General features: G+C 38.7%; 3 protein-coding genes and 1 pseudogene across 3 annotated transcripts in view; 1 reads left to right on the top strand and 3 right to left on the bottom strand.

The window, feature by feature from the left end:
* Positions 1–24684: 24684 nt before the first annotated feature.
* On the bottom strand, positions 24685–53198 carry LOC129393798 (olfactory receptor 4F3/4F16/4F29). Its single transcript, XM_057299814.1, has 2 exons — positions 53123–53198; positions 24685–32156 (listed from the first exon to the last, which is right to left on the bottom strand). Exon 2 carries the CDS (start codon positions 28010–28012, stop codon positions 27074–27076), a length of 939 nt encoding a protein of 312 aa, XP_057155797.1. The 5' UTR covers positions 28013–32156; positions 53123–53198; the 3' UTR covers positions 24685–27073.
* LOC129393896 (putative RNA-binding regulatory peptide) lies at positions 52756–67476 on the bottom strand. Its single transcript, XM_057299815.1, has 2 exons — positions 67127–67476; positions 52756–53334 (listed from the first exon to the last, which is right to left on the bottom strand). The coding sequence occupies exons 1-2, from the start codon at positions 67401–67403 to the stop codon at positions 53219–53221; spliced, it is 393 nt and encodes a 130-aa protein (XP_057155798.1). The 5' UTR covers positions 67404–67476; the 3' UTR covers positions 52756–53218.
* A 1666-nt stretch (positions 67477–69142) lies between these two features.
* Positions 69143–71054, top strand: LOC117978489 (protein capicua homolog; annotated as a pseudogene).
* A 140-nt stretch (positions 71055–71194) lies between these two features.
* LOC117977867 (putative uncharacterized protein FLJ44672) overlaps positions 71195–72089 on the bottom strand; it is a 1425-nt gene continuing 530 nt past the window's right edge. Inside the window, exon 1 of the mRNA XM_055098118.2 lies at positions 71195–72089. This exon is cut by the window's right edge and continues 530 nt beyond it. Coding sequence (XP_054954093.1) covers positions 71563–72089 — 527 coding nt within the window. The 3' untranslated portion in view covers positions 71195–71562.

Below are 72089 nucleotides of genomic sequence, written 5' to 3'. Positions count from 1 at the left end.
ACCTCCACACACTGTGTGCTCCTGCATGCTGCCCTTTCCAAGGCATTCAACCCCAATGGCCTGCAGTCTCGTATGCTCTCTCTTACGGGGACACAGCAGCCTCCTGGGTGTCTCGAGTATTTAATGCATGTTCCCTCAAGCCATTCACCCAATGTCCACCCTTAGCAACTTGTCTAAGACATTGTCCAGCAAAATCCTTAAAGTCACTGCAGGTGTGGTATCTAACAGTAGTAAAGTTAATAATGTGGTTTTTCTAAGAACAAAACATAATTATTTCTTAGATAATCTGCAAGAATCACCCGCAATTTGTAGATCAAGGAAATAATAGTTTAATGGAACCAAAGTCCATGTATGAGATAATTAGGAAAGAAAAACAAAATCTCAGTGTTGAACAAAAGGCAAATGGCACAACTAATTACTGAAATTTAATAAGAACACACTGGGCCGGGCATGGTGGCTCATGCCTGTAATCCCAGCACTTTGCGGGGGTCTGAGGCCAGCCTGGGCAACATGGTAAAACCTCATCTCTACAAAAAAAACAAAAATTAGCTGAGCACGGTTGTATATACCTGTAGTCCCAGCTACTCGGGAGGCTGAAGCGGGAGGATGGCTTGAGCCCGGGAGGATGCAGTGAGCCGAGATGGTGCCAGAGGACTCCAGCCTGGGCAATCGGGCCAGAGCTTAGAAACACTCTCCTCCTGACTCTTCAGGGAGCCAGACAGAGAATTCTCTCTCTTCTGCTGCCTCCTAAATAAAAGCTTAAAAACACCTAAATAAAAGCTTTGTCTGGGAAACTTGCTCATCCTCATGTCGATTTCTATTACTGGAGAGTCAAGAAACTCTGGTCAGTAACAAATACCACTGACAGCTCATTCCTGCAAAAGGTGTTGCATTAAGCAGGAATTATTTTAAAATAATTAAAGCTTGTCATTGGGTCATAAGAAATTGTTTAATATAACAATTCCCTCAATTGAAAACAAGATAAACTAAGAAGTATATTTTTAAAATATTATTGATGGAAACAAATAGCAGAAATACATAGGATTAAGAATTCTGTTGAAAACTAGAAGGAGATAAATTAGAAGTCAAATAAGAGAAGCTTATTGGCCAGGCACAGTGGCTCATGCCTGTAATCACAGTACTTTGGGAGGCCGAGGCGGGCGGATCAGCTGAGGTCAGGAGTTTGAGAACGGCATGGCCAACATGGCGAAACCCAGTCTCTACTAAAAATACAATAATCAGCTGGGCATGGTGGCACAGACCTGTAATCCCAGCTACTCAAGAGGCTGAGGACGAATTGCTTGAACACAGGAGGTGGAGGCTGCAGTCAGCCAAGATCTCCACTGCGCCACTGCACCCCAGCTTGGGAGACAGAGCAAAACCCTGTCTCAAAAAAATAAAAAATAAAAGGAAGGAGAAACTTATTGAATCAAACTGGAAACTGAGAGAAAATGGGTGATTTCCTAGTAAAAATACACGTTAACAAAATGGACTCTAAAATAAGGAAAATTTAAATATACTGATTACCATAGAAAAGCTTGGAGTGACCCTTAGAGATCCCCATTAAAAAAGGACCCCAGGGGCAGGGCGTGGTGGCTCAGGCCTGTAATCCCAACACTTTGGGAGGACAAGGCGGGCAGATCACTTGAGGTACGGAGTTTGAGACCAGCCTTGCCAACATGGTGAAACCCCACCTCTACTAAAAACACACAAAAAATTACCCAGGCATCATGGCGCACACTTGTAGTCCCAGCTACTTCGGAGGCTGAGGAAGGAGAATTGCTTGAGTCCAGGAAGGGGAGGTTGCAGTGAGCAGAGATCGCGCTACTACACCCTAGCCTGGGCAACAGAGTGAGACTGCATCTCAAAAAAAAAGAAAAAGAAAAAAGAAAAATACTGCAGGGCCGGGCGCAGTAGCTCACACCTGTAATCCCCAGCACTTTGGGGAGGCTGAGGCGAGGGGATCACCTGAGGTCTGGAGTTCGAGACAAGCCTGACCAATATGGTGAAACCCCACCTCTACTAAAAATACAAAATTAGCCACATGCCTGTAATCCCAGCTACTTGGGAGGCTGAGGCAGGAGAATCGTTTGAACCCAGGAGTCAGAGGTTGCAGTGAGCCGAGATCTCACCATTGCACTCCAGCCTCGGAAAAAAGAGTGAAAATCTGTCTCAAAAAAAAAGAAGTGGGGGAGATCTTAGGCTGGGTGCAGCGGCTCATGCCTGTAATCCCAGCACTTTGGGAGGCTGACGTAAGGATCACTTGAGCCCAGGAGTTCAAGACAAACCTGAGCGACGTAAAGATCCTGCTTAAATTAGCAGTGCATGGTGGCTGGTGCCTATAGTCCAAGCTACTTGGGAGGCTGAGGCAGGAGTATTGCTGGAGCCCGGGAGGTTGAGGCTGCAGTGAGCCACGATCACACCACTGCACTCCAGCCTGGGTGACAGAGCAACACCTTCTCTCTTAAAAAAAAAAAAATCAATCAATAAAGATGTAAAGGCTGGGTACAGTGGCTCACACCTATAATCCCAATAATTTGGGAGGCAGAGGCAGGTGGATCACTTGAGGTCAGGAGTTAGAGATCAGCCTGACCAACGTGGTGAAATCCCGTCTCTACTAAAAATACAAAATTAGCCAGGCATTCTGGTGCACACCTGTATTCCCAGCTACTCAGGAGGCTGAGGTAGGAAAACTGCTTGAACCCAGGAGGCAGAGGTTGCAGCGAGCCAAGATTGGGACACTGCACTTTAGCCTGGGCAACAGGAGCTAAAATCCGTATCAAAAAACAAACAAAAAAATTTTTTTAATTTAAAAAAAAAAAAAAGCAGCCTGGCATGGTGGTTCAGGCCTGCCTGCAATCCCAGCACTTTGGAAGGCCGAGGCGGGTGGATCACTTGAGGTCGGGAGTTCGAGACCAGCCTGGCCAACATGGTGAAACCCCACCTCTATTAAAAATACAAAATTAGCCCGGCATGGTGATGCAAGCCTTTAATCCCAGCTACTCAGGAGGCTGATGCAGGAGAAGTGCCTGAACCTGGGAGGCGGAGGTTGCAGTGAGCTGAGATCGCGCCACTGCAGTCCAGCCTGGGCAACAAAGTAAGACTCCATGTCAAAAAAAGAAAAGAGGCTGGGCTCAGTGGCTCACGCGTGTAATCCCAACACTTTGGGAGGCCAAGGCGGGTGGATCACGAGGTCAGAAGTGCAAGACCAGCCTGGCCAAATTGGTGAAACCCCATCTCTACTAAAAATACAAAAAAATTACCTGGGCGTTGTGGCAGGCGCCTGTAATCCCAGCTCTTGGGGAGACTGAGACAGAGCATTGCTTCAACCTGGGAGGTGGAGGTTACAGCAAGCTGAGATCACGCCACTGCACTCCAGCCTGGGAGACAGAGTGAGACTCCTTCTCAAAAAAAAAAAAAAAAAAAAACAAAGGAGAAAAAAGATAAGAAAAGACACCGCAGGGCCATACGGGTTTACAGCTCAGTATTAAGTAACCTTAATGAAATCTGATTTTATTTGTCAAGGCCAAGGGAAAAAAAAAGATTAGTGACTTTCTTCAATTAATTTTATGGTATCATGTCAAAGCTTGATATAGTTAATACATTTCAACTAACTTAGGATGAGAATGTTTATAAAACAGACGTCATTTTATGTACCATTACAAACACACTGTAAATTAAAGAGACTTTCTCGACAAAAGAAAAACTGTTGTTGACGAGTTCACTTCCATTAGACGCACACAATGGTTTTTTTGGTTTTGTTTTCATTTGTTTGTGTTTTTTGAGACAAGGTCTCGCTCTGTTGCCCAGGGCTTGAGTGCAGTGGCATGAGCGTGATAATGTGCCTACTTTTCCATTTTCCTGTGTTGTTTCCACTATGTTAACAAATGAGCCTGAAAACACGGAGCACTGACCAGGCGAGGTGGCTCACGCCTGTAATCCCAGCACTTTGGGAGGCCGAGGTGGGTGGATCACCTGATGAGGTTGGGAGTTCGAGACCAGCCTGACCAACATGGAGAAACCCCCGTCTCTACTAAAAATACAAAATTAGCCAGGCGTGCTGGCGCATGCCTGTAATCCCAGCTACTCGAGAGGCTGAGGCAGGAGAATCACTTGAACCCGGGAGGCGGAGGTTGCAGTGAGCCGAGATCGCGCCATTGCACGCCAACCTGGGAAACGAGCGAAAGTCCGTCTCGAAAGAAACAAAACAAAACAAAAAATGAGCACTGGTCCCGGGGTGCCTGTTTCCTCGACCTCAGGCTGTGGCGCCTGCCAGTCCCCAACATCCCCACCGCCCGACGGCATCTCCGCATTCCTCCTCCTCTCCCGGTACCAGGGTCTCTCCCCAGAAACAAACTCGCATTCGTAACCGGCATCTTGGCCTTGCGCTGGGGGTGACTCGCCCAAGCCGCCATGAAGGGACGCTTGCACAAAGCCTGTGAAACTGTTTAATATGTCATGATTATTTATAATGTTGAGAGTAGTTTTTGTGTATATATTAAGATATTTACATCAGTTCTCTTCTAATCCTAGTTTGTTGAGTTATTATTACAAATAGTTTCAAATGTGAACAAGTGCTTTTCCCGCAGCTATTGAAATAACCATATTTTTTTCTTTTATTCAGTTAATGTGGTTAATTTCATTTTTTGGTTTTCTAATTTTAAACCATATGTTCTTGAAATTACTGCACTTAGTCACGATGTATTTTTCTTTGGAGTATATTCTTGGATTATATTTGCAAACATTTTTGTTTAGAATTATTATGTAGTATATTAGTCTGTAATTTCATTTCTTTTAATATCCTTGTATGGTTTTATTATCAAGGAGGTACCACCATATAAAACAAGTTGGAAAGTGTTATGTCTTCCCAATTCTCTACAAATATTCATGTAACATTGGCATTATTTCTTTATTAAATATTTGGTAATATTTCTTTATTAAATATTGCATCCACCTAGCCCTGGAGTTCTTTCTACAGGAAAAAAAAATTTCTAAATAAAATTTCTATAATGAAAAAAAAACTACTCAGTTTTTCTAGTTTTTTTCTGATCATTTCATAAAAATAGGTGTTTTTCATAGGAACTTGACTATTCCTTATGATTGTCAAATTTATTAATATGAAGTTTCATATTTTATATTTATTTTATCAGATAAATAAAATTATATATGTTTTGAAATATATATTCATTGTAAAATAGCCATGTTAAGCTAACATATGCATTACCTTACATGCTTATCTTTTTTTATGAGAACACTTAAAAATCTACTCTTAGCAATTTTGAAGAATACAAGTACATCCCCTATGGAGAACAGTTTGAAGGCTCCTCAAAAAACTAAAAATAGAGCTACCATGTGGTCCAGCAATCCCACTGCTGCATATATACCCCCCAAAAAAGAAATCAGTATATCGAAGAGATATCTGCACTCCCGTATTTGTTGCAGCACTATTTACAATAGCGAAGTTATGGAGTCAACCTAAGTGTCCGTCAACAGATGAATGAATAAAGAAAATGTGGTACTTATATACAATGAAGTACTATTCAGCCATAAAAAGGAATGAGACCCTGTCATTTGCAACAACATAGATGAAACTGGAGGTCATTATGTTAAGTGAAATAAGCCAGGCACAAAAAGACAAATACTATGTGTTATCACTTATATGTGGAATCTAAAAAGCAAACAACTGAACTCATGGAGATAGAGAGTAGAAGGAAGTATACCAGAGGCTGTGAAGGGTAGTGGGGGTTGGGAGAGGTGGGGGATGGTTAATGGGTACAAAAAAACAAAGATTTAATAAGACCTAGTATTTGATAGCACAACAGGGGGATTGCAGTCTAAAATTCAATTATACATTTAAAAATAACTGAGAGAGTATAATTGGATTATTTATAACACAAAGAATAAATGCTTGAGGGGATGAATATCCAACTTTCCATTATGTACTTATTGTACATTGCATGCCTGTACCAAAATATTTCATGTACCCCATAAATGTATACATCTGCTATGTACCCACAAAAATTAAATTTAAAAACAATACATTGTTATCCACTATAGTCACCATATTGCACACTAGATCTGTTGAATTCATTCCTCCTGTACAATGCAATTTTGTACCCTTTGACCAACATCTACCCAATCCTCCTGGTAACCATCATTCTACTCTGTACTTCTATGTGTTCAGCCTTCTTAGACCTCCACATACAAGTGAGATTATGCAGTATTTGGCTTTCTGTGCCTGGATTATTTTACTCAGTATAATGTCCTCCCGTTTCATTCATGTTGTCACAAATGATACTTTTTTATTTTTTAAGGTTGTATACTATTCTATTGTGTATGTGTACCACATTTTCTTCATCCACTCATGTGTCGATGGATACTTAAGTTAATTCCACATCTTGGCTGTTGTGAATAATGCTACAATAAATATGGGAGTACAGATAACTCATTGACACACTGATTTGATATCTTTTTAATATATGCCCAGAAATAGCATTACTGGATCATATGGTAATTCTATTTTTAGAGAATCATTTATACTGTCTTTTACAATGGCTGAAATAATTTACATTCTCAACAATTACAAGGTTTTCCTTTTCTCCACATCCTCCCCAACACTTGGTATCTTCTGCCTTTTCTGTAACAGCCATTCTAACGGATGTGAAATGGCATTTTATTGTAGTCTTAATATGCATTTCTCTGATGATCAGTGATAATTAGCATTTTTATATATCTGTTGGCCATTTGTATGTCTTCTTTTAAGAAATGTCTATTTAGATCCTTTGTCAATTTTTCATTAGGGTTCCTTGTTTTCTTATTATTGAGTTGTTTGAGTTCCTAAGATATTTTGGACATTAGCCTCTTATCAAATGTATAGTTTGCAGATAATTTCTCCCATTTTGTAGGTTATCACTTCACTCTGTTGACTTTCTTTTGCTGTGCAGAAGCTTTTTAGGTTGATGCTATTCCATTTGTGTTTTGTTGCTTTTCTTGCCTGTGCTTTAGAGTCATATCATAAAATATTATTGCCCAGACCAATGTCTTGGAGTTATTCCCCTGTTTTCTTCTAGGAGTTCTATAGTGCTAGGTCTTACATTTAAGTCTAACTTATTTTGAGTTTATATTTTTATATGGTATGAAATAAGGGCCTAATATCAATCTTGTGGACATTCAGTTTTCTCAACACCATTTTTTGAAGAGACTGTTCTTTCCCCATGTGTGTTCCTGGCACCTTTGTTGAAAGTCAATTGACTATAATATGTAGATTTATTTATGGGCTCTTTATTCTGTGTAATTGGTCTATGTGTCTGCGTTTATGCCAGTACCATGGTGTTTCGATTGCTATAGCTATGTAGTATAATTTGAAGTCAGGTAATGTGATATCTCCTGCCTTGCTTTTTTTGATCAAGATTATTTTGGCTTTTCAGAGTTTTTGTGATTCCATACAGATTTGAGAGTTGTTTTTCTATTTCTGTGGGAAAATGTCATAGGAATTTTGATAGAGATTGCATTCAATATGTACATCACTTTGGATAGTATGGACATTTCAAACATATTACTTTTTCCAATCCATGAACATGAGATATCTTTCCATTTATTTGTGCCTTCTTCAATTGCTTTCATCAATGTTTTGTAGTTTTCAGTGTAAAGATCATTCACCTCTTTGTTTAAATTTACATCTAAGTATTTTTTGTTGCTATTATAAATAGGATTGTTTTCTTGATTTCTTTTTTGTATAGTTTGTTGTTGATGTGTAGAAATGCTACTGAATTTTGTATGTTCACATTGTATCCTGCAACTTTACTAAATTCATTTATGAATTCTAAATTTTTTGGCAGAGTTATTGGTGTTTTCTATATATAAGATCATGTCAACTGCAAACAGAAACAATTTAACTTCTTCCTTTCCAATTTTCATGCCTTTTATTTCTTTCTTTTGCCTAATTGCTCTGGCTAGGACATCCAGTACTATGTTGAATAGAAGTTCTGAGAGTGGGCACCCTAGTATGAAGTTTTCCACAACATCTCTTATCTTTTTATTAGCTATATATTAATACGGATGTTTCTTCTTCATCAGGAGTTTGAAAAATATGTCTTTTCTCTATATTGTTCTTAATCAGTCTTCCTAGAAGTATTTCAATTTCAAAAAGTAGCAACAACTGTGGGAGTTCAGTCAGGCTGGTGGGAAAAATTTTAAAGATAGTTATAAGAAATTGACGCAAACCGTCATGGAAGGCTGGGGGTGTTGCACAGCTTCAGTAATAGATCTGAATGAAGGCAGCCTAATCCTTCCTTGAGTAAATAGCTTAAAGTAGGTGCAAAGGAACGTAAGGGAGTTTATCTAAATAACTTGTTTACTCATGTGGTCCTGAAGCCAACCTTTGATCATTCACAGGCAGGATGGCTCTCTCTCGGGGGAGGGTGACCAGGTTAATTACCCTCTATTTGTGTTGACTAAAAGCCCCTGTCATTTAATGTTTTTTCAATAAATGCTGGCAGGGCTAGCTAGTCAGGGCTCGTGGCTGCCAGAACTCTTTCTGTGCACGGCCCAGCGCCCTAGCGGCTCTTTCACTGAATAATTGGTGTCTGAGTACATTATTCATCCCTTGTGCAGCTGGGGTCTGCAGGACAGACCCCCACAAACAACAATTTGCAAAAGCAAACTTCCCTGTTTTGTTTTTTTCCCAAGATGATAAATTAGAGGCTTTTAGTGTGCCTCGGCCACTTAGAAATAGCAAGAGAGTGCACAAAGGTCAACTCTGTGAGCTCTAAGTCAAGAAGGAAAATGGGAATCCACCAGAATCATGAAGGACATCATAGATCCCAAGAAGGAGAATGTGGGCAAACAGTCAACATGACAGCAACCAGCTTATAAAAGTGAGTGAAGTCCTAGCATGTGAGAGAGGCAGAGAGCCTCCCTCTGTAAACTGACATTTTCACTGTGAATCTGAGCAACCCCAGCCAAGTTGTTGCATTTTGTTTCTCCCAAGGCCTGGAGTCAACATGGGGAGAGGCTTGGAGACACTGTGAAGCAAAGACACTGGGAACAGCTGCAGACATTTTCCCAGACCAGGAAGTAAGAGCAAGATGCCATTTTCCATCTGGATGCATGCAAAGTCAGCTTTTTTTTTTCTTTTTGTGACCCAGCAGAATGCCTGCACAGGCATTTTAGTCTCAGGCCAAAGATTGGAACAACTGCTTTGGGGCTTGGTAGGGACCTTCACAGCCATATTGTGGAAAACACCTCAGCAGTATGTGCTGGAATTGTGCTTTCCCCCATCGCAGCCTCGGGGCAGCAGAAAAGCTGCTACAGCTGTAATTTCTCCCAGGTGATGAAACTTGCAGCCAGGGCCAGCTTGGAGACCTACAACCAGTCTGCAGATGTCATTGCTGGGTGCCCCAGCCTGTTCCCCTGAGAATGTGATACAGCAGGGCTTTCTCTGCTTCACCCCCAGGCAGAAATTCAGGCATTGGAGCACCTGTCTACCTGGACCAGCATCCTGAGCTACCCCACCGTTTATAAACATAGGTTGTGGTGCAGTGGGGCCCTCTCCATTGTATGGCAAGGCAGATTTCCAGGTATGTGGAGTACCCACTTGACTGGATCAGCAGCCTGAGCTTCCCCAACCTTCCTGTGCTGAGATTATAGTGCAGTGAGGCCCTCTCATCTCCACACATAGGCAGACCTCCAAGCAATTAGAGCACCTGCTCCTATGGAGAACTTAAATTTACAAGAAAAAAAAACCATCAAAAATTGGCCAAAGGACATGAACAGACAATTCTCAAAAGAAGACATGGATGTGGCCAAGAAACATATGAAAAAAAGCTCAAATCACTGATCATTAGAGAAATGCAACTCAAAACCACAATGAGATACTATCTCAAACCAGTCTTAATGGTGATTATCAAAAACTCCAGAAACAACAGTTGCTGGTAAGGCTGTGGAGAAATAGGAATGCTTTTACACTGTTTGTGGGAATGTAAATTAGTTCATTCACTGTGGAAGACAGTGTGACAATTCCTCAAAGATCTAGAACCAGAAATGCCATTTGCCCCAGCAATCCCTTTACTGGGTATATGCCCAAAGGAATATAAATCATTCTATTATAAAGATACATGCACAGGGCTGGGTGCGGTGGCTCACACCTGTAATCCCAGCACTTTGGGAGGCCAAGGCAGGTGGATCACCTGAGGACAGGAGTTTGAGACCAGCCTAGCCAACATGGGGAAACTCCATCTCTACTAAAAATACAAAAATTAGCCAGATATAGTGGTGCACACCTGTAATACCAGCTACTTTGGAGGCTGAGGCAGGAGAATCGCTGGAACCCAGGAGGCAGAGGTCAAAGTGAGCCAAGATCATACCATTGCACTCCAGCCTGGGCAACAAGAGCAAAACTCCATCTCAAAAAAATATATATACACATATACATACATATATACACATATATATACACATATACATATATTATATATGTAAATGTATATATATGTGTATATATACAGACATATATATACACATATATATACATATATAACTACATATATATACACACACACATACATATACATGCACACATATGTTTATTGCAGCACTATTTATGATAGAAAATACATGGAATCAACCCAAATGCCCATCAATGATATATTGGATAAAGAAAATGTGATATATATTCACCATGGAATACTATGCAGCCGTTAAAATAAATGAGATCATGTTCTTCGCAGGGACATGGATGAAGCTGGAAGCCATCACCCTCAGCAAACTAACACAGGAACAGAAAACCAAACACCACATGTTCTCAGTCGTAAGAGGGAGTTGAACAATGAGAGCAAACACATGGATACATGGAGGTGAACAACACACACCAGGGCCTCTCAGCGGGACAGGGGTAGGAGACCATCAGGACAAACACGTGGATACATGGAGGGGAATAACACACACCAGAGCCTCTCAGGGGGACAGGGGGTAGGAGACCATCAGGACAAATAGTTAATGCATGCAGGGCCTCATACCTAGGTGATGGGTTGATGGGTGCAGCAAACCACCATGGCACACATTTACCTATGTATCAAACCTACACTTTCTGCACATGTATCCCAGAACATAAAATAAAATTTAAAAAATATATACACTGATTCATGATCTCCTTCCTCTCCTTCTGAAACACTCTTTAAAACTTTTTAGCATTTCCCCCTCTGTCTTCCATGTCTCCTAACTACATGTTTCTTATTTTCCATGTATTTATTCCTGTGTTCATTTTGGATAGCCCCTTCTGACCTATATTACAGTTTAGTAGTTCACTTTTCAACTGCTTCTAACATACTAATATTCTGTTAAAACCATTCATTTGGTTTTAAATTTCAATTATGTTATTCTCTATGGACATTCTATTTGTTTTCTTTTAATCTTCTTGGCCATTCTCTAGAGTTTCCTGTTCCATTATGATATTTTTAATTTTTTGTTTTACTTTAAACATGCTAAATATAGTTATTTTATTTTCTGTATCTGATACTTTCAATAACTGCAGTCTTTGCTAGTCTTTTTTCTGTGCTCTTGCTCATAGTTTTTTTCGTTTGTTTTCATGATTAGAAAAACAGAGAGAGAAGAAGGAGAGTAAAGGGAGGAGGAGGAGGAGGAGAAAAGAAGAAAGCAGAGAAGAAGGGACAGAGAAAAAAAGGAAGTTGGTTCTAACGTTTCTCTAACAACTGGCTTCAGTGAAACACTCCCACCTTGTGGATTTTTAAGTTATTGAAATTAACCAGTCTTCTGGGTGCAGCACACCAACATGGCACATGTATACATATGTAACAAACCTGCACTTTGTGCACATGTACCCTAAAACTTAAAGTATAATTAAAAATAAAATAAAAAAGCTACACAAATTTAAAAAAAAAGAAATCAACCTAATTCCTAGATTACCACCTCTTGATTCAAATGCTTTAAATCTAGGCTTTTCATCTGAGTCTTTCTTTTTAGTTATTCTGTTTATCTTCAAAACACTCCTGCTTTGAATCATTCAAAATCTACCTCCCTCCCTCTGTTTGACTACCATCAATTTTTTTGCTCATTCCTAATGCATTAATCTATTAGCTGTGAATATCCAAAAACCCTCATTTCACTGAATCTTTGACAGACCCCTTTGCATCCTCTTGTTCTTCTAATTATTTCCTCAGAAACTTTATGTTCTCTTTTCTTTACAAGCATGTCATAGTTTATATATAATGTGTGTATTGTTTTTATATATACCTATATATAGCCTCTTTTTTTTTTTTCTTTTTTTTTTTTTTTTTGAGATGGAGTCTCGCTCTGTCGCCCAGAGACTGGAGTGCAGTGGCGGGATATCGGCTCACTGCAAGCTCCGCCTCCCGGGTTCACGCCATTCTCCTGTCTCAGCCTCCCGAGTAGCTGGGACTACAGGCGCCCGCCACCGCGCCCGGCTATTTTTTTTTGTATTTTTACTAGAGACGGGGTTTCACCGTGTTATCCAGGATGGTCTCGATCTCCTGACCTCGTGATCCGCCCGCCTCGGCCTCCCAAAGTGCTGGGATTACAGGCGTGAGCCACCGCGCCCGGCCGATATATAGCCTCTTTTTAAAAGCACTGTACACCATGCTTTGAAATATATTCTAAAATCAGGTAGCATGAAAATGGAAACATAACATACTAAAACATATGGGATGCAACAAAAGCAGTTATAAGAGGGACATTTATAGCAATAAATGCCTACATCAAAAAAGAAAAAAAAAGATCTCAAATAAGCAACCTAATATTATGCCTAAAGGAGCGAGAAAATTAGAGAACAATACAAGCCCAAAGATAGCAGAAGGAAACAAATAACAAAGATCAGAGCAGAAATAATATAATAGAAACTGAAAATTTCAATAAAAATAAGAATTGTTTTTTGAAAAGATAGACAAAATTAACAAATTCTTACATAGACTAAGAAAAAAGAAAACAAACTCAGAAGTGAAAGAAGAGACATTACAACTGATACCACAGAAGTTAAAAAATCATAACATACTACTATAAACAATTATTCACCAGCAAATTAGATAACCTAGAAGAAATTGATAAACTCGTACCAAAACTGAATCATGAAGAATTCAAAATTTAGAACAAATCGTGAATAAGGAAATTAAATCACCAATGAAAGGTCTCTCATAAAAGAAAGACCCAGGACTGAATGGCTCGGTGGCTGAATTTAGATAACTAACACCAATCCTTCTCAAACCCTTCCAGAAAAATGAAGAAGAGGAATACTTCCAAATTCATTTTTCAAAACCAGCATTACCCTGATACCAAAACCAGAGAAGGACACTATAATAAAAATAAATTTCAGACCAATACTCCTGATGAACTTAGATGGAAAAACCCTCAGCCAAATATTAGCAAATATTATTTTTAAAAAAACACAGCAAAAAAATTCACCATGCTTAAGTGGGATTCATCCCTGGGAAGCTTATTAGTCTTATTTGATTCGTGTAATCAGAAAATTTCTGTGTCTAGTGAAGAGAAATGAGAGCAACAGAGACTCATAGCACCTCAACAAATTTCCAGGCTTGAGCCAGTTAACAAATACGAGTCCTTCAAATACAAAAAAGACTGTGAAAGAAAATAGAACAGATCAATGAAACTAAGAATTTGTTCTTTGAAAAGATAAACAAAACTGACAAACCATTAGCTAGACTAGAAAAATGAGAGAATACTCAAAGCAATAAAATCAGAAATGAAAGAGGAAATATTGCAACTAATACCACAGAAATACAGAGGATCATAAGAGGCCACTATAAACAATTACAAGCCAACAAATTGGATAACCTAGAAAAAGCAGATAAATTTCTAGAAAAATGCAACTTACCTAGAGAAAGTCAAGAAGAAAGATAAAATCTGAACAGAACAATACTGAGTATGGAGAGTATATCAATAATAAAACATCTCCCATCAAAGAACATCCCAGGACCAGAAAACTTCATTGCTGAATTCTAACATTTTAAAAAATAATAATACAATCCTTCTGAAATTCTTCCAAAAACTTGAAGGAGAAAGAGTATTTCCAAACTCATTTTAAAAGATCAGCATTATTGTTTTTTTTTTAAAGTGATGTTCCCCTTCCTGTGTCCATGTGTTCTCATTGTCCAATTCCCACCTATGAGTGAGAACATGTGGTGTTTGGTTTTTTGTCCTTGTGATAGTTTGCTGAGAATGATGGTTTCCAGCTTCATCCATGTCCCTAAAAAGAACATGAACTCATCATTTTTTATGGCTGCATAGTATTCCATGGTGTATATGTGCCACGTTTTCTTAATCCAGTCTATCATTGTTGGACATTTGGATTGGTTCCAAGTCTTTGCTATTGTGAATAGTGCCACAGTAAACATACGTGTGCATGTGTCTTTATAGCAGCATGATTTATAGTCCTTTGGGCATATACCCAGTAATGGGATGGCTGGGTCAAATGGTATTTCTAGTTCTAGATCCCTGAGGAATCGCCACACTGTCTTCCACAATGGTTGAACTAGTTTACAGTCCCACCAACAGTGTAAAAATGTTCCTATTTCTCCACATCCTCTCCAGCACCTGTTGTTTCCTGACTTTTTAATGATGGCCATTCTAACTGGTGTGAGATGGTATCTCATTGTGGTTTTGATTTGCATTTCTCTGATGGCCAGTGATGATGAGCATTTTTTCATGTGTCTGTTGGCTGCATAAATGTCTTCTTTTGAGAAGTGTCTGTTCATATCCTTTGCCCACTTTTTGATGGGGTTGTTTGTTTTTTTCTTGTAAATTTGTTTGGGTTCATTGTAGATTCCGGATATTAGCACTGGGGCCTGTTGTGGGGTGGGGGGAGGGGGGAGGGATAGCATTAGGAGATATACCTAATGTTAAATGATGAGTTAATAGGTGCAGCACACCAGCATGGCACATGTATACATATGTAACTAACCTGCACGTTGTGCACATGTACCCTAAAACTTAAAGTATAATTTAAAAAATAAATAAATAAAAATAAAAATTAAAAGGCAAACAAGGACACTATAAGAAAAGTATGGGCCAACCAATATCCCTGATGAACACAGATACAAAAGTCCTCAAAAAAAAGTACTAGCAAACAGAATTTAACAACATATTAGGAGAACATTTACCATGATAAAGTGGATTTATCCTCCAAATGTTTCAGCAAACACAAATCAAATGTGATAAACCACATTAACAGAATGAAGGATAAAAAAATAGCTATCTCTATATATGCAGAAAAAGCATTTGACTAAATTCAAAATCCTCTCATGACAAAACCTCTCAACAAATTGGGCATAGAAGGCATGTACCTTAACACAAAACAGGACATATATAACAAGCTCACAGCTCACATCATACCCAACAATGAAAAAGTGAAATCTTTTCTGCTAAGATCAAGAACAAGACAAGGATATTTATTCTCACTACTTCTATTCAACTTATTTCTGGAAGTCCTAGCCAGAGCAATTAAGCCAAATAAAGAAATAAAAGATATTCAAATTGAAAAGGAAGAAGTAAAATTGTCTCTGTTTGATGACATATTATATATAGGAAACCCTAAAAACTCCACCAAAAAGCTATTAGAAATGATAAATGAATTCAATAAAATTGCAGAATTCAAAATCAATGTACAAAACTCAGTAGTTTCTTTACACTCACAACAAACTATATGACAAAAATAAAGAAATCAATCTCATTCACAGTAGCATCAAAAAAACCATATTTTTTTTGTTTAGGAGCACATTTAGGATTGTACTTAGGAGTACATTTAACCAAGGAGGTGAAAGATCTGTATTCTGAACACTATAAAACATTGATGAAAAATTGTAGATGACACAAATACATGGAAAGATATTTTATGTTCATGGGTAGGAAGAATTAATATTCTTAAAATGTCCTTACTGCCCAAAGCGATTTATGGGTTTAATGCAATATTTATCAAAATTTCAATGTCATTCTTCACAGAAATAGAAAAAACAATTTGAAAATTTATATGGAACCACAAAGGACCCTGAATAACTAAAGGACTCTTGAGCAATAAGAACAAAGCTGAAGGCCTCACAATCTGACTTCAAAACGTATTACAGGAAAAGAACAAAAGAAGGAAGAAGAGGGTAGAGGAGAGGTGCAGCAAGGGTGGAGGGAGGTGCCCGCGCTGGGTCGGAGGAGCAGGAGGAGTATGGAGGGAAGACTCCTGGGTGGCATGGAGCTCTTGCACCTCTAGGCACTGCCCAGCCCTGTGTCAGCCAGGGCTGAACCCCCACAGGATAAGGAAGCCTGTGTGTGTACCAACAATCAAAGCTACATCTGTGACACAACAGGACACTGCTATGGGCGGTCTCAGTGTTGTAACTACTACTATGAACATTGGCGGTTCTGGCTGGCGTGGACCATCACCATCATCCTGAGCTGCTGCTGTGTCTGCCACCACAGCCCAGCCAGCCCTCAAGTCCAGCAGTAGCAACATGAAATCAACCTGACTGCCTATCCAGAAGCCCGCAATTACTCAGTGCTACCATTTTATTTCACCAAACTATTTATTACCTTCTTATGAGGAAGTGGTGAACTAACCTCCACCTGTTTCCCTCCCTGTCTGTCCATTGTGGATGAGCTCTGAGCCCTGTTTTCCTATGAAGATTCTTTGAATTGCGGCCATTCTATTCACATGAACTCTCACATCTGGAGCACAGATGGCCCTCTCAAGGTAATTTATTGTATGCATTGACTGTTTACCAAACAAATGTCTTACTATGTACTCAGGTATATTCAGCAGCATTGTCGACTGCAGTCCCCTATGCTTGCCAGAAGATACTGTATTCAAAGTAGAAGTTTCACAGTGATGAGTAATCACTGCAATTTTCCCATTGCTCCATGGACTCTTGGAGGCCAGTGTTCTGTTCCCTGTAAATAGAGATGTACTCTGAACCTTTCTGCCTCCCTCAGCTGTTCCTAGTCCTTGGTATCAGCCCCTGGAGATGTCCACAACCACTTAGGACAAAAGGCAAAAGTGGAATTTCAGACAAAACTTTGATAGGATCTTCAGTGATAAACTTGGACTAACTGTGGCCCAGGTATCAGCACTCCCAAGAATTGCCAGGAGGAAGCTTTGGCAGACACCACATGTATGGCAAGGCCTATATCCCTCTGCTGAATCCAGCAGGGGCAAGCAAGCTGGCGTGTGGCTTGAGGTGACCCGAATATGTCAGCACCCCTCAGATGTCTTTCTTTGCACTTTTTAAAAAAATCTCAGAATTTGCTGGCAACATGGCCAAATAGGAACAGCTCCAGTCTGCAGCTCCCAGTGAGATCAATGCAGAATGCAGGTGATTTCTGCATTTCCAACTGAGGTACCTGGTTCATCTCACTGGGACCGGTTGGACAGTGGGTGCAGCCCACGGAGGGTGAGCCAAAGCAGAATGGGGCGTCGCCTCACCCGGGAAGTGCAAGGGGTTGGGGGAATTCCCTCCCCTAGCCAAGGGAAGCCCCGAGGGACTGTACCATGAGGAACGGTGCACTCCACCCAGAAACTATGCTTTTCTCATGGTCTTCACAATCCACAGACCAGGAGATTCCCTCCAGTGCCTCTGCCACCAAGGCCCTAGGTTTCAAGCACAAAACTAGGCAGCTGTTTGGGCAGACACCGAACTAGCTGCAGGAGCTTTTTTTTTTTTTTTTCATGCCACAGTGGCAACTGGAATGCCAACAAGACAGAACCATTCTCTCTCCTGGAAAGGGGGCTGAAGCCAGGGAGCCAAGTGGTCTGGCTCGGCGGGTCCCACCCCTACAGAGCCCAGCAAGCTAAGATCCACTGGCTTGAAATTCTTGCACAGCAGTCTGAGGTTGACCTAGGACACTCGAGCTTGGTGGGGGGAGGGGCTTCCACATTGCCAAGGCTTGAGTAGGCAGTTTTACCCCCACAGTGTAAACAAAACCACCAGAAAGTTTGAACTGGGTGGAGCCCACCACAACTCAGCAAGGCCACAGCAGCCAGACTGCCTCTCTAGATTTCTCCTCTCTGGGCAAGGCATCTCTGAAAAAAGGGCAGCAGCCCCACTCAGAGACCTATAGATAAAACCCCCATCTCCCTGGAACAGAGCACCTAGGGGAAAGGGCGGCTGTGGGCACAGCTTCAGCAGACTTAAAGCATCTTTGAAAAGCCTGATGGCTCTGAAGAGAGCAGCAGATCTCCCAGCACAGTATTCGAGCTCTGATAAGGGTCAGACTGCCTCCTCAAGTGGGTCCCTGACCCCCGTGTATCCTGACTGGGAGACACCTCCCAGTAGGTGCCAACAGGCACCTCATACAGGAGAGCTCTGGCTGGCATCTGGTGGGTGCCCCTCTGGGACAAAACTTCCAGAGGAAGAAACAGGCAGCAATCTTTGCTGTTCTCCAGCCTCCGCTGGTGATACCCAGGCAAACAGGGTCTAGGGTAGACCTAGGGCAAACCCCAACAGACCTGCAGCAGAGGGGCCTGACTGTTAGAAGGAAAACTAACAAACAAAAAGGAATAGCATCAACATCAACAAAAAGGACAGCCACTCAGTGACCCCATCAGAAGGTCACCAACATCAGAAACCACAGGTAGATAAATCCATGAAGATGGAGAGAAACCAGAGCAAAAAGGCTGAAAATTCCGAAAACCAGAATGCCTCTTCTCCTCCAAAGGATCACAACTCCTCACCAGCAAGGGAACAAAAGAAAACTGGATGGAGAATGAGTTTGACGAATTGAGAGAAGTAGGTTTCAGAAGGTAGGTAATAAACTCCTCCAAGCTAAAGGAGCATGTCCTAACCCAATGTAAGGAAGCTAAGGACCTGGAAAAAAGGCTAGACCAATTGCTAACTAGAATAACCAGTCTAGAGAAGAACATAAATGACCTGATGGAGCTGAAAAACACGCCATGAGAACTTCATGCAGCATGCACAAGGATCAGGCACTGATTCGATCAAGCGGAAGAAAGATATCAGAGATTGAATATCAACTTAATGAAATAAATCAAGAAGACAAGATTAGAGAAAAAAGAATGAAAAGAAATGAACAAAGCCTCCAAGAAATACGGGACTATGTGAAACGACCAAATCTACGTTTGATTGCTGTACCTGAAAGTGATGGGGAGAATGGAACCAAGTTAGAAAACACTCTTCAGGATATTATCCAGGAGAACTTCCCTAACCTAGCAAGGCAGGCCAATATTCAAATTCAGAAATACGGAGAACATCACAAAGACACTCCTCAAGAAAAGCAACCCCAAGACACATAGTCGTCAGATTGAGCAAGGTTGAAATGAAGGAAAAAATGTTAAGGGCAGCCAGAGAGAAAGGTCAGGTTACCCACAAAGGGAAGCCCATCAGACTAACAGCAGATCTATCAGCAGAAACTCTACAAGCCAGAAGAGAATGGGGGCCAATATTCAACATTCTTAAAGAAAAGAATTTTCCACCCAGGATTTCATATCCAGCCAAACTAAGCTTCATAAGTGAAGGAGAAATAAAATCCTTTACAGACAAGCAAATGCTGACCGATTTTGTCACCACCAGGCCTGCCTTAAAGGAGCTCCTGAAGGAAGCACTAAACATGGAAAGGAACAACTGGTATCAGCCACTGCACAAACATACCAAATTGTAAAGACCGTTGACACTATGAAGAAACTGCATTAACTAACAGCAAAATAACCAGCTAGCATCGTAATGACAGGATCAAATTCACACATAACAATATCAACCTTAAATGTAAATGGGCTAAATGCTCCAATTAAAAAACACAGACTGGCAAATTGGCTAAAGAGTCAAGACCCATCAGTGTTCTGTATTCAGGAGACCCATCTCACGTGCAAAGACACAAATAGGCTCAAAATAAAGGGATGGAGGAATACTTACCAAGCAAATGGAAGGCAAAAAAAAGCAGGGGTTGCAATCCTAGTCTCTGATAAAACAGACTTTAAACCAACAAAGATCAAAAGAGACAAATAAGGGCATTGCATAATGGTAAAAGGATCAATGCAACAAGAAGAGCTAATTATCCTAAATATATATGCACCCAATACAGGAGCACCCAGATGCATAAAGTAAGCTCTTAGAGACTTAAAAAGAGACTTAGACCCTCACACAATAATAGTGGGAGACTTTAACATCCCACTGTCAATACTAGACAGATCAACGAAACAGAAAGTTAACAAGGATATCCAGGACTTGAACTCAGCTCTGGACCAAGTGGATCCAATAGACAGCTACAGAACTCTCCACCCCAAATCAACAGAATATACATTCTTCTCAGCACCACATTGCCCTTATTCTAAAATTGACCACATATTTGGAAGTAAAACACTCCTCAGCAAATGCAAAAAAAATGGGAATCATAACAGTCTCTCAGATCGCAGTGCAATTAAATTAGAACTCAGGATTAGGAAACTGACTCAAACCCACACAACTACATGTAAGCTGAACAACCTGCTCCTGAACAACTACTGGGTAAATAAAGATATTAAGGCAGAAATAAATAAGTTATTTGAAACCAATGAGAACAAAGACATAACATACCAGAATCTCTGGTACACAATTATAGCAGTGTGTAGAGGGAAATTTATAGCACTAAATGCCCACAAGAGAAAGCAGGAAAGATCTAAAATTGACACCCTAACATCTCAATTAAAAGAACTCAAGAGGCAGGAGCATACAAAAAGCTAGCAGAGGACAATAAATAACTAAGATCAGAGCAGAACTGAAGGAGATAGAGACACAAAAAAACCTTCAAAAAAAAAATCAATGAATCCAGGAGTTGGTTTTTTGAAAATATCAATAAAATAGATAGACCACTAGCCAGACTCATAAAGAAGAAAACAGAGAAGAATCAAACAGATGCAATAAAAAATGATAAAGGAGATACCACCACTGATCCCACAGAAATACAAACTACTATCAGAGAATACTATAAACACCTCTATACAACTAGAAAATCTAGAAGAAATGGACAAATTCCTGGACACATACACCCTCCCAAGACTAAACCAGGAAGAAGTTGAATCCCTTAATAGACCAATAACAAGGTCTGAAATTGTGGCAGTAATTAATAGCCTACCAACCAAAAAACAGTCCAGGACCAGATGGATTCACAGCCGAATTCTACCAGAGGTACAAAGAGGAGCTGGTACCATTCCTTCTGAAACTATTCCAAACAACAGAAAAAGAGGGAATCCTCCCTAACTCATTTTATGAGGCCAGAATAATTCTGGTACCAAAATTTGGCAGAGACACAACAAAAAAAAAGAAAATTTCAAGCCAATATCCCTGATGAACATCGATGCAAAAATCCTCAATAAAATACTGGCAAACCAAATCCAGCAGCACATCAAAAGCTTGTCCACCACAATCAAGTCGGCTTCATCCCTGGGATACAAGGCTAGTTCAACATACGCAAATCAATAAACATAATTCATCATATAAATAGAACCAATGGCAAAAACCACATGCTTCTCTCAATAGATGCAGAAAAGGCCTTCAACAAAATTCAACAGCCCTTCATGCTAAAAACTCTCAATAAACTAGGTACTGATGGAACATATCTCAAAATAATAATACCTATTTATGAAAAACCCACAGCCAATACTGAATGGTGAAAAACTGGAAGCATTCCCTTTGAAAACCAGCACAAGACAAGGATGCCCTATCTCACCACTCCTATTCAACGTAGTATTGGAAGTTCTGGCCAGGGCAATCAGGCAAGAGAAAGAAATTGTCTCTGCTTGCAGATGACATGATTGTGTATTTAGAAAACCCCATGGTCTCAGCCCAAAATCTTCTTAAGCTAATAAGCAACTTCAGAAAAGTCTCAGGATACAAAATCAATGTGCAAAAATCAAGCATTCCTATATGCAAAAAACAGACAAACAGAGAGCCAAATCATGAGTGAACTCTCCCATTCACAATTGCTACTAAGAGAATAAAATACCTAGGAATCCAACTTACAAGGGATGTGAAGGACCTCTTCAAGGAGAACTACAAACCACTGCTCAAGGAAATAAGAGAGGACACAAACAAATGGAAAAACATTCCATGCTCATGGATAGGAAGAATCAATATCATGAAAATGGACATACTGCCCAAAGTTTTTATAGACTCAATGCTATCCCCATCAAGCTACCACTGACTTTGTTCACAGAATTAGAAAAAACTACTTTAAATTTCATATGAAACCAAAAATGAGCCTGCAGAGCTAGGACAGTCCTAAGCAAGTAGAACAAATCTGGAGGCATCACGCTGTCTGACTTCGAACTATACTACAAGCTTTCAGTAACCAAAACAGCATGGTACTGGTACCAAAACAGATATGTAGACCAATGGAACAGAACAGAGGCCTCAGAAATAACGCCACACATCTACAACTATCTGATCTTTGACAAACCTGACAAAAACAAGCAATGGGGAAACGATTCCCTTTTTAATAAATGGTGTTCGGAAAACTGGCTAGCCATATGCAGAAAACTGAAACTGGATCCCTTCCTTACACCTTACACAAAAATTAACTCACGATGTATTAAAGACTTAAACATAAGATCTAAAACCATAAAAAACCCTAGAAAAAAACCTAGGCAATACCATTCAGTACATAGGCATGGACAAAAACTTCATGACTAAAACACCAAAAGCAATTGCAACAAAAACCAAAATAGACAAATGGGATCTAATTAAACTAAAGAGCTCCTGCACAGCAAAAGAAACTATCATCAGAGTGAACAGGCAACCTACAGAATGGGTGAAAATTTTTGCAATCTATCCATCTGACAAAGGGCTAATATCCAGAATCTACAAAGAACTTAAACAATTTACAAGAAAATAACAAACAAACCCATCAGTGGGTGAAGGATATGAACTGACATTTCTCTAAAGAAGACATTTATGCAGCCAACAAACATATGAAAAAAAGCTCATCATCACTGGTCATCAGAGAAATGCATATCAATACCACAATGAGATACCATCTCATGCCAGATAGAATGGTGATCATTAAAAAGTCAGGAAACAACAGATGCTGGAAAGGATGTGGAGAAATAAGAATGCTTTTACACTGTTGGTGAGAGTGTAAATTAGTTCAACCATTGTGGAAGACAGTGTGGTGATTCCTCAAGGTTCTAGAACTAGAAATATGATTTGACCCAGCAATCGCATTACTGGGTATATATCCAAAGGATTATAAATCATTCTACCATAAAGACACATGCATACATATGTTTATTGTGGCACTGTTCACAATAGCAAAGACTTGGAACCAACCAAAATGCCCATTCAATGATAGACTGCATAAAGAAAATGTGGCACATATACACCATGGAATACTATGCAGCCATAAAGAAGGATGAGTTCATATCCTTTTCAGGGACATGGATGAAGCTGGAAACCATCATTCTCAGCAAACGAATACAAGAACAGAAAACCAAACACCCAATGTTCTCACTCATAAATGGGAGTTGAACAATGAGAACACATGGACAGAGGGAGGGGAACACAACACACCGGGGCCTGTCTGGGGGTAGGGGCTGGGGGAAGGTTAGCAATTGGGTTAAATACCTAATGTAGATGATGGGTTGATGGGTGCAGCAAACCACCATGGCACGTGTATACCTATGTAACAATCCTGCATGTTCTGCACGTGTACCCCAGAACTTAAAATATAATTTAAAAAAAAATCTCAAACAACTCACTGAAGTGTCTCAAAGCTGAACAAGTTTTACCAAAATGAATCCTTCTCAGTTAACTGATCAAATGGATGAATCCTGACCCTCTGAAGTCTCTTTCCTGAGTTAGAGCAGGGAACTGCTCTGAGTGTTAACTGTTGGATTCACTGCAGTGTCCTACAATATTTTACAAGAAGATGAAAAGGCAACCTGCAGACCTAGGCTTGATTCCCAAGTCACAGTCTGACCCCTGCTACAGGAGGTTACCCTCCTCAGGAAGAGATAGAAATAGGGAATTTGAAGGAATAGTGAGGGGACCAGGGAGATTTGATTGAGTCTGGTTTCCAGGTGAATTAAAAGGAAGGGTGTCATCCAGGGTTTGTTGCTACAGTCAAAAGAATAAATAAATCAATGAAGAAATACCTTCATTGTCTGTGGTTTTCATGTCATGGAGGTTGTATCTCTCCAAAAACAGACAAATCCAAGGCTGTGAACGAGCATCCGCATTTGAATTCCATTAAACCAAAATCTGTGTTGAACGAAGTGAAGTCTGTACACAGCATTGCAAATGTGAACACATTCCTGTGTGAGGCACATCACCATTTGTCAGTTATTGTGAATATGTGTATTTTTAAGCAATAAGATGCAGCTGGTCAGTTTTCTGGGCAATCTTGGTGATGCATTTCCTGTGCTGTGGTTGTTCTCTAACCACTGTGAGAAACCCAAATAAAAATCGATCCCCCCCCAAAACAAATACGTATCACAAAACCATAGTAATCAAAACAATATGACACTTGCACAAAAACAGACACATTGACCAGGGGAACAGAATAAGGAACCCAGAAATAAACTCATGCATTTATGACCAATAAATTTTTGACAAAGGTGCCCAGAAAACATAATGAAGAATAGACATTTGTTTCAATAAATGGTGTTAAGAAAACTAGATATCCACATGCAGAAGAACATGAATGTGTATGGTGTGTATCCTTATCTCACACCATACACAAAAATCAATTCAAAATGGATTAAAGGTTTAAACATAAAACTGTAAAACTACTAGATGAAAACATAGGGGAAAAGTTCCACAATGTTGGTTTGGTCAAAGATTTCTTGGATATAACCCCCAAAGCACAGGCAACAAAAGCAAAAATATATGGGATTGCATCAAACTAAAAAGCTTCTGCACAGCAAAGGAAACAATATGGTGAAGAGACAACCTACAAGTTGTGAGAAAATATTTGCAGAGCATACATCTGATGAAAGGCTAATCTCCAAATATATAAGGGACTCAACTCAATATCAAGAAAACAAATAACCAAGTCAAAAAATGGGCAAGGTCCTAAATAGACATTTCTCAAAAAAAAAAACAAATGACTAACATAAAAAAAGTTTGTCATCCTAATTATCAGGGAAATGCAAATTAAAATGACAGTGAGATGCCACTTCATACCTGTTAGAATGGCTACTATCAAAATGATAAAAGATAACAAGTGTTGAAGAGGATACAGAGAAAAGGGAACCCTCGTACACTGTGGGTGGAAATGTAAATTAATACTATTATGAAAAATAGATAAAAGTTACTCAAAAAACTAAAACTAGAATTACTATATGATCCAGCAATCCCACTTCCTTGTATATATCCAAAGGAATTTAAGTCAATATGCTGAAGAGATATCTCCAGGCTCATGTTCATTGCAGCATTATTCACAATACCCAAATATGAAATCAACACAGGTGTCTATCAACTGACAAATGGATGAAGAAAATGTAGTGTATATATACAATGGAATACTACTCAGCCTTAATAGGAAGGAAAACCTGATATATGTGACAACATGAATTAACCCAGAAGATATCACGCTAAGTGAAATAAGCCAGGCACGAAAAGACAAATATCACATGATCTCACTGATATGTGGAATCTAAAAAAGTTGAATTCATAGAAGTAGAGAATGGAATGGTGATTATCAGAGGCTAGGAGTTGGGGGTAGACATGGAAAAGGTAGATGTTGATAAAAGGGTTCAAAGTTTCAGTTAGACAAAGTTTCAGTGAACTATTGCACAGAATGGTGACTGTAATAAATAACAAGGTATTGTATGTTTCAAAATGACTAACAGAGTAGATTTTAAATGTTTTCACCACAAAAAAGATATGTATGTCAATAAGATAGACCTAATCTTTCCACAATTTAAACATGTATCAAAACATTACATTGTACCCCATAAATAGATACAATTATTATTTGTCAATTTAAAATTTTTCACTAATTTATATTGTTATTGTTGCACCAACTCCTTTCCACCAGGCAGATTCTCATAAAGACTATTTTCTCTCTTACATGAAGCATTTCCTACACACCTCTTAATCACGGTAGCATTGACATCATTCCACCAGATTCTATCTCCAGTGTTAAAATAATCAAGAACCCAGAAATCTCCACCAGGGGGCAACCAATGCGTATCAAAGTTTCCCACTTTCCTTTAGATTTACTTATGGGTAACTTATGGGAAAAAATACTTAAGTACTTCCCTTTTTAAAGAAAAAAATTATATGAATTCTACAAAATTATGGCAGAAAATTTAAGAAGAGCAGATGCTTCCCAACTCATTCTAAAGGGCCAGCATTACCCTGATTCTGAAATGAAAAAGCTTTACAAAATCCAAGATCCATTCCTGACTAAAGATAAAAGAAATTTTCAGCAAACTGTGAATACAGAAAACTTTCTCAGCCTGTTAAAGAGTACCTATGAAAAAAATTATAGCTAACATTATACTTAATGATGAAATATTTAATATATTTCATAACAGGAACAAGTCAAAGATGTCTGCTCTAACTAATTCTACTCAGCATTCAACAAAATGAATATAGTGAATTCATACTAGAATTTTAAAAGCAAATGTCTTTATTCACTGACAACATAATCATCTATAAAGAAAATCCTACATAACCTATAAAAAACTGATGGAACTAATAAATTTTGCAAGTTTACCGGATATAATGTCAAACAAAGATCTATTATGTGCCCATAAGCTAAGAATAAACAATTGTAAATTGAAATAAAAATGTCACTTAAAAGGGCATCAGAAATATAAAACTTAGAGATAAATATAAAGTACATATGCATAAAGTACCTGTTCACCAAAAACTACAAAACATTGCTGAAAGAAATTAAATGGGCATAATATAGATGTAGAGATGTGTTGAATTTATGACTCATTTTGAACAAGGAATATATTCATCATATATTCATCAGATAAGAATTATGTTACTGGTCTAATAACACTCAAATCAATACATAATGTCTCATAGTTCCTGAATCTAAAATCTCAAAGAAAGAAACATAAAGCCATATCATGTTTAATGAGAAGGGCTTATTGTATCATTTATGAGATCTTCTTGTAAATCACTAGCTGTTTGCATACTCTCTTTATTGCTGCCTTCATCTCCTCATTCCTGAATGTATAGACAACTGGATTCAGAAAAGGAGTGAGAACTGCATCAAAAATAGCCAGAAACTTGTCCATCTGTGAATTAGGGTGTGGCCGTGTATACACAAACATGGGTGGACCAAAGAACAAAAGGACCACTGTGCTGTGAGCTGAAAGAGTGGAAAGGGCCTTGGATGAACCACCTGAGGAATGTTTCCAAACAGTAAACAGGATGAAGACGTAGGAGATTAGAAGTATGAAGAAAGTACCCACACAGATAAACCCACTGTTAACAGTGACCATGAACTGCAATCTGTAGGTGTTGGTACAGGCTAGTCTGAGAAGCCGAGGAAGGTCACAGTAGAAGCTGTCCAACACATTAGGGCCACAGAAGGGTAAATTAACAAGAAATGCCAGTTGGAACAGGGAGTGACTGACACCAAGGGTCCAGGCAACAGCCAGAAATGAAAGGCACATTCTTGGGCTCATAATGGTCAGATAGTGGAGGGGCTTACATAGGGCCACATATCTGTCAAAGGCCATGGCTATGAGCAGCACCATCTCCACACCACCAATGACGTGGATGAAGAAGATCTGAGCGATGCAGCCTCCAAAGGAGATGACTTTGCGCTTTCTGAACAGGTCATAAATCATCTTGGGAGAAGTGACAGAGCAGGCTCCTAAGTCAATGAAGGAGAGACTGGCCAGTAGAAAGTACATGGGGGAGTGTAAGTGAGGGTCAGTGGTCACAGAAAACACAATGAGGATGTTTCCAGTAATGCTTGCCACATAGAGCACAGAGGAAAACACTAGGAGGAGGAGCTGGATCTCCCATGAATGAGTGAGTCCCAGAAACAAAAACTCAGATACCACTGAGTGATTCTCTCCATCCATTGGTCCAGCCAACTGGGCTGTGGCTAAAATTATGAGAACTAAGAAAATGGGGAGTAAATTGTGATTATGAAGATAATAATATGTACTAAAATCATTAATATTGCAATGTCACTATGAATAAATAGTATACAGTTATTCTGTTCCTCACATATTAAAAACAAAAAAGCAACATAATATTATCACAACATGTGAGCTGCAACCTGATTTAAACCCATCATCAATACTTTCAGTGTAATGTCTGATCTAAAATTAACAGATTAGGTAAGAACAAGATTCCTGACTATCCATGAAATTCATCAGGTGTTTAAATGACCTGTGATGTTAACTATTCCTCATTTCCAACATATTCCATTTGTACTTATACATATTCTTATAATTTCCTTCCCTTTCCAGTTTGCACCCACAATTATCTGACAGAAAGTAGACATATGAGGAAAACATGATTAACAGATGGATTATCACTGCAGTAAGAGGTGCCTGGGACGGACTTAGTTGAGGTAGGCTGTGGATTGAGACAGAATATAGAGACTGGGGTATGTGAAATCGGAAAGCCCACAACTGTAGCAGAAGAGAGTAAGTGGACTTTCACAAGAAATAGAATCACCACCATTATCTACCACATTTTCTCATGCTCACTGCTATTTAAGTGCCTCAGTTTCTATACAATCTTTCACAATTACGAAGCCCTAAATGGCTTCCCATCCTGCAATGATTTCATAAGGAGCCTATGCCACCTGTCATGTAAGGCTTTTTCCATGCCTAATAAATATGTTTTGGAGGGATTTCACCAGAGTTTTTGCTAAGATGTATAAAATGGCCACAGAGGTTGTGAGAAATCTCTGCAGTTTCTCTTTGTCTATACACATGAAAGTATTGAAGACCAGCACTTGGATTAGTTAAGATAATGTTTTAATTCATCACTGTCTCCTCCTCCCCTTGGTACCAGCTTTTATGTTCATTGCATTCCCCACCCTTTTAAGTACTCAGTACCTCCTGCATGGTAACCTATTCTGATATTTGATATTATCATGCTTAATTTGACTGAATCCATTTGGATATTTTATCTTTAAGAAATTTGTAGTTTTATACTTTTAATTTATGATAAAATTAGATTAATATCAAACATTAACAAGTGACTTTTAGGAAGGTATATGAGCTTTCTTATTGACTTCAAACTATAAAGTACAAACTGTGACACTAGAAATTTAGTCCTTTAACACATGTTGTATTTATATGTGAAGTGGAGGGTGAGCAGAAAACAGTGTTATATTTCTCTGTGTCCAGATGGATACTCACCTCAATGATTTTCCTATAGTAGAAAGTAGTTCCTGAAAACACTTAATAGAGATTATTTTAGAAGTTGCTGAGGTACAAATAAAACTGCAATGCTGACATCATACTTTTTTGCACCAACAACTCCAGTTCTTCTGACACAAAGGACCATCTTCCTAGTGCCATAATTTATCTTAGACCCTAAAACTCACAGAGGCACACATCATATCTCTAATACTTGCTCACCACCACTGGCATGAGTCTCTCTCTATCCTCTTCTACGCAAAGTGATTATACTGTCACCTCTGGAGCTAACTGTCCACAGTCTCAAGATGCACACTTTTTACAACCAGAAGCCTATGGACTGGGTGAGGGAGCAGAAACAGCCACAGGTACTGCCCATCAGGGTAATGTAAGTCAGCGTGCAAACAACTGATCAGATGAACACGAATAGCAAGGTGCTGAGGCACTGGGAAGAGGGACCGGAAAACTCTATAATTGTTGAAAAAGACTCAAGCCCTTGGCAAGGGAAATGCCTATGAAATTATATAAAGACCATTTTATCCAAGTTGGTCATCATTCAGATGAAAACCATGAGGCCCAGAAAAGTAAACTGAGTTTCCAAAATTCACACAATTGATAGAATAGGAACCAGAATCCAGGCCTCTTGATTCCTATTCCAGAAAGACAAATTGCAATAATAATCAAATAATATGAGCAATCATCCAGTAAAAATAATCTAGTAAAAACAGCAAAACTCAAAAGAGTGATTTTTCCTGGTTAAGACCAAAACTAACCATAGATTGCTATACATAGTATCTATTATAAATACTGAATTATATAGCAGCCTGACAATAAATACATAAAATGTATACACGAAGATTATTGAGCCTGTACAATACAGTAGTAAATAGTAACTTTATATTTGCAAAGTGACTGATCATTACTATCAGAATTTGTTTACCCATTCTTCATATTTTGTTGGTCATATAACCAGTTACTACAACTGCAAAAACAACCTAAGGTCATGTTTCTGTGAAGTCCATCCTTTTGGTCTTTAAATTTTATTATCCTCAAAGGTCAATTATGATCTCAATCTTTTCTTGTAATTTTACTGACAATTCTCCTTCACACTGATTAGTTCTTTCTCTAATTCCTGTAAATGGAAAGAACCAAAAAAAGTTGAAAAAACCTGTATTGTACATATAACAAACAATCATATGTGGTATACAATATATATCAAATGAGTATTAAGATAAACATTCAAAGAGTTTTAAAGAAAAAAGTGTTATAGATATTGGAGGGCAGAAGATACGATTGCCATTAAGAACAGGTGGAGGAGGTTATGCCAAGGACATTGACCTGACCCTTTAGGAATTAGTGAAAATTGAATAGGAGAAGAATGAGGTATACAATGTGTGAAAAACACCTAAATTGATATAACAGGAGGAGACCTTTTCATATCAATTATCATTACTTCTGTGTATATAACCATATTAGATACCCACATACAAATAGAAAGTGGATAGTTCTTGATTGACAAGTAAGATTAATAATCGCAGATCATAGTAAGGCCTTACCTTCAAGTCAATAATCTTTATTACTTATGGTTCATTCCTCTCCCTCATGTTTTCCAATAATTTTAACGTGCATAATAAAAACAATTCTCATTTAAAAACATAGTAGCCATGACTAATGATCTTCCAGTGGGAAGGTACTAAGACTTTACAACATGTTTCTTGCTGGGGATAAGACAGCCTACAGCCAGCATTCAATTCATTTTTCTAAAGTCTATGGATCAATTTGAAATACAGAAAAAGTAGAACAGAGATAAAGTTAAAAAAAGATTAAAAATATGGGAAGAATGGGAGAAAGGGGAGATTAGAAGATATGAACAATGATTTAAAAATAAAAGAGCCTCAAAGGAGAAGAGAAACTGCTAAGCAAGACTAAGGTAGGATGAAATACAGTAGTCTCTGTTTCTGAGAACACAGGTTAAAAAGAACATAAATAAAATAAATTTATCACCTTTAATACACTCATTCAAGGATGCTACTGACTTTGACTTTGGGAATTTCTCACCTTTAATACACTCATTTGGGGATGCTACGGACTTTGACATTGGGTTGCATTTAAAGGGGGAGAGAAAAGGCAGTTGCTTCTATTATCTGCCCTGTTGGACTCACAGAGTTTCTTTGAAAAGCACAGATGATAATAAATGGAAATATTGCCTTTTATACTATACAATAATATACACATGCAATTCACTGGAAAAAGTATAATTGTTATTATGATTTGAGGATCCTACCATATACTAATCAAGAGAAACACATGTACAGAACAAAGAAGGCACATGAAATTTTTACTAGTGTGTGTTTTCCTTGTGTTCTACCACCCCAGGAGCAGCTTCTGCTACTGAAGTTCACAGTAGAGTTATTTCCAAAAGTTGTGGGTCTGCAGGGTGGACTTATCACATAGCTGTTTGCCAAAATTCAAAAGTCCAGAAACCATTTCCAAATTTTCACCTCTTTTATCTTCAAATCCTAAAACTATGAAAATTCACAAACTTAGCTCCATACATTATGGTAGAAAGGTTAATAATTTGGACTTTGAGGTTGACCAGGCCTGATTTTTGAATAAATTCACAAACTTACCTCCATACATTATGGTAGAAAGGTCAATAATCTGGACTTTGAGGTCGACCAGGCCTGATTTTTGGATCCAGGCTGCAACACTCACTTGCTGTGTTAACGTAACAAAGTTCCTAGACCATGCTGAGCTTCAGTTTACTTGTTATTGAATTAGGGATATAGCGTTCGAAGGAAGAAGTTCTAGTATTTGATTGCACAGCAGAGAAATTATAGTTATTAAACTGGGGATATGTAGATAGACATAATAAATTCTAGTATTCAATTGTACAATGGAGAAATCATAGGGAACAATAATTTATTATATATTCTAAAATAGCTAGCAGAGAAAAATTATAATGTTCCCAACACAAAGAAAAGATAAATATTCGAGGTGATGAATATCCAAATTACTCTGATTTGATCATTACACATTGTATACATGTATCAAAAATATCACATGTACCCCAAAACATGTACAACTATGATACATCAATAAAAACAACAAAAAAACCAAAAGAATAGAAATCAAAAATAAATACATAAATACATAAAATAGGGATAATAATACCTCCCTTGCTTGCTTGCTCCCTTGCTCCATTTGTAAGAAATAAGTGATATAATATAGGTAAAAATACTTAACCTCATACCTACCACATAGTATAGCACAATAAACGTTATTTATTATAATCTGAGGCCTACCTACATAAGTGACTTTCAAGTATAGAAAATTATTTCTCAAATTTTAAATACTCCCTGATTCTCAGGTATGGTAATTAGACCTGGCTTTAGGTAAAGCTCTCATGTCTACACTTGGATTTAATCACTTAAGTATATTTCCCAGCACCCCCCCCCAAAAAAAAATTGCTCCTAGGTGGATACACTAATCAAAGACTTCCTGAGAAATGCAGGAAGAAGTTTTGTCCTCTGACCATGCTACGCCCTTTCCTTGATGGTAAGCCCCATAATCTAAAGCCATAAGTTTCAATTCCTCACATAAAAAGAAAAAAAATGTCTTTTATGACCACTTCAGATAACACTGGATATTTCCCTTGTCATTAGGAATGAGAAATGGGAGGAAGGTAAACTTGTAGACAGGAGAATTGGTAGATGCTTGAAAGGATTTCTGAAAACTGTGCCTATCCAGGTGTACAAATGTGTTGACCAGCCAAGGCAAAGCAGTCAAACCATACAATACCTTATCCTCAGGAAAATGGACTTTTCTCCCAAATTGCCTTTTTCATGAAAAATATAAAATTCTCCAGTTTCAACCTCATGTTAAATTTCACATGTGAAGAAAACAGTCATGCACATCAGAAAATTAAATGGCGAGTCAAGACCAAATTCCTAGTCACAGTTATGTTGTTTCCAGTATTACCTTCTCACCTATTCATTTTGTTAAAGTGGAGCCAAAATAGAAGTGGGTGTCACACATCAAGAAAGACTGAAGTCGTACAAAGCCGATCCTTATCCAACGTGCATTAAAATATGCATCAGGCATGTGTGATGCATATAGTAGAAGTGGAACAAATCAGGCCAGGTGCAGTGGCTCACGCCTGTCAGCCCAGCACTTTGGGAGGCCAAAGCAAGCAAATCGCTTGAGATCAGCAGTTCAAGAAGTGTAACAAATCCTCTACAATATAAGTAGAGTGAAAAGAGATAGCTACAGTGATGAGGGAAGGCACTATAGTGATGTGGCATTTGAGTATAGCCATAAAAGAGGATAAATATTACAATACATGAATATAGGGTCTAAAGAAGTCTTTTCAAGTAGATTGTAAAATATTTCAAAACTGGTAAGTTTGGTGTATGTTGAAGCATACAGATTGTCTACATCCTAAAAATCATTTTGGTGAAGAAAGGAAAATAAGAAAGGTAGTCAAGATTCATTTGTTGCCTATCATTAGAAACTTCTCAAAGGTATATGAGAATTATTAAATAAATTTAGGGAGCCAGTGAAGGTATGGGTCCCGGGAATTGAGGATGAGGCAAGTAATTAGGGAAGATGCCCCATCTATAAGTGTGAGGTATCAAATGGAGGAAAAGAAACACGGAGGGAAGGAGTTCCCTTAAGAGAAGATTGAAATGGAGCAGACTTGGGGGCTACACAGAGGCACTGGGGCTACACAGTTCCAGCTTTAAGGCTATGGAAACAGAAATAGAAATACTGGTAAGTAAAAACCCAAAGGATTGGTGACTTATCACAGCGGAGTGAATACGAAGGAGCATGAACTCAAAGAAAATATCAAGATTTAAGCACGAATAAATTGGACAATGGTAGGTCCATTTTTAGAAATTAGAAAGTTGAACATAAAATATGTCAGGGTGGAGAAAATAATCACGTGTATTTTAGGCAAATAAGAGTATTAGATATTGAGATGCTCAGGTGAAAACATATGACAGGATATATGGGGGAAAAGTACAAATCCAACATGTAATTGTATAGTAATCCATATAAAAACAATAGACGGATGTGTAAGAGTGCATAAGGTCCCTGAAGGAAATAATACACAGGAAAAAAAAGATTAAAAAGCAAAGACCCAACTATAGAAACTATCCACATTGATTATGTAAAGTAGGAAAAGGAACCCATAAACTAGACAGAACATCACAGAGGTAGGAGGACAAGTGCTGGCCTCAAGGAGCCAACACAGAAGCAGGTATCAAGAATAAAGGAGGAGAAGAGAGAACAAAGAGAGAGAAGAGAACTTCTGTGGCAGAAGATCAAGTGGGATGGTAGAATAAAGGAGAAGAAATACAAGAAAATTGAAATAAAATTTACGGAAATGTTCTACATTGTAAGTGGGCAGTTTTGACCTGGCACATTGTTGGCACACATTATAAATGTCAAATGTATTAATGAATGAATGAATGGATAATATAATGAATGTGATGGAGTTGTCAAAAGCTGAATTAATTAAAAGTCCCCACGAGAGGTTAGATGACAAAATTTTCAGAAACTTTCCATGCCACTCTGTTGTGACATCAACAGTGCTGGACCCTTGAAATCAAACCAAAAGGATTCCACCATGAGAATGAAAAGGGCTGAGAAGGGGAATGCTGGGTGACACAGAAGGTGACAAAGGGCGGAAGGTTTCTAGGCATTTGATAGACTGATGGACGTCCGAGCTGACCATAAGGCACAGGCCACACAGGAAGGAAAATGAGACCCAACGCGAAGATAAGTAGGGCTAAACAGTCGGGAAAATGTGGGAAGAAGGATGAATAGTCATACGATCAACTCAGATTCCTCCCTGACATTCTTCTACAGCTTTATTCTCGTCCTTTGGGAGCCAAGATGTTCATTTTCCTACATTCTTAGCTGCCTACACACGGCGACTTTTCTCCACGGTGCCTGATCCCTGCTGCATCCTCCTTCTCTAGTGGCAACTGCAAATGGCCACACAGAAGGCGGACACTGCACCCAACTCAGGAGAATGTAATTCACTCATCGCCAGTCACAGACCTTGGCTCACCGATTTACTAAGTATAGATTTTATTTCTATCCCTCACCTACCTGTTTTGCCAAGGGAACTAAGAAAAGAGCATCATCAAAAATTCAGATAGGTATAGTTCTCTCAAGATGAACCAGATCCAGTACGGCATCACTGCAGACATACACACAGAGCTGCATAAAACAGGAAGAGAGCTGCTAATCACAGCCCCAGAGGGTAGTGGCCAAAGTGATGCCTTGGAGATCCGAGAATGCCAGACTGAGATCACACGGCCTGGGGAATTACCGCCTATGGTCATTTTGGTTTTCCCGGGATAGCCAAGCCCAGAAACTGTTAATTGGCTGAAATAAAGCATATTTGATTTTCTTATGACAAAAAAGGCCTTTTGCCATTGTCTACAGATGATACTTTAAATCTTTATTTTATGACTAAAGGTGAATTCCAGAGCAACATTAAATGTTGTCCCTTTAAATTTTTAATCATTTACATAACGATTACCATAATATTCAATTTAAACATAAAATGTAATTGAAAGTATGAGATTAATATGTGGACATGAAATCATATAATATTCCATGGAAAAAATAGAATGTATAAGGCAAAGAGGTTTAAAGTAACATGAAAACTAACGCTCACTATACAAATTCTGTGAAATCCTCATAATTACACTGTGAAGCAGGTGTTGTCAGAGCCACATAATCTCAAACAAATTATTTATTATCTAAAATTACATAGATATTAAAAGGTTAGGCCATATATGAATTTAGGATTCTCTCAAAAATTTTTTCTCTTTCTCCTACATCAAACTTCCCTAAATTATAGAAAAGTCACAATGTTACCAAACATATTCACAAAACACATATAATCTTGAATCCAAATTTCAGTTACAGCAGAAAAAATAAAACTCTAGATCAATCTCAATCATGTAAATAAATTCAGATTTCCAATCTAAGAGTCTCAATTTGAGATACTTCTTTCTCTCTCTTCTTTCAAACCAGGAGAAATATAAATATGAGCCACAACCTTACAAAAGCTAGAAAATATTTACAATTCCACACAACAACACATGAAGAAAACCTTCTGGACATCAAAAGTTTAAACCAGTCAAGACTGAACACCAAGATAAAGTGCATGCCTCTGAAGAGCTTGAGCTAGTCAAGAAGCCCAGAAATCCCTAAAAGAAGTATGTATACTGAGGACTGAGGATCAAAACCTGTGATCTTTACTTGGAACAGAAATATTGCAGCATGTGAACCCTCCACAGAGTGACAGAGGGAAAGGAGTTTAAAGGGAAACATGCAAATGTATCACCTTTGGAATAATTAGGACACGTGTGTGGTGTAATGAAAGAAGGCAAGAAGATGGGGAAGAAGCCAGACAGATGGCAATTTTCATTCTATTATGAAAAGAAAAGGATAAGTCACAAGTCGCATGACAAAATTAACAAGTATGAATCCACTCTAAGCCATAGTCAATCCTATAGCCTAGGAGTCATTCTAACAGATGAGAGTGTTTTGGAGACAAGATTCCAAAACTCGTCTGCCTTCCGTCATACTTACTACCCCCAGCTCCTCCTCCACAATATCCTTTCACAAGTATCTAGAATATTCAAAGACTAATAATATTATATAATTATTTATAATAATTGTATTACAAAAATAAAACTTGATGACCTTTATAAAAATACTGGAAGAAAAAGGGAAAATTACATAAGGTACAGAACATACAAATTATACCATGAAGCAGTAAAAAATAGGATCAAATTTTCTATGTTTTTTAAAAATATGCCTTCTCTAAAATGTTTTCTCTCTGAAATGATATTTAGAAGACATAATTGAAAATAAATACAAAATAAAGTGATAAAAAATAATCTGGCAAAATTCAGGATGTAATGAGTAAAGACAACCATGAAAGAAATGAAGATCAATAAAAGCAGGAAAAAAAGTGGGAAGTGGAGAGAATAATGCTGCTAAAAACACAGATAAGAATATAAATGACAGGCTTAAATATATCCTGAGCAAAACGAAATAGAAAACACAAGAAGGTGAAATGTAACATTAAAGTCAGGTCCAACAAATGAGAAATTAGTGTGAAAGAGCTCACAATATCTGGTTAAAAAATTCAAAGATAAAAGAAAACTTTTCTGAAATAAAGAAAACATTGAATCTAATGTTAAAGGCTTAACATTTAATGTTAATGTTAATGGTTAAAGGGCTTATCTTTATCCAGAAAAAATGTGTTATAGTATGACCACATCAAGGCAGATGCAACTGAATTTACCGGACTTCACAAACACAAAATAAACAACCCACAAAAAAAAAAAAAATAGAGTCCCCATGAGGCTTTAATGAAGACAACTATTAGAGGCCAGGTGCAGGGGCTAACACCTACAGTCCCAGCACTTTGAAAGGCCAAGGCAGGAGAATCACTTGAGCCCAGGAGTTCAAGATAAGACCAGCCTGGGCAACATAGCAAGACCCCATCTCTATCAGAAAAACTTAAAAAAGAAAACTGTCCACTAAAAATGAATAGAGATAACATGATACAAGTGAGCATTCTGAAGCCTAATATCAAAATGTTCTGGGGGTTGCGGTTAAAGAACAGAATGCAAATGTTACAAACCATAACTGTATAAAGACTAATTATATTCATAACAAAAATAAGAGAAAGATAGTAGAAATATATTCTGGTCCATTCAACTTTCACAGTGGGAGAGAATCAACAAATTATGTTATGGGTGATTAAATATTATTTTAAAAGATAAAGGTCATTATTAGAAAAATTAAAAATAACAAAATCAAATAAAGTTGAATGACGAAGGTGGGAGAGGAAAGTGGGTTAAAGGGGTAAAGTGGAACTATATTAAAAGAGTCAATGGAGAGTACCCTTGGAAATAACACAAAAATTAAAGAACTAAATATAATTTATACAGCACATAACTAAAATAAACTATAAATCTTCAAATTAAAAGAAAATATGTACATACAAAATATCACATAGAGAGAAATATTAATACCATGAAAATATTAAAATAAAAGCATAAAATTAATTCATTTATTTACCCTATTAGTATTTTTTGAACACCTATGTGCCAGGTATTGTGCTGAATGCCAGTAAGATATAGTTCCTGCATCTTGGAGTTTTCGTGGAGGAGACAGAGATTAATCAAACAATCACACAAATGAAAAATTGCAACCATAAAAATTACTCTGAAATACAATGAAAATTACTATAAGAGAGGGATTTGATGTGAGTCAGAGAAGTTTCCCCTAAGAAAGCAGCACTGGAGCTGAGATCTAAAGGGTAAACAGCAGTTAACTGAGTGGAGAACAAAGGTTTTCCTGCAGGGGGAACAATCTGCTCCCCGAGGCCAGAGTGGGGCCTTGGGAGTTGTGCCTGAAACCACATTGTGAGGAAGTGAGAGGAAGCATTGTGCAGATAATGCTGAAATAAGTAGTGGAAGATGCTTCCTAAGAGAATGGGAAATCCAAGACTACTAAGCAGAAGAATGATTTGACCAGATTTCACATTTGTAAATATCACTATGGTTACAATGTATAGAATGGATTTTAAGGAATTCAAATTGGATACAGGTGAGTCAATTAGAAAGCAACATGCTTGCCAAGGCAAGGAATTTGATTACTTAAACTAGGTATGGGAGTTTTGGAAATAAGTAGATAAATTTGTCATATATTTGAGATAATAAATCACCAGGACTTGATGGTAGACTTAGTTGGAGATGCCCTCACTAATGCACCATCTAATGCTTCAAGTCTAATAATTATTCAATTCCTCCAGAGCCACCAATCCAATGGTTCTACCATATTTATGCTGCCATTCACTTTACTGATATCCTTCTTACCTTACCTCTTTTCCCACTTTATATTCCATGATCAATACCTTGCTCCCTCATAATGATTGTACTCACTTTTCCAAACAACAATCCTGATAAATCCAACTCTCTGCCTTCTACATCTTGATACCACACAGCTATATGTGGCTAGATAAAACAATCACACTGACAATCGTCCTATACTTTCTGAATCCATCACTCTTCTACTTTTTCAGATCTTTTCTTTCTCCCTCATCCTTACCATGTAATGAACTCATTTTGCATGTCAAGGGCTAAAAGTTGAATATTTTAAAAGTTCTCATTTTCCCACTACTATATAAACTAACAAATATCTTTAGTCTGCATTCACAAATAACATAACAAATGAGCTCTTCATATTTCTATCTGTGGTGAATTAAGATGACTAGAAATTTTGTGGCACCATCCCGTTGAAAACGTGGGGACATATTCTTTCTCCTTGAACCTGGGTGGGCTCTTTGACTGCTTTGACCAATAAAATACAGTGAAATTAAAACTTCCAGTTTTGATGTCCACATGTTAAAAGCCTTGAAGCTTCCATTTCTACATCTTGGAACCAATGTGTGTGGGGTGCTGAGTCAGTATCGAAGAATTCTGCTTATTCTGCTTGCATTAGTCCATTTTCATGCTGCTGATAAAGACATATCCAAGACCGGGTAATTTATGAATAAAAAGAGTTTCATGGAATCACAGTTCCATGTGGATGGGGAGGCCTCACAATCATGGCAGAAGGTGAAAAGTATGCATTACATGGGAGCAGACAAGAGACAATGAGAGCTGAGTGAAAGGGGAAGCCCCTTGTAAAGTCATCAGCTCTCATGAGACTTATTCACGACCATAAGAACAGTATGGGGGAGCCACACCATCATTCAATTATCTCTCACCAGGTCCCTCCACAACACATGGGAATTATGGGAGCTACAATTCAAGATGAGATTTGGGAAAGGACACAGCCAAACCACCTCATTCTGCCTCTGGCACCTCCCAAATCTCACGTCCTCACATTTCAAAACCAATCATGCCTTCCCAATAGTCCCCAAAAGTCTTAACTCACTTCAGCATTAACTCAAAAGTTGGCAGTCCAAAGTCTCACCTGAGACAGGGCAAGTCTCTTCCACATATAAACCTGTAAAATCAAAAGCAATTTAGTTATTTTCTAGATATGATAGGAGTACAGGCCTTGGGTAAATGCAGCCATTCCAAATGGTAAAATTTACCCAAAACAAAGGGACTAAAGGCTCCAAGCAAGTCCAAAATCCAGTGGGACAGTCAAATCTTAAAGCTCCAAAATGATCTCCTTTGACTCTATGTCTCACATCCAGGTCATACTCATGCAAGCGGTGGGTTCCCATGGTCTCAGGCAGCTCCACCCCTGTGGTTTTGCAGGGGAGAGCCTTCCTCCCGGTTGCTTTCACAGGCTGGCATTGTATGCAGCTTTTCCAGGCACACAGTGCAAGCTGTCGGTGGATCTACCATTCTGGGGTCTGGAGGACAGCAGCCCTCTTCTCACAGCTCCACTAGGCAGTACCCTAGTGGGGACTCTGTGTTGGGGGCTTCAACCCCACATTTCCATTCCCCACTGCCTTAGCAGAGGTTCTCCATGAGGACCTCACCCCTGCAGCAAACTTCTGTCTGGAGATCCAGGCATTTCCATACATTCTCTGAAATCAAGGTGGAGGTTCCCATACCTCGATTCTGGACTTCCGTGAATCCACAGGCTCAACACCACATGGAAGCTGCCAAAGCTTGAGGCTTGCACCCTCTGAAGCCATGGCCTGAGCTGTACCTTGACCCCTTTTAGCTGTGGCTGGAGCAGCTGGGACACAGAGCACCAAGTCCCTAGGCTGTACACAGGCAAACAGCAGAGGGGCCCTGGGCCCAGCCTATGAAACCATTTTTTCCTCCTAGGCCTCTGGGTGTGTGATGGAAGGGGCTGCCACAAAGATCTCTGACATGGCCTGAAGACTTAGCGATTAACATTTGGCTCCTTGTTACTTATGCAAATTTCTGCAGCCAGCTTGAATTTCTCCTCAGAAAATGGATTTTTCTTTTCTATCACAGTGTCATGCTACAAATTTTCTGAACGTTTATGCTCTGTTTTCCTGTTAAAACTGAGTGCTTTTAACACACCCAAGTCACTCTTGAATGCTTTGCTGCTTAGAAATTTCTTCTGCCAGATACCCTAACTCATCTCCCTCAAGTTCAAAGTTCCACAAATCTCTAGGGCAGGGACAAAATGCTGCCAGTCTCTCTCGATAGCAAGAGACACCTTTACTCCAGTTCCCAGTGAGTTCCTCATCTCCATCTGAGACCATCTCAGCCTGGATTTCATTGTCTATATCAATATTTGATATTTTAGTCAAAGCCATTCAACAAGTCTCTAGGAAGTTCCAAACTTTCCCACATTTTCCTGTCATTTTTCTGAGCCCTCCAAACTGTTTCAACCCCTGCCTGTTACCCAGTTCCAAAGTCGCTTCCACATTTTTGGGTTATCTTTACAACAGCACCCCACTCTACCAGTACCAATGTACTGTATTAGTCTGTTTTCATGCTGCTGATAAAGACATACCTGAGACTGAGTGATTTATGAAGAAAAAGACACTTAATGGACTCACATTTCCAGGTGGATGGGGAGGCCTCACAATCATGGTGGAAAGCAAAAGGCACATCTCTACGTGATGGCAGACAAGACAGAATGAGAGCTAAGTGAAAGGGGAACCCCCTTATAAAATCATCAGCTCTTGTGAGACTTATTCAAGACCACGAGAACAGTATGGGGGAAATACTCCTGTGATTCAGTTATCTCCCGTTGGATCCCTCCCACAAGACACGGAAATTATGGGAGCTACAATTCAAGATGAGATTTGGGTGGGGACACAGCCAAACCATATTGCTGCTGAATAGATCATGTAGACAGGCTCTCAAACTACACAGAGAGCAAGAGAGGCCCACCTTACCACAACATTTCATCCAATCCACTAATAAAACAGGCACATCACTGAAGCCACCTTCAACTCTCCAGACTACCCAGCTGCCAGCTGAATACCACAGATGGCTACAGTTAATACCACATGGAGCAGAATCATGTAGCTAAGCCCTGCTTGCACTAATACAAGTCCACAATTTTTTTTAAGTTTGTTGTTTTAAGCTGCTAAGTTTTGAGGTGGTTTGTGGTACCTGGAATAAGATGTCACTCTAATATAATATAAACTTAAACTATGTGGCATTGGCTTTGGAATCAGACAATGGATAGAAACCAGAAGGATTTCACAAAGACTGTTAGTGAAAAGTGAACAGACTTCGAGGAAAATGATAGCAAAACCTGTAAAAGCATTCTGGGAACTGACAGTAAACACTGAATGGTCTTTAAGGAGACTGAAAACTTGAAAGAGCTTAAGAAGTCTACTGGAAAGGGCTTTAAGGATAATGAGAAAAAATCATCAGTGGAGGCTGAGGAAAATGCACCAAAGTCATATTCTGATGGGAGAGTTAGAAAACGCTTGCCTGGAATGATATAAAAAATAGGAAAAATACCGAAAAAGTTTGTGGATCTGGCTGGGAAGATTTTTGGTGTCAACTAAAGAAAAAAATTAAGCTTTTAAGAAATTAAAGTTAGATTTATTTAGGGGTCTGAGAACAAGAGACTGAGGATTACAGCCTAGGAGATTACAGCCTAGGAGAAGTCTTTCAGAGAGGTTCTGTCAGACTGCTCTGGTGCAGGGCTTTAGCCCACAGTTTATATGCAAGCTGTACATATACACCATGGAATACTATGCCGCCATTAAAAAATGATATCATGTCTTTTGCTGGAATATGGATGGACCTTCTATTATCCTTAGCAAACTAATGCAGGAACAGAAAACCAAATACAGCATACTCTCAGTTATAAGTGGGAGCTAAATGATGAGAACTAATGAACACAAAGAATAAAACACACACTGGGGTCTACTTGAGGGTGGAGGGTGAGAAAAGGAAGAGAAGCAGAAAAGATAACTATTGGGTACTAAGTTTAATACCTGGGTGATGAAATAATCTGTACAATAACCCCCTGTGACACCAGTTTACCTATGTAACAAATGCCCCTAAACTTAACATAAAAGTTAAAAAAAAAAGAAAATTAAAATCTCCTTATCATCTACCTGGTAATATGAAAAACACATATCTTTCATTCATTCCTTTCAACTGATGAGGAAACTGAGGCATTGGGAGTTAGTAAAAGTCCACATTGAGATATGAGACCCACCACTGGCTGGACGCAGTGGCTCACACCTGTAATCCCAGCACTTTGGGAGGCCGATGCTGGTGGATCACCTAAGGTCAGGAGTTCAGGACCAGGCTGGCCAACATGGTGAAACCCCCATCTCTACTAAAAATACAAAAATTAGCTGGGTGTGGTGGCAGGCACCTGTAATACCAGCTACTAGGGAGGCTGAGGCAGGAGAATTGCTTGAACCCAGGAGGTAGAGGTTACAGTGAGCCAAAATCACGCCATTGCACTCCAGCCTGGGCAACAAGAGCAAGACTCTGTCGAGGAAAAAAAAAAAAAAAAACACCACCATCATTTTGCAAGTGTTACCACTATTGTGTGTTAATACTGTAGAAGTATTCCTAATTATGATTTCTTTGTATTCCTAATTGTAATAGCTTTGTATTTGAAAAATTATTGATTCATACTCTATATGTTATTATTTTGTATGCGATGACAACAGAATATATTATCATGCTCCTTTTGTGAATCTCATTCATAATATAAAGTATAAATTTGTGATTTTGCTTTAATTTGAAATATAAATTTCAAATATGTTATCACAATTTGATACAAACTATTGACAGTAAATCTGTGGATTAAGTAATGTCTTAGTAGGTATTGGGAAAATTTGAAACTAGTAACATGGAGGACTATTGTCATTGTTTATTTCAAAGCCAGTTAAAATTCTGCAAAGCAGTGTACATAAAAATAATTTCAAGAAATTTATAAAATACGGAGATTATGGTGTATAAACAACTTTAGATTCTTCGTTTAAGAAATTCTGCCAGTTTGTAATATATGCTTCATTCAAAGTAGCTAAGGGCTGTACCTGGCTAATACTAGGCACCTAATATTTGTTGAAAAGGAATACTGAGTAGCTGGGACCTCCTGAGTAGCTGGGACCACACACATTTAACCTGTATTTATAAAATTTCTGTTTAGAGAATAACATTTGATGGAATCATGCTTTTACTTTCTGCTTATGACTCAATTGTTTGTACTGACATTAACATCCCAAATCCTTAGCATGGCCTATAAGGCCCTGAGCAATGTGGCACCTGCTGAAGCCTGCTGCCTCATTTAATAACTCTTTGTCTCTTTCCCAGATCCAGCCACTCTAACATTTTTTAGTTCCTGGACCAAGACAAGCTCTTCCCAGAACCTGACCTTTGTACCTGTTCTTTATTCCTGGAGTATTTTTCCCCTGACAAATTACTTATCATCTATCATAATTCAGGTTAAATGGCACTAACTCAGGGAAGGCTTCCCTAACTGCCTCCCTTCTCCAACCAAATTAGGAACAATTATATGGCCACATAGTATCGAATCAAGTTTATAATTTTAAAATAATTGGGAGATTTTGTTGTTTAACACTTGTTTTCACTATAAGACTGTAATTACATGCAAGTAAGAACCATGCCTGTTTGTTCACTCCTGCCACAGTCAGAATAGTGCCTGGAATATGCAGTAAGGGCTGAACAAACACTAAATAAATGAACAAGTGAATAAATGGATATTGTCTCATTTTTAGAACAGAGTACTAAATGGATCATGAACACTATCTGGTATGTCACGTAGGTAATTTACAAGGGCTACAATTTCAGCTCAGATTTACCTTTTCCTGGATACAGGTCTTGATAGGTCTCTTGATGTCATTTCACTTCAGATTCTTCTTTAGAAAACTTGGACAATAGCATTTGCTGTCTTGTCCAAATTGTTACTAAGAATCAAGAGAGATATCTGACATGAAATGACATTGGAAAACATTAAACACGATTGAAATAATGCTAGCCAATATGGTTATTATTAGAAACCAATTACATTTTCAACTTAAAAATAGTAATACTTATTGCAGACTCAAATGTGCTCATTCTAAAACAAGTAAATGTTTGCCTATGGTCTGAGATTCTAATCCATGGAGTTCATTCTAATCCACATTCAACACTATCATGTACCAGTGGGCCTCATAACCCACCTAGCCCTGTGATTTTTCAGGTTCACTTTTCTAAACTTGTGAATTAAATATTTATTTTCTTAGTTCAGAAGAGGAAAAAAACTCTTGTAATTGTTGCCCATTTCAGGAGAAATCTTGCATATGAAAACAAGAGATAAATATACACAACTGAGGGCTGTGGTTTAAACAAAATCTTGAGAATGTTTTTTGACCTTATACATTTGTGCTTTAGTATAACAAAATGATATAGACAAAGGTAGCTTTTAATAGAACCAGTCACTAAATTTAAAAAATGACAAATTCTTCTGCTTAGCTAAGCAACAGAGAAGGTAAAATACTAATTCAATTCATCAATTTAAGCAATACTCATTAAGAGCCAAGTATGTGCTTACTGAATAAGCTGCTAAGGTTTGGTGGTTACAGAGTGTGCGGTGAAATGATGTCTACATCACAGTCCAACATTCACAGAGTTTAAAAGCCTACCAAGAATCAAGACAGACACAAATACCTAACATAGACGTTTGTATGTGATAAGAGAGCCAGAGTACAATTTAGGAGAAGAAATTGTATGGAAGGAAGGTTCATTTCCATTAGACCAGAAAAGACAGCACATTTGAAGGCCTGAATAAGAAATATTCTGGATAAGATATTGTGGCTGCTACCAGAATGGCTCTTGATGATCTCTACCTCTTGGTATTTATACCCTTATATAATCTCTTTCCTATAGTATAAGCTGGTCCCAGGTACTTGTTTCTATTGAATAGAATAGAACAAAAGAAATGAGATGCCACTTCTGAGATTAGATTATAAGATACTGTGAATTTCATCTTGTGCCCTCTCCCTCTCTCTCTTTCTCTTGCCCTCTCATTTGAATGAAGCCAACTGGCATGCTGTCAGTGGCCCAGTGTAAGTCCTGTTACAAGAAATTGATGATTACCTGTAGCCAACCCTAAGTGAAGAACTGAGGTCCTCAGTCCTACAAATGGAGAGAAATTGAATCTAGCTAAGAACCATGTGAGTGAGCTGGGAAGAAGATCCACCCTCAGTTGAAATTTAAGATGACATATTGAGCAGACATACTGAGACACACTGAAAGTAAGAGAGCAGGAGGAAACAAAACCAGGGTCATACAAAGAACACAACTGATTTTGAGATTCTCACATAAGTATTACACCTTCAGTGAGCACGTGTACTAGAAATTAAAAAAATAAATAAAATAAACCTTCAAAGAGAGCTAGCAAATAAATTTCCCTATGTTTTCAGCTCTGAGTGGAGAGAGAAAATGTTCCCTGTAGAGTTTATAGCCAGAATCCAGCTCTCAAACAGGTTTCAGCCTGAACTCACACAATCTGTGTGGCTTCCAAATTTGCAAGCTGAGAATTTAATTCAAAGTGGTCTCAGGTTGATAGCAGTCCAAAATGCCAGGTGGGAAAAAAATTCTCTCTGGACAAATAAATCATCAAAGCAAGCTCATAAGAGCAGGTTTCAAAGGTCATGAGCTTCTAACACACACACACACAAAAATCACACACACAAAATGGGGGTAGCAGCAACATGGGTAGCGTATTCAAACTTGAAAAGACTTTAAATATTTGTATTATTAGATGTAGATTATGAAACATATTTTAATGTGGTTAATTTTTTTAAGGAATCAAAACTATGAGTAAAGACCAAGAAAATTGTGCTGGATGGCCACTTCCACCATGGCTCCCCTCCTATTTAAGTCTGGGTACTGTGTCACCCGAAGTCTTCAGGCACATTGTTCCAGGTTTGGGTTTGCCTATGAAAGAAACTCATGAGAGCTGGAAGTGAGGAGTGAAGGAGGTCTTCACATAAAGCAGGCTTAAGGATTAGACACAGCAGGTTTGACAGATGTGATGGCTTGCAGAATTCTTTATGAGCTCCCACTGTCCATCTGGATAAGATTTACAGACCTTTCAGAAATTCCTATAAGCTTGGATTCTGTGCCCACACTCTAGACTGTCAGGCTAAGATCTCTGATATAAAACAGACCTCTTCTGATTTTGTCTAGCTGCTTTTCTAATATCTATTCACCAAGCTCTTCCAATAATAGCATAAGGCCCTAATTAATATTAAACTTTTATCATTATAATACATAGGATGTCTTCTGTTTTCCTGATCAAATTCTGACTACTATTAAAATATAAAGAATTGTCCAGAAATATATAAAAAAAGAATCACACATTGATCTTCTTTAAATGAAAATATAACAATTGTATGGACTAGGATGATTACAGTTGTTCACTTCTGACTGTTATTTGAAGAAAAAAGCAATAAGAAGCCTCAGCAACTTAACAGAAGGAGCTGCCATTTACTAGGAGAAAAGATTGTGGATGAGAGTGTAGCAAAGGTCAGAATTCTGTGAAGCTTGAGATGTCTATTATAATGAATTATCTTTTATACTCACTACAATTTCCTAACAATTTTGGGGTTTATATTTTTGAAAGAGATATACCTTTAATTTTCTTTCTTTGTACTATTGTTAGGTAACTTTAATGTGCAGATTATACTACAGTGAAAGTTGTCAATGACAAGGCAAAGTCACTTACATCAGACCCAAAGCAAAGTGGAGCCGGGTCATGAAAAAGGGGATCTTGTGTGTGTGTCCATGATAAGCACTATCACAAGGACTTTCTATAAACTCACAAGAAATTTCTGCCCACCCAGCACACTCTGTTTGTCCAGCTCATCCTGTAAGTGTCTCTATAATAGGACCTATCATAAAAAATTCCTCAAGACTGCAGCATTTCAGATAAGCCACCCTCACAAGAACACTTACCTAGCAATGGCTGTTTCTGCCAGTAAGTTAACACCAGCTCCTGCATCAGGCCCTGTGACCAATGATGTTTGTTTCAAAACAGCTTGCATAGACTTCTTTTTGTCTTTACATATTTTCCTTACCTCAACCTCTTGGGATGCACCTATGATTGATCATAGCACAAATATCTCAGATTATAATCCTTGTTTATTTCCAAATAAATTTATTTCTTCAGAGATCCACTTTTTCTGTTATTATACATTGACATTGTTATCATGAAATTGGTTGGGTGATGTGTCTTATTTTCTTGTCTCCAGAAGAATTTCTGTAACAGTGCAATTAAACGTTCTTTGCATGTTTGCTAGAACTCATCTGTAAAATTGTCGGAGCAACCAAAGCCTGGTTTTTGTGTTTAGTTTTTCTTTTGTGATTGGGGAGGGGGGTTTGTCATACTGATTCAAGGTGTGAAGGTAACATCATTTTGATTTTATACATCTTCTTCAGTCCATTTAAGCATGTTACATAGCGGTGTTTGTTCTTTTCATGATATTCTTTACAGTAGTCTCCTAAATGTTCCCTCTGCTTCTCCCATGAGCCCCTACAATCTATTTCAACTCAGAAGCTATAGAGTTTGTTTAAAACATGTAACATATTATGCCACCTTTCTTACTGTAAAACATCCCATGGCTTCTCATAGTACTTATAGTAAAAGTGAAATTTTTATGATGGCTTGAGAAACTTTTCTCATTAGATGCCCAAGTGCTGGTCTGGTCTGATCTTCTCATCTTCCCTTGGGTGATTCTGTGGCAGTCACACTAGCCTCCTTGCTGCTCCACAAAAACTCCTGCATGATCCTACTTCAGGATATTTGCCATTGTTACTGCATCTGCCTGGAACCTTTTCTCCCATATAAACATAGAGATTGCTCTTGCCTGTCCTTCAAGTCTATTCTTAAATGTCCCATTCTCTGTGAAGCTTTCCTGCCCACCCTATTTAAATTACAGACTTCACTCCCAATTCCCCATCTACTTTAAGAGTCTTCATTTATCATTCCTTGACAAACTGTAAATATACATGTTCACTTTTTTATCGTCTGTCTCCAAATACTGGAATGTTAAGTTCTGTAATGTCAGATATTTCTGTTTGGTTCACTGGTGTATTCTTAAAGCATGTTACATACTAGGTATACTCAATGAATATTTGTTGAATAAATATCACATTGGGCTTATTCCAGAAATTCAAGCTTGTTTCAATAGTTAGAGCAATCTACAAATGTAATTCATTACATTAAATAATTAAAGGAGCTAAATCACATCACCACCACAATAATGCAGAAAAACACATTTGACACAACTCAATATTCATGTCTGCCTAACAAACATCTCATGATACTAGGAAAAGAGGAAGGGATATATTATTTTCATGTATAAAACACTAACCATTGTAGCATGCCAATATACTCAAAATTCAATGAAATTCCTATCAAAATCTTAGCATTCCTCTTAGTCCTCAACAAAGCATTTCTAAAATGTGTATAGAAGACCAAAGGGCCAAAAGAGTCAACTTCTGAAGAAGTGGAAAAAGAAAGTTGAGGAAATCTTAAAACATGTTATTGAGCTTAAAGTTGCAAAAATAAACTCATGTACCATAATTCATGAGTAGAAAAATAGACTAGTGGAATAACATAAAAATAAAAACAATGCTTACATAAAATGTTGTAACTGATTTGGATGTCATTCGAAATCAGTAAGTAAATAGTTGGACAATGTAATGAAAGATGCTAGGCAAATAATGTGGTAGGGAGAATAATGGCCCTCAAAGATGCCCATGCCTAACCCTGGAACCAGTGAATATGTTACACTGAATGCAATAAAGGCTTATCAGATGTGATTAAGGATGCAAACCGAGATGGAGAGATCTTCCTGGGTTATCCAGATGGGCCCAGTCTAATCACATGAGTTCTTAAAAATGGAGAACCTTTCTTAGCTGAGTCCAGAGAGAGATGTGACAATGAAAGAATGGTCAGAGAAACGTGACATTGCCAGCTTTAAAAAGAGAGAGGAGAGGCAATGAGAAAAGGAATGCTGATGTTCTCTAGAAGATAGAAAAGGCCAGGATATGGATTCTACCCTAGCCACCATAAAGAAACATGCCTGTCGACAACTTGATTTTAGTTCACTAAAATTCATGCCTGATTTCTGACTTGTGTACACTGTAAGATGACAAGTTTGTGTTATTTTAGGTCACTTAGTTTGTAGAAATTTGTTACAGCAGTAATAGAACAAGTGGTTATCCATATGAGGCAAATTAGATTGGATACCTATCTCCAATAGAAATCAATTCAAGGTGAATTCCAGGAAAATACTTAAAACATTTAGATTAAAAATAAATGAGAATTTTTGTTACTTTTGGTAGGTCGTAGAACCAAAAAAAACAAACATTAAGGAGGAAAAATGAACATATGACTACATCAAAATATAAAGCTTCTCTATTTGGATGATATCATAAGGTGACAAATCATAAACTGTAATATTTGCAACATATATATGAGTGAATAAATATACATTTAGAATATATATGAACTCCCAAAAATCAACAGGAAAAATAAGACATAGAACAAGCAAAATGCATAAACAAAAGAAGGCAAAACAAAAATAATGACTCATAATTATATGAAAAGAAGCTCATCTTCATAGATGAGCAGATAAATGCAAATTAAAACCACCCTGAGATGCTTTTTACATCCATGAGCCTGATAAAAGTTAGAGTCTAAAAGTAATAATTAACAAAGATGGGAAGTAACAGAAAATCTTGTCCATTACTGGTTAAAGTATAAACTGATACAGCTACTTTATAGAATATTGCATTATAGAATAAAGTTGTGAGTATGTATATGCAGTGACTCAGCATCTTCATTCCTAGTATGTACTCAAGAGAAACTTACAGGAGTGGACTAGGAAGTAAATACAAAACGATTACAACATTGTTTGTTATATCAAAAAATAAAAAAGACACCCAATTTTCCAGCAAAAAAAATAAGTAAAAATAAATCCTGGTGTATTCTAACAATGGAATAATATATAGCCATTAAAATAAATCAACTATTACTGTACATATGAATGTAAGTATCAGCAAAACATATTGTTTAGTGAAAAAGTAAGAAGCTGAAGAAGAATATATGCAATATGGTTACATTTATATGAAGTCCAAAAACTTGCAAAATAAAGAAATGTATTTAGAAATAGATTCACATGTGAGAAAACTAGAAGAAAATTAATGAAAGGATAAAAGGGATAGCAGTAATTCTGAGTAGTTGAGGGGATTTCAATTGGAAAAAAATAGTATCATATTCTTTAAGTCAGGTAGTGGGTATTGGCATTTGTTTTACCATCGTTCTTTATTCTTATAGCTACACTATATATTTTCAATGAATTTAATGTATTTTTTGCATAATTAAATATTATGCAATAAAAATGAGAAAACAAAAAAGTAGAAAATGATAAATTACAATAAAGAAATGGAGAAAAAATTATAATCTCATTGTGTAATGGTATATTACATAGCTATTTTCTTAAGTAGATGTATGTACATGATGTATGCACGATTGTACATACATGTTCTTAATTATATATAAATATATGTACATATTTTTAATATAAAATACTAAACAAAGTACACCAAAATATTAGCTCCTATGTTAGTGAGATAATGTTTTGTTTTTTTGTATTTTAAGTTTTACATAGTAGGTGTATTTGTCTGTTTTCATACTGCTATAAAGAACTGCCCAAGACTGGGTAATTTATAAAGGAAAGAAGTTTAATTGGCTCACAGTTCAGCACAGCTTGGGAGGCCTCAGGAAATCTACAATCATGGCGGAAGACAAAGAGGAAGCCAGCCAGCTTCTTCGCAAGGCAGCATGAAGAAGTGCCGAGCAAAGGGGAAAGAATCCCTTATAAAACCATCAAATCTCGTGAGAACTCACTATCACAAGAACAGCACAGGGGAAACTGCCCCCATGATTCAATTGCCTCCACCTGGTCTCTCCCTTGACCTGTGGGGATTATGGGGGCTATGGGGATTACAATTCAAGATGAGATTCAGGTGGGGATACAAAGCCTAACCATATCAGTAGGCATGTGTTGAATTTTAAACTCAGAGAAAAATACTAGTGTTTTTATAGGATTCTTACTAAAGAAAAACCAGAAAGTAATAAACCATCTATGCTAAGACATAAAATTCAGTTGTTTAGTTACAAGATAGAATGTGGCCTTGTAAGAAAGCAAATTAACTTCTAACATACAAAGCCTTACAGAAGATTCAAGTGACTGACGGATCTTAAACAGAGCTATTATTACAACTCAAACTGCAGTAAAATATCCTCAGCAACATAGATGTGTGTGTTTCACTAGTCAGAGCAATACAAATTTAATGAAACTCCATTGGTGGTGTTTTTAATCAGACAATTTCTGAAGATGTCCTGGCTTATTCATAGATGCAAGCCAAATCTCTAGAAGACTACCATAATAAGAAAAAAAAGAATGCAGGCAATTGAGAGCTGTTCCAAAGTTTAGGGAGTTTTTGTAAGGAATTAATAAATAAAAATGTTCTTGAAAGAGAGAAATTAATATGCAGTTCATACTGCCAGAATTGCAGGCAATTTATCAAACTCCCCTAATCCTCCAAAATCGTTATTTTTTTTTGACACACACTTTACAGTACAGAAGAAAATGTCTCTGGCAATAAATCACAAGGTTAAAATTACCTAGTCTACAATTAACTAGACAGTGATGGTAAATCATTTTCTACCAAAAGAAAGAAATGTCTTGTCTATTCAGGTTCTGCTCTACTTAAAAGTTTTCCTTGTTGGCGAGCAAGTGGTTAGAAAATCATATTTTATACGTACATTCAGCTTAACTATCATTCAGCTCAGGAAGATGACTCAGGGCCTTATCCATACCTTCAAGTTTGCTCTTAGCAAGTAATTGTTTCAGTATCTATATCAAAAATGGCTTAAGTCTGCAACATGTTTCTGAATGATTAACAAGGTGATAGTCAGTTCTTCATTGAATCCTGGATGCTTTATTTTTCTTAATAAGAGGAATTCATATGGATCAGCTAGAAAAAAATTAAGAGGAAAATCACATGGAAAGTTATATAGATCTATAATATTATATATCTATTATATATAATAGATATCTATAATATTATATATCTATTATATATATAATATTATATATCTATTATACATAATATTATATATCTATTATATGTAATATTATATATTGTATATCTATTACATATATTATATAATATATCTATTATATATATATATTATATATTATATATCATTTTCAAATTCCCCAGCGTTCATATTTGTCAGTGCAAGTAAAGAGCCTTAGTGCTGATGAGGTTTGAGGTATGACCATTTGGCCAGAATTTATGAACTCTACATGTCGCTTGATGTGTGCTTCAGGGTACACTTTTTTTTTTTGAGACGGAGTCTTGCTCTGTCACTCAGGCTGGAGTGCAGCGGTGCGATCTCAGCTCACCGCAAGCTCTGTCTGCCGGGTTCACGCCATTCTCCTGCCTCAGCCTCCTGAGTAGCTGGGACTACAGGCGCCCGCCACTATGCCCTGCTAATTTTTTGTATTTTTAGTACAGATGCGGTTTCACCGTGTTAGCCAGGATGGTCTCGATCTCCTGACCTCGTGATCCACCCGCCTCGGCCTCCCAAAGTGCTGGAATTACAGGTGTGAGCCACCACGCCCGGCCAGGGTACACTTTTAAGCAGAGACACTACTTTGAAGGTCATAAAAAATATAATAAGAGATAAGGCTAATTTCCTTTAATAATAATAAAATCCTTTAATAAAAATATAAAGGAATAATATAATAATTTTCTTTAATAAAATATAATAAGAGATAAGGCTAATTTCCTTTAATAAAATATAGTAACTACATACCAACAGAATTCCAAAAAAAGAAATGGAGAGGAAGGGAGCATGGGTCATTAATCTTGTCAAAAATATAAAATTATATATGAGGAATTCCTAGAAACTGTTTTCCTTGTCTGCGGCCATTGTGCTGCTGCTACACAACTACCGCAAGCAGCCCTTCACGCCCTCCTCCCAGTACAAAGCTAATTGACTTGTGAGAAATGTTAAGCTTGGAAGAGTCAACATCGCTGCACTTATTTTTTATTCTACTCTGACATTAGAATAATCCTTGAGTGGGGGAAAGGTCAAAAACCCCCCTGGATAAGTGTTACTAATTAATGATGATTGTTTTAAACAATGTTTGGATAATTTTTCCTTGTCCCTTGACATAAACTTGATAAATAACTGAGAAGTGAGAAGGAGATTAGTGGGTTGATTAAATTCCATTCAGGTACTTAAAGTTAGCTCCAAAAATTTAGCTATTTATAAATTGTCATGCATTGTTAATGTATAAGAGATGTAGATTTCATTTATCTTTGGTGGAGCGAGATGAATCAGTGAATCATTGAAGACTGAAAGAAAGAAAAAGGTCTTTTCTCTTTTCTTTAAGAAGCATCATTAGTTAAAAACATGTTAGTTGATACCAGAGAACTATATTTAAAGGGACAGCAATAAGCAAATTGATTACTCTGGTGATTATTGGAGCGACATTGCCTTTTAGTTGTACTTTCACAAAAATTCACAATATTTGCCAAAGTCAAGTTATCCATTACACTATTAATTTGTCATTCTTTTGTTTATGTAGTCAATATCTCTATCTCAATTAGATCTATCTCAACTGCTTCTAAACAAGCCACCATAGTCTCTCCCATTTCAACAATCTCTTCCAAGTACCATTTCATTTCTTCTTTTCATATTTTTGAAAACTTTTGAAAAACTACCTATTTTCCTACTCCATTTCTTGTTCATTCCGTTCTAGTGGACATGGAATCTGTTCCTCCTCCAAAATGGAATTTGGTAACCCTTAAATTACCAAACCCAAAACAATATGTTGCTTTTATCTTTACCTCTCTGTGGCATTTAATGATAAGACCACTACTTTCTTCTCTTTTACCCTTCTTTCTTGAATTCAGTCAAACAACATACTTACATTTTTCGTCTTATTCTCCATCTTAGAAACCACCTCAGCTTTCTCCATTCAGCCATAAAATTCTGCTTTTCCTCAAAGATTAATCTGCCTCTCCTCTCACTCTATACTATCTCTGTTAGCTAATTTTATTTGTGCACATTGCTTATACTGAGCATTACATACACATATGCATGTGTGTACATGTGCACACACACACTGTATGTGGACATGTATATATATATGTGTGTGTGTATATATATATATAGTATATATATAAATTACAATAACATAAAGGTGGCATTTTAAATTAGTGGAAATTACCCTGATTTGATCACTACACATTCTATACATGTAAAGAAATATCACTCTGTATCCCAAGAATATGTACAATTATGGTTTGCCAAATGAAAAAGTTCATACTTTGAAAAATTTTAGATAAATATCAAACTTTCTCTGAAACTGTAACTGTAAAATGTAAAAAACAGTAATTGCTATATTGCTTATTTCTGAGTAGAAGAATATGAGACATTTCCCTATTCATTATGTGTAATTACAATTACATATATATATGTTTATATATTACATACATATATATGTAATTGTAATTACACATAATGATTAGGGAAATGTCTCATATTCTATATATATAGACAGAAAGAGAGAAAATATATGAGGGAGAGAAAGAATCTTTCCATCTCCTTTGAGTTCCACGGTGCTGAGAGTCAGGACAACTACAATTGCTTCATCATGCCTGCTTGCAATTATAGGGCTTTTGAACCATTTGTTCCCTCCTTAGATATCCTCATTTTTTTCAGATTCTTGCTTAGAAGTCACTCCTCCGTGGACCTCCTCTGACATATTAAACATTGCAGTCCATTATAAGCTGCAAGAGGACAGGGACTTTTGCCTGTTTTATTCCCTACTGTATCACCAGGGGCTACAGCAATATCTGACAAACAGTGGGCATGTAATGAATATGTGTTAAGTGAAGTAATAAATTCAATCAAATCACATCACCTGTTTAAAGCACTTCATTGGCTTCACATTGCACTTAGAATAAAGAGAAATTCTTTTTATACGATATAAGTTCCTGCAGAATGCAGACACTTTCTACTTCTCCAGCCTCTTTTCAACTCCTCTCCTACTAGCTTCTGTATTTAAGCCACATTAGACCTTTCTTCAGTTTTTTATATAGACTTTGTTGCATCACACCTCAGAGATTCTGTACATGTTCTTCCTCCTGCCTAGAAAGGATCGTCCCTCCACTTTCGCCAACTAATCCCTGTTCAACTTTTCATCTCAGCAGGAGGCCCATTCTCTTTGGCAATCCTCTGGCCTCCAGCCCATTTATTATATACTCACACGTCAACATGTACTTCGTACAGCATGTAACACAATTGCACTTTTATATTTTTACAAATTATATTTCCCATATTGAACTGTAAGTCTCCTGAAAGGAGGAATTTTGTTCTTGCTCATCATCAACTTTTTCAACATCCAGTGCACCATTTAGAACTTAGATGTAGTCAATACAGGTTTGTGGAATGAAAGAGGAAAAGAAAGAATTAATATTCCTTTAAATTAGGATGGCAAAGATCGTATATAGAAAATTGGCTAAGTTGTGGTCCATTCATATTTGCTCCCAATTAAGGAGCACAGCTATGAAAAGGAAGGCTTCAAATTCATAACCAATAGATTTTTTTAAAAAGAAAACTGGCCAGGTACTCTGGCTTATGTCTGTAATATCAGCATGTTGGGAGGCCAAGGCAGGATTACTTGAGCCCAGAAATTCCAGACCAGCCTGAGAATTTGGCAAAACTCTGTCTCTACAAAAAATACAAAAATTAGCCAAGTTTGGTGGCATGTGCCTGTAGTACCAGCTACTTGGGAGGCTGAGGTGGAAGAATAGCTTGAGTCTGGGAGGTCAAGGCTGCAATGAGCTGTGATCGCTCCACTGCACTCAAGCCTGGGTGGTAGAGTAAGACCCTGTCTCAAAAAAAAAAAAAAAGAAAAATCACTAAGCAAAATAAGACATGTGAAGGATCATGTCAAAGGTAAGAAAAATTAGGGGAACATTAAAAGCTTTCTTCCCAAGCCACTAAATCAACTTGACTAACAAAATTACCACTTGATTTAGCATTAGAAAATTACATTACATATCAAACATAAACCCATTAATCAAATACTAAAGAAATTTCTGAGTTAAATGGTATAATGTTAGCTTATGCCAGAGCTGACCTTGAAAGATTGTTCAAATATGGCTCAGTATGATTGAAAGTTCTGTGTGAATATGTTTTTGGAAAGATCCAACAGCAACACCTTAGTGTATGTTTTTGAAATAAAATGTATCTGAGTAGCAGGAAAGTTATTCTCAAATTTCCATTTTATAGCTGGAGATGTTATACCGTGACATATATGATACGACCCAATATGGATTAATCCCTTTTAGAAGTCAATCAGGAAGAGGGGAGCAGTTAAAACAGTTGCTTGGTTTACAAACATTAGAACAATTTTCTTATTCACACCATCTGATTATTGTATTTTATTTTTTCCCCAACGTTTAGACTACACAATGAGTTAAGAATGATAAAAATAAGCTCACCAATATACTATGTACATATTTACCAAAATCTGTGCATGCTTATACATATAAACACAGCTGATAATTTATTAGTTAGGCTCATTTGTAATTTTTGTCACTATAGACTAGTTTTTTTATTTAAATTGAAGATTAGTATACATTTTAAATGATTAGTCAAAATAAAAAATCTAAAATGTGCTCTAAATACCTCTTAGGTCAGAAAAAAAAAGTCAAAAGCTAGAATATAGAGAAATTAAGAAATGCCCTAAATTTCTTTTTTTTTTTTTCTATAGAATACACAAATAGACTTTATTGGGATAGATTTCTGTGGTTGAATGTTTTTAATGCTATAAATATAGAAAAATATCTTATTTTTGAATCTTTTTCTTATCTTTTTTTTTCTTTTTTTTTTTTTAATTATACTTTAAGTTTTAGGGTACATGTGCACATTGTGCAGGTTAGTTACATATGTATACATGTGCCATGCTGGTGCGCTGCACCCACTAACTCATCATCTAGCATTAGGTATATCTCCCAATGCTATCCCTCCCCCCCCCCACCACAGTCCCCAGAGTGTGATATTCCCCTTCCTGTGTCCATGTGATCTCATTGTTCAATTCCCACCTATGAGTGAGAATATGCGGTGTTTGGTTTTTTTGTTCTTGCGATAGTTTACTGAGAATGATGGTTTCCAGTTTCATCCATGTCCCTACAAAGGACATGAACTCATCATTTTTTATGGCTGCATAGTATTCCATGGTGTATATGTGCCACATTTTCTTAATCCAGTCTATCATTGTTGGACATTTGGGTTGGTTCCAAGTCTTTGCTATTGTGAATAATGCCGCAATAAACATACGTGTGCACGTGTCTTTATAGCAGCATGATTTATAGTCATTTGGGTATATACCCATTAATGGGATGGCTGGGTCAAATGGTATTTCTAGTTCTAGATCCCTGAGGAATCGCCACACTGACTTCCACAATGGTTGAACTAGTTTACAGTCCCACCAACAGTGTAAAAGTGTTCCTATTTCTCCACATCCTCTCCAGCACCTGTTGTTTCCTGACTTTTTAATGATTGCCATTCTAACTGGTGTGAGATGATATCTCATAGTGGTTTTGATTTGCATTTCTCTGATGGCCAGTGATGATGAGCATTTTTTCATGTGTTTTTTGGCTGCATAAATGTCTTCTTTTGAGAAGTGTTTGTTCATGTCCTTTGCCCACTTTTTGATGGGGTTGTTTGTTTTTTTCTTGTAAATTTGTTTGAGTTCATTGTAGATTCTGGATATTAGCCCTTTGTCAGATGAGTAGGTTGCGAAAATTTTCTCCCATTTTGTAGGTTGCCTGTTCACTCTGATGGTAGTTTCTTTTGCTGTGCAGAAGCTCTTTAGTTTAATTAGATCCCATTTGTCAATTTTGGCTTTTGTTGCCATTGCTTTTGGTGTTTTGGACATGAAGTCCTTGCCCACGCCTATGTCCTGAATGGTAATGCCTAGGTTTTCTTCTAGGGTTTTTATGGTTTTAGGTCTAACATTTACATCTTTAATCCATCTTGCATTGATTTTTGTATAAGGTGTAAGGAAGGGATCCAGTTTCAGCTTTCTACATATGGCTAGCCAGTTTTCCCAGCACCATTTATTAAATAGGGAATCCTTTCCCCATTGCTTGTTTATCTCAGGTTTGTCAAAGATCAGATAGTTGTAGGTAAGTGGCGTTATTTCTGAGGGCTCTGTTCTGTTCCATTGATCTATATCTCTGTTTTGGTACCAGTACCATGCTGTTTTGGTTACTGTAGCCTTGTAGTATAGTTTGAAGTCAGGTAGTGTGATGCCTCCAGCTTTGTTCTTTTGGCTTAGGATTGACTTGGCGATGCGGGCTCTTTTTTGGTTCCATATGAACTTTAAAGTAGTTTTTTCCAATTCTGTGAAGAAAGTCATTGGTAGCTTGATGGGGATGGCATTGAATCTGTAAATTACCTTGGGCAGTATGGCCATTTTCACGATATTGATTCTTCCTACCCATGAGCATGGAATGTTCTTCCATTTGTTTGTATCCTCTTTTATTTCCTTGAGCAGTGGTTTGTAGTTCTCCTTGAAGAGGTCCTTCACATCCCTTGTAAGTTGGATTCCTAGGTATTTTATTCTCTTTGAAGCAATTGTGAATGGGAGTTCACTCATGATTTGGCTCTCTGTTTGTCTGTTGTTGGTGTATAGGAATGCTTGTGATTTTTGTACATTGATTTTGTATCCTGAGACTTTGCTGAAGTTGCTTATCAGCTTAAGGAGATTTTGGGTTGAGACGATGGGGTTTTCTAGATAAACAATCATGTCGTCTGCAAACAGGGACAATTTGACTTCCTCTTTTCCTAACTGAATACCCTTTATTTCCTTCTCCTGCCTGATTGCCCTGGCCAGAACTTCCAACACTATGTTGAATAGGAGTGGTGAGAGAGGGCATCCCTGTCTTGTGCCAATTTTCAAAGGGAATGCTTCCAGTTTTTGCCCATTCAGTATGATATTGGCTGTGGGTTTGTCATAGATAGCTCTTATTATTTTGAAATACATCCCATCAATACCTAATTTATTGAGAGTTTTTAGCATGAAGGGTTGTTGAATTTTGTCAAAGGCTTTTTCTGCATCTATTGAGATAATCATGTGGTTTTTGTCTTTGGCTCTGTTTATATGCTGGATTACATTTATTGATTTGTGTATATTGAACCAGCCTTGCATCCCAGGGATGAAGCCCACTTGATCATGGTGGATAAGCTTTTTGATGTGCTGCTGGATTCGGTTTGCCAGTATTTTATTGAGGATTTTTGCATCAATGTTCATCAAGGATATTGGTCTAAAATTCTCTTTTTTGGTTGTGTCTCTGCCCGGCTTTGGTATCAGAATGATGCTGGCCTCATAAAATGAGTTAGGGAGGATTCCCTCTTTTTCTATTGATTGGAATAGTTTCAGAAGGAATGGTACCAGTTCCTCCTTGTACCTCTGGTAGAATTCGGCTGTGAATCCATCTGGTCCTGGACTCTTTTTGGTTGGTAAACTATTGATTATTGCCACAATTTCAGCTCCTGTTATTGGTCTATTCAGAGATTCAACTTCTTCCTGGTTTAGTCTTGGGAGAGTGTATGTGTCGAGGAATTTATCCATTTCTTCTAGATTTTCTAGTTTATTTGCATAGAGGTGTTTGTATTATTCTCTGATGGTAGTTTGTATTTCTGTGGGATCGGTGGTGATATCCCCTTTATCATTTTTTATTGTGTCTATTTGATTCTTCTCTCTTTTTTTCTTTATTAGTCTTCCTAGCGGTCTATCAATTTTGTTGATCCTTTCAAAAAACCAGCTCCTGGATTCATTGATTTTTTGAAGGGTTTTTTGTGTCTCTATTTCCTTCAGTTCTGCTCTGATTTTAGTTATTTCTTGCCTTCTGCTAGCTTTTGAATGTGTTTGCTCTTGCTTTTCTAGTTCTTTTAATTGTGATGTTAGGGTGTCAATTTTGGATCTTTCCTGCTTTCTCTTGTGGGCATTTAGTGCTATAAATTTCCCTCTACACACTGCTTTGAATGCATCCCAGAGATTCTGGTATGTTGTGTCTTTGTTCTCATTGGTTTCAAAGAACATCTTTATTTCTGCCTTCATTTCGTTATGTACCCAGTAGTCATTCAGGAGCAGGTTGTTCAGTTTCCATGTAGTTGAGCGGCTTTGAGTGAGATTCTTAATCCTGAGTTCTAGTTTGATTGCACTGTGGTCTGACAGATAGTTTGTTATAATTTCTGTTCTTTTACATTTGCTGAGGAGAGCTTTACTTCCAAGTATGTGGTCAATTTTGGAATAGGTGTGGTGTGGTGCTGAAAAAAATGTATATTCTGTTGATTTGGGGTGGAGAGTTCTGTAGATGTCTATTAGGTCCGCTTGGTGCAGAGCTGAGTTCAATTCCTGGGTATCCTTGTTGACTTTCTGTCTCGTTGATCTGTCTAATGTTGACAGTGGTGTGTTAAAGTCTCCCATTATTAATGTGTGGGAGTCTAAGTCTCTTTGTAGGTCACTCAGGACTTGCTTTATGAATCTGGGTGCTCCTGTATTGGGTGCATATATATTTAGGATAGTTAGCTCTTCTTGTTGAATTGCTCCCTTTACCATTATGTAATGGCCTTCTTTGTCTCTTTTGATCTTTGTTGGTTTAAAGTCTGTTTTATCAGAGACTAGGATTGCAACCCCTGCCTTTTTTTGTTTTCCATTTGCTTGGTAGATCTTCGTCTATCCTTTTATTTTGAGCCTATGTGTGTCTCTGCACGTGAGATGGGTTTCCTGAATACAGCACACTGATGGGTCTTGACTCTTTATCCAACTTGCCAGTCTGTATCTTTTAATTGGAGAATTTAGTCCATTTACATTTAAAGTTAATATTGTTATGTGTGAATTTGATCGTGTCATTATGATGTTAGCTGGTGATTTTGCTCGTTAGTTGATGCAGTTTCTTCCTAGTCTCGATGGTCTTTACATTTTGGCATGATTTTGCAGCGGCTGGTACCGGTTGTTCCTTTCCATGTTTAGCGCTTCCTTCAGGAGCTCTTTTAGGGCAGGCCTGGTGATGACAAAATCGGTCAGCATTTGCTTGTCTGTAAAGTATTTTATTTCTCCTTCACTTATGAAGCTTAGTTTGGCTGGATATGAAATTCTGGGTTGAAAATTCTTTTCTTTAAGAATGTTGAATATTGGCCCCCACTCTCTTCTGGCTTGCAGGGTTTCTGCCGAGAGATCCGCTGTTAGTCTGATGGGCTTCCCTTTGAGGGTAACCTGACCTTTCTCTCTGGCTGCCCTTAACATTTTTTCCTTCATTTCAACTTTGTTGAATCTGACAATTATGTGTCTTGGAGTTGCTCTTCTCGAGGAGTATCTTTGTGGCGTTCTCTGTATTTCCTGAATCTGAACGTTGGCCTGCCTTGCTAGATTGGGGAAGTTCTCCTGGATAATATCCTGCAGAGTGTTTTCCAACTTGGTTCCATTCTCCGCATCACTTTCAGGTACACCAATCAGACGTAGATTTGGTCTTTTCACATAGTCCCATATTTCTTGGAGGCTTTGCTCATTTCTTTTTATTCTTTTTTCTCTAAACTTCCCTTCTCGCTTCATTTCATTCATTTCATCTTCCATTGCTGATACCCTTTCTTCCAGTTGATCGCATCGGCTCCTGAGGCTTCTGCATTCTTCACGTAGTTCTCGAGCCTTGGTTTTCAGCTCCATCAGCTCCTTTAAGCACTTCTCTGTATTGGTTATTCTAGTTATACATTCGTCTAGATTTTTTTCAAAGTTTTCAACTTCTTTGCCTTTGGTTTGAATATCCTCCCGTAGCTCAGAGTAATTTGATCGTCTGAAGCCTTCTGCTCTCAGCTCGTCAAAATCATTCTCCATCCAGCTTTGTTCCGTTGCTGGTGAGGAACTGCATTCCTTTGGAGGAGGAGAGGCGCTCTGCGTTTTAGAGTTTCCAGTTTTTCTGTTCTGTTTTTTCCCCATCTTTGTGGTTTTATCTACTTTTGGTCTTTGATGATGGTGATGTACAGATGGGTTTTCGGTGTGGATGTCCTTTCTGTTTGTTAGTTTTCCTTCTAACAGACAGGACCCTCAGCTGCAGGTCTGTTGGAATACCCTGCCGTGTGAGGTGTCAGTGTGCCCCTGCTGGGGGGTGCCTCCCAGTTAGGCTGCTCGGGTGTCAGGGGTCAGGGACCCACTTGAGGAGGCAGTCTGCCCATTCTCAGATCTCCAGCTGCGTGCTGGGAGAACCACTGCTCTCTTCAAAGCTCAGATGGAAATGCAGAAATCACCCGTCTTCTGGGTCGCTCACGCTGGGAGCTGTAGACCGGAGCTGTTCCTATTCGGCCATCTTGGCTCCTACCCCGAAATGCCCTAAATTTCTAATCTGACAAAAATTCATACGAGATTGAAATATTTTAATGGAAAATAGAACAGAACTAATCATTGAAGAAATTATAGAAAGGAAACAAAATAAACAGATTATATGGAGTATTTTTAGAAGATAAGTAAATAAATTAATATACTAGGAAAAAACAAGGGAAATATAATTGATAAATAAATACAGGTAAGAGTTCTTTTGAAATAATGATAAAATAGAAAATCTCTGTCAAAACTAAAAGGAAAGATGCATAAATATATAAATAAATGATAAAACGATGTTGCATACATATACGACTTTTTCAGAATCAAAAAATTTAAATTTCTGTAATAAAATTTAAATGTTTATAAATTTAAAAAACTAGAAGAAAGAATGTTGACCTTTCACAATACAAATAAATGACAAATATTTGAGGTGATGGATATGCTAATTATCCTTATTTGATCATTGGACATTGTATACATGTATCAAAATATCACTCTGTATCCCATGAATATGTACAATTATTTGTCTCAAAAACAAACAAACAAAAGATAATGGGAGAATGTTGAAAACTCAGAGAGAAGAGCAACTCTCACAGATAGGGATCCAGATAACATTAGCAGCTGATTTCTCAGCAGAAACCTTGAAGGCCAGTAGGCAGTGGATTATATATTTAAAATAATGAAGAAACCTGTCAATTGAGAAATCTATAGCTGGAAAACTTATCCTTCAAAAATGAGGGAGAAATTAAGAGATTTCCGGATTTTTTTTAAAAACTGAAAAAAAATCCATTTATCCCTGAATTTGCCATTCAAGAAGTGTTAAGTCCTTCAGGTTGAAATAAATGAACTCTAGGCAATAACTATATAAGTAAATAAGCAAGCTGTATGAATATACAAAGCTCTCTGGTAAAGGTAAATACATAAACAAACATAAAAACAGTCCTATTGTAATTTTGGTTTCTAACTCTGCTTTTTATTTTCTACATAATTAAAAAGGCAAATGCATAAAATGTAACCGTAAATCTGTTAGCTGGTATACAATGAATAAAGATATAATCTGTTACATCAATAACATAAAAAGAGTAGAGCTATATGTATAGCAGTAGAATTTTGGTATGTGATTGAACTTAAGTTGAAATAAATTCAAATTAAAATGTTATAACTCTAGGATGTTATATGTAATTCTCATAGTAACCAAAAAACGAAATATACATAGAATATAAACAAAAGGAAATGAGACTAGAAACAAAATGTGTCACTACAAAAAAATCAACTAAAGATAAAAAAGAAATAATTGAGAAAATGGCAAAAATCAGTAACTCTGACGTATTAAAACTTTCCATGCTACATAAATCTGAAAACTCTATTTCACATAAAACTGGAGCTGAAAGAGACAAATATTTACCTATAAAGTTAAAAGTTATATAGGGAACAAACACTAATTTTTTTTAGAAAAAATTATAAAAAGAGTAAAAATATGCCTTATACTACCCCAATTTCATGTTTTACAGCTCTGGGAAAATAGAAAATAAAATGTTCTGTTAGCATGAATCCCTCTGTGCCCCCAAAAAACCCTATGGATTGCATCATTATTACCTAAAAAGTCTATTGTCAAATGCAGCAGAGTGATATTTTTTACAAGGTAGATATTAATTTTAGATATGGAATAATATTGGTGATTTCAATTTTATAACACTGGGTTAAGATGAAAGAATGAGAAGATAAAGTTCCCTCAGCAATATAACTCACAAACATGTTCAGAAGCAGTAAGAAGTTACATTAATTATCTTTTGAAAGTCAATAATCTACATCTTTAATGTATGCATATAGCATAGCTAATGTACTATCGCTGGGTCCATTTATTCAATGAATAATTGCCGCTATGTGTCAGACATTTTTCTAGGCCTAGGAATGGATACATAAGTGAACAAAGCAAAGATTCTGGTTCTTGTAGAGTTTCCATTAAAAGACCATTTAGTAAAGCTTTTCTTCCCCCAAATTATAAAATCTGTAAGATGATTTAACAACATGTGTAAAAGTCATTGTGGGCCAGGCACGGTGGCTCATACCAGGTGTGGTGACTCATAGCACTCTGTCACCCAGGCTGGAGTGCAGTGGCACAATCTCTGCTCACTGCAACCTCTGCCTCCTGGGTACAAGCGATTCTCCTGCCTCAGCTTTCTGAGTAGCAAGGACTACAGGTGCACACCATCATGCCTGGCTAATTTTTGTACTATTAGTACAGATGGGGTTTCACCATGTTGGCCAGGCTGGTCTCGAACTCCTGACCTCAAATGATCCGTCTACCTCGGCCTCCCAAAGTGCTGGAATTACAGATGTGAGCCACAATGCCCGGCCTTATTTTCTACAACTTTGGTAACTTTAGCATATACCCCAAATCTGTAAGACATAATATTATAATTCAAATGCAACTCATGGCTTCTCATTGTACTCTTTCTCTAGCTTTTGAATTATTTATTCTAATACCAGTTTTAATTCTGACACAAAAGCATGGGAGTTCTAATCAAAATCCAACCTTTTATCATAAAAACTATGAAGAAATTATGAGTAGAACTTAAAAAGGAAAATAGGCCTATTAATTAGATTTGTCTTTGTAGCATTTAACTCTATAATAAATAACATAATATTTTATGCCTATGAGTACCCAACAAAGCCTCCAGCTTCTATTTAGATATAAAATGTAAAAGTCACTACTGGATACACAAGCAAGACTATGGTAAAGAAATTTCTCCACCTAACCAGCTTCTTTTACATGATGTTACATGTTTCTTTTGTTTTTTCATTTTGGCAAATATTGATTGTCATCTTCGTGTTTGTCTATGTCCTAAGTGCTGGGATACAGAATCTGAAAAGATGGACACAGGACCTGCCTTCAAGTTCACCCTTTTTTTTTTTGAGATGGAGTTTTGCTCTTGTTGCCCAGGCTGGAGTGTAATGGTGAGATCTCGGCTCACTGCAACCTCCACCTCCAGGGTTCAAGTGATTCTCCTGCCTCATCCTCCCAAGTAGCTGGGATTACAGGTCCCAGCCACCATGCCTAGCTAATTTTTGTATTTTTAGTAGAGATAGCGTTTCATCATGTTGGTCAGGCTGGTCTCGAACTCCTGACCTCAGGTAGTCGACCCACCTCGGCCTCCCACAGTGTTGAAATTACAGGCATGAGCCACCACGCCCTGCTAGGAGTTCACGCTTTAGTTGGGGAAAATATACAATAAGCAAGCCAATTTTTAAAAAGAGAACTGCAATTAGAGTTAAATGCTACAAAGACAATCTCACAGGAAGATGGGATGTAGAATGATAAGGCTCTCAGAATAGTAAGAGAAACTATTGCTTCTTACGATGTTTGTCTTTCTTTGTATCAGTGCTCAGCTGAGTCTGCAGTGCTTCAGAGGCAGCTTTCATTTTATAAAAATCTATGATTTCTCCTTCCAGTTGTTTTTTCTCTTCCTCGAGCTTCCTTATCTCCTCCTGTTGAATCATTTTAAGATGCTCAAATTTGTCCTGCAGCTGTGAAACCAATGTGCAGTTGTGACACCAAAGCAGTGTGGCTGAACACCCAAAAGAATATGCTTTTTTCTGATTATCAAACAAACCCAAATCATCACAGTAGAGCATGATCTTAATAACAATCTCAAAAACTCAGGAATAAACACTCAGATATGGAATTTTTCTTTTCTTTCTTTTTTCCTTTTATAAGATGGAGTCCTCACTCTGTTGCCCAGGCTGGAGTGCACTGGTGCGATCTCAGCTCACTGCAACCTCCATCTCCCAGTTCAAATGATTCTCCTGCCTCAGCCTCTTGAGTAGCTGGGACTACAGGCATGCACCACCACTACAGGTGTGTGCCACCACACCTGGCTAATTTTTGTATTTTTAGTAGAGATGGGGTTTTGCCATGTTGGCCAGGCTGGTCTCGAACTCCTGACCTCAGGTGATCCTCCCGCTTTGGCCTCCCAAAGACTTTTTTTTTTTTAATATAGAGACAAGTTCTCAGTACATTGCCCAGGCTGGTCTCAAACTCCTGAGCTCAAGTGATCCTCCCACCTCAGCTTCCCAAAGTGCTGGGGCTGACTGGATGCAGTGGCTCATGCTTGTAAACTCAGCACTTTGGGAGGCCAAGGTGGGAGGATCGCTTGAGCCCAGGAGTTCAAGACCAGACTGGGTGATATAACACAATAGTAAACTTCAACAGGAGAGAGAATCTGTAAACTTGAATATAGATCTTCTGAAATTATCCAGTCAGAGGACAAAGAAAAAAAGAATAAAAAAGAGAAAAGAAGGCTGGGTGTGGTGGCTCAAGCCTGTAATCCCAACACTTTGGGAGGCTGAGGCAGGCAGATTAAGAGGTCAGGAGTTCAAGACCAGCCTGTCCGACATGACAAAGCCCCATCTCTACTAAAAATACAAAAATTAGCCGGGTGTGGTGGCACACACCTGTAGTCCCAGCTACTTGGGAGGCTGAGGCAGGAGAATCGCTTGAACCCAGGAGGCGGAGGTTGGAGTGCAATGTGAGCCGAGACCACACATTACACTCCAGCCTGGGTGACAGAGCATGACTCTGTCTCAAAAAAAAAGAAAAAAAAAGAGACAGAGAAAAGAAAGCCAACAAGACACCATTAGGCAAACCATTGTCAGGTTATGGGAGTTTGAGAAGGAAAGTAGAGAAAGGAGAAGAAAGCTTATTTAAAGAATGGCTGAAAACTGCCTAAATCATGGGAAAGATTTAGACATCTAAATCCATGAAGCTTAAAGATTCCTAAAGAGGTTCAAACCAAATAGATACTCACCAAGTCACAATATAATCAAATAGTCAAAAGTTAAAGAAACTTTGCAGGTCAGGACAGAATCGAATAATACATTCAAAGTGCTGAAAGAAAAAAACTGCCAGCAACTAATACTATGTCTGACAAAGCTGTCCTTCAGAAAGAAAAAAGAAATAACGTGTTTCCTCGACAAACAAAGCTGAGGGCATTCAGGACCACTAGGTCTACCTTAAAAAAATGCTTAACGGAGTTTTTCAAGTAAAAATGAATGAAGTTGGGAGCGGTGGCTCATGCCTGTAATCCCATTTTGGGAGGCTGAGGTGGGTGGATCACCTGAGGTCGGGAGGTCAAGACCAGCCTGGCCAACATGGCAAAACCCCACCTCCAGTAAAAATACAAAAAATTAGCCAGGTATGAAGGCCACTGAGATCGTGCCACTGCACTCCAGCCTGGGTGACAAGAGTCAAACTACATTTCAAAAACAAAAAACAAAACAAACAAAAAAAACAAAACTTGAGGCCTGGCCTTCTGCTCCTCTCCAACCCCCCCTTCTCTGGGCCCAAGCCACCTTGGCTGAGGAGGGGGTGAGGAGGTGTGAACCCCTGCCAGGAACCCCCTGCCCGGACCAAGTACTCGGCCCCCAGGCCTGCGTTCAGTGAGGCCTCCCGTGGCATCAGCATGTTCGTGTGGAGGAATGTGGAAGGTCACTCTGCGGCCGTGTTCCCCTGGTACTCCATCCCCTTCCTCACCCCTCCCTGCAGCCACACGAGGCCCAGCAACCTGCCAGTCACTCAGTGGCCTCCAACCAGAGAAAACAACCTGCCAAGTTGGCAGCTGTTGCTCATGAGTGTCCACCAGGTGGGACAGGGAGTGTTGACCCTGGGCGGCCCCCTGGAGCCACCTGCCCTGAAAGCCCAGGGCCCGCAACCCCACACACTTTGGGGGTGGTGGAACCTGGTAAAAGCTCACCTCCCACCATGGAGGAGGAGCCCTGGGCCCCTCAGGGGAGTCCCTGCTGGACAGTGAGACAGAGAATGACCATGATGATGCTTTCCTATCCATCATGTCTCCTGACACCAAGTTGCCTCTACCACTCAGATGATGTCAGGCCCAGTCCCTCAGTGCCCTGCGCAAGGAACAGGACTCATCTTCTGAGAAGGATGGACGCAGCCCCAACAAATGGGACAAGGACCACATCCGGTGGCCCATGAGTGGCGGTCATGATCTTCAGCAAGCGGCACCAGGCCCTGGCGGGGCGCACCAGGATCACCCCAACCAGGATAACCAGACCGTCAGCCAGATGCTGAGCGAGCAGTGGTACACCCTGGGGCCCAATGAGATGCAGAAATACGACCTGGCCTTCCAGGTGAAGGTGGCCCACTTGCAACAAGGACCGAAAGAAGTCCAGCTCAGAGGCCAAGCCCACAAGCCAGGGGCTAGCAGAAGTGTAACAAGGGCTCGTGGGAGTGGAGCATATCAGAGACGGGCACTGTCACTGCCACTGCCCCTGGGGTGTCCTCTGAACTCCTGTCAGTTGCAGCCCAAACACTCCAGAGCTTGGACACCAAGAAGCAGCTTCTGTGGGGCAGAACGGCTGCACACAGTCAGGGAACCTGGCTCAGCCTGGCCCAAGCCTTCTCCCACAGGGGGGTACACAGCCTGGACGGCAGGGAAATAGACCGTCAGGCACTACGGGAACTGACACAGGTGGTGTCTGGCACTGCATCATACTCTGGCCCAAAGCCTTCTACTCAGTATGGAGCTCCAGGCCACTTTGCAGCCCCTGGTGAGGGAGGTGACCAGTGGGCAGCCCTGCTGCTGCCCACTTGAGATGCTCATTCCCAGCAGATGGCCAGTGAGGACATGGCGAGTGACGAGGAGCACACGGTCATCCATGAGGAGGAGGGGGTGATGATGTCATGGCTGATGATGGCTTTAGCACCACTGACACTGATCTCAAGTTCAAGGAGTGGGTGACTGACTTGAGAGTGGGGACAACTCTGGGGAGGAGCCAGAGGGCAACAAGGGCTTTGGTGGGAAGGTACTTGCACCTGTCATTCCTTCCTCCTTTACTCCTGCCGCCCCTTGCTGGATCCTGAGCCCCCAGGGTCCCCCGATCCACCTGCAGCTTTTGGCAAAGTCTATGGTCCCACCCTGTCCTCCCCCTACACATACTCGGATGCTTCCTCCTCAACCTTGGCACCCACCTCCTTCTTACTGGGCCCAGGATCCTTCAAAGCCCAGGAGTATGGTCAAGGCAGCAGAGCGGGCCCCCTATGGCCCCTACCCCTGGGGATGGGGACCCACGGACGCCTTCCAAGGCGACCTGTTTCCTCCCAATGGATCCTGCCACCTTCTGGGGCAAGAGACCTGAAAGTGTGGGCGACCTGGAGCTACCAGGCTCCTCAGTCATCAGGGTCCCTCCCAACACTAAGGCTCTCCTAGGCAGGAGCTGGGCTGAGCCACCCGGGGGGCAGAGGGGGGCTGGACTCAGGTGAGTATGGGGGTGGGGGCTCCTGCACTTCGACACAGGCAGCGGGAGGGTTTTCTCCCCATTCCCTCTGCACTCCCAACTTGAGCTATACTTTTTAAGAAAGTGATTCACCCTGCCTTTGCCCCCTTCCCCAGAACAGAACACGTTGATCATGGGCGATATTTTTCATTGTGCCAAAAAGTTGCCATGACCGTCATTAAACCTGTTTAACACCAAATAATCAGTAAAATAAAATAAAAAATTCGGGCTTGGTGCAGAAACTCACCCCAAATAAATCACCTACCAAAATATTTACATAATGGTGGAAATATTCCAAAATTCAATATTTTGGGATTTATACACAAAAGATAAACAAATTAGAGGCCAAGAGGCTGCCGGAAGGGAAAAACGGGGCCTGGGAAGGCCGTTGTGAGGAATGAGCTGGGCCTAAAGAGGCCGCTGGCAGGCGGGAGCTGGGCCTGCCGAAGCGGCCGAGAGGCAGGAGCTTTGGACTCGGGAGGCCGCAATGAGGCAAGGGCTAGCTGGGCATGGAGAGTCCGCTGTGAGTCCAGGCCCATGCAGGCCTTCGAGAGGCAGGAGGCCGGGCCTGCAAAGGCCCACTGGAGGTCAAGTTCTGGGCCTGAAGAGGCCACCAAAAGTCAAAAGCGGGGCCTGGGAAGGCCGCCAAGAGCCATGAGCTGGTCTGGGCTGAAAGAGGCCACTGGGAGGCAGGAGGAGCTGGGCCTGGAGAGGCTGACTCGAGGAAGTTTTGCACCTGGAGAGGCCGCCGAGAGGACGGAGCTGGGCCCGGGAAGGCCGACTTGCTGCTCTTCCAGGCCCAATTCCAGGCCGACTTGACGACGACTTGGGCCTGCAGAGGCCGCCGGGAGGCCGGAGCTGGGCCTGGAGAGGCCGACTTCAGGACGATTTGGGCCTGCAGAGGCCGCCGGGAGGCCCAAGCTGGGCCTAGAGGAGCCCACCGACCTTGCCATCGGAGGGCAGGAGCTGAGCATGGAGAGGCCACCGTGAGGCCTGAGCTGGGCCTGGGGAGCTTGGCTTCGGGAA

This window comes from Pan paniscus, chromosome 15 (assembly GCF_029289425.2).
Source record: "Pan paniscus chromosome 15, NHGRI_mPanPan1-v2.0_pri, whole genome shotgun sequence".
In the NCBI taxonomy this organism is placed as follows: domain Eukaryota; kingdom Metazoa; phylum Chordata; class Mammalia; order Primates; family Hominidae; genus Pan; species Pan paniscus.
The sequence above is the reverse complement of the archived record's forward strand: the minus strand, read 5'-3'. Positions and strand labels throughout refer to the sequence as shown.

Coding starts and splice junctions, on each gene's coding strand:
- LOC129393896 (XM_057299815.1), bottom strand. CDS start 67,403: ATGCTCTACTGTGATGATTTGGGTTTGTTTGATAATCAGAAAAAAGCA. Junction 53,335..67,126: donor TACAAAGAAAGACAAACATC/GTAAGAAGCAAT, acceptor ATTTTTTTCTAG/CTGATCCATATGAATTCCTC.
- LOC129393798 (XM_057299814.1), bottom strand. CDS start 28,012: ATGGATGGAGAGAATCACTCAGTGGTATCTGAGTTTTTGTTTCTGGGA.